Genomic DNA, 72,089 nt, shown 5'->3' with positions numbered 1-72,089 from the left:
GGAGTCTGAGGACATGCATGGACTCGCCGAGTCACCTGAGTGCACTCGGCGAGTCTGGTCAAAGTTAGACCATTGACTGGAGTTGATTTCAGTTGACCTTAGGGTTTGGTCAAACTGATTCAAGAGAGGCTATGGAGGGGTAGAATGGTCTTCTACCCATTCTTTAGAGATGAGGATATAAAGAGAGTATTGATTAGAGATATTATCATTTTGATAGGCGGAGGCTAGATCGGGGATATCGAGCACGAGAGTTTACTAGACATCATCGAGGTGAGTCTTCTTACTATACATTACCTAGAGTGGTAACTATGTGCAGACCGGAGGGTCTTATGTGTTATGTGTATGTTTGAGTTTATGTACATTGTGATATATGTATGCTATGTGTTATATAGACCGGACCGGAGGGTCCAACGATTTAGACCGGACCATAGGGTCCAACGATTTAGACCGGACAAGAGGGTCCAACGATTTAGACCGGACCGGAGGGTCCAACGAGCTAGACCGGACTGGAGGGTCCAACGAGCTATGGGACTGGAGGGTCCCGCTGAGACACATTGACCGGAGGGTCATACTGAGTTATAGCCTCGAGTGGCTTATGTGTTGTGTGTGGTATTTTGGGGAACTCACTAAGCATTTATCCTTACCGTGTTATGTGATATGTGTTTCAGGTACCAGCGAGGGTCGCGGGAAGGCGCCGACATGATTTGTACACACTGGCAGAAGATTATGTGTTGAGATTCTGGGATATGTTTTATTGTGAGGACATTGATACATGAGATTTTGAGAATATTATATGAGTTTTATTATGTTTGAAAAATGAAAATTTGTTTTAAAATTTATGTCGTTACAAGTTGGTATCAGAGCCTTGGTTTGAGGGATTCGGATGCACCTTCGGGCATATCTGAACTCAAACTGAGGATTTGAGGAAATTTTCTTAAAAGAAACAATTTTTTTTAAAAGAGTGAAAGATTTTTGAGTAAATCAGAACGGAGCAGTGTGTACGATCAGCCAGCGCCCGAACGGTGATTTCCCAAAATACCCTTACATTATGTGTTATGAGATATTGTGTGATATGCTATGCATGTTAGAGATAGGTTAGGTATTTCATATTTTAGGACTAGAGTGGCCTGATCTGTGATGCCTTAGTCTAGGAGTTGCTGGTATATGCGATGTGCCTTCGAGTATGTGCTGAGTATGAGTATCCAGCAGGAATCCTTTTAGAGAGGGATCTAAGTAGAGGAGTAATCGAGGAGAGATACCTAGATGAGCATTTGAGGAGTCTACTGAGAGAGTAGTCAGATGCCTGCGTGGGGTAATGTTGCTTGAGTTCGGTGATATCCTTTGAGTATGAGGAGAGCAAGTGGGTAATAACCTAGAGTGGTTTTACATGTTGGTAGAGATTATTCGATGCCCGGATGCTGCTTGCTTCGTGCTTTGTGGAACTCTTGATGATGAGAGTCGGCTACTAAGTGAATATGACGATATTCAGGAGGTAGATGGCTGGCATCATAAGGAGTTCTTCAGCAGCTGATGGCAGAGAAGTGTGAGAACCTAGGAAGAGCGTAGGAAAGGGTGACCCTAGTCAGATGAGTACGCTGACAGAGTAGAGCATCTCGCAGAGGAGCGAACTCGCGTGACGGAAATTGGTGATCGAGAAGGTTGAGCAGCTACTTAGGAACTCGGGGATGGTCCATGTAGAAAGTATGGGTAGATGTGGGAGGTAGTATGGGCCCGTACTACTGAAAGCAGAGGACCCATACTCAATACAGGGAACATTCCGGAGTTTTTAAGTAGCAGATTGAGAGGTGATTTCATGGTTCGAGTACCATGATTTGCAGCAGATCGAGAGGTGATTTCATGGTTTGAGTACCATGATCTGTAGCAGATCGAGAGGTGATTTCATGGTTCGAGTACCATGATTTGCAGCAGATCGAAAGGTGATTTCATGGTTCGAGTACCATTATTTGCAGCATATCGAGAGGTGATGTCATGGTTTGAGTATCATGATTCGTAGTGGATTGAGAAGAGAGAACATGGTTCGAGTACCATGATTCATAGCGGACTGAGAAGAGAGAACATGGTTCGAGTACCATGATTGTAGCAGATTGAGAAGAGATAACGTGGTTCGGGTACCATGATTCATAGCAGATCGAGAGGTGGCCACATGGTTCGAGTACCATGACTCGTGGCGGTTAGTGCTTCTGGTTTACCAGTTAATCTGTTGTGATTGGTTAGACTGAGATTATATGTGAAAGAATATGGGGCCAGAGGTCCATGTAGAATGAGTTTCAACGAAGCATCCCTTGTGAGGGAAGCCGAGATGATTTCAAGGTATTTTGGTGAGATGTCAGACGAAGTTGCAAGGCTCAAGGATGAGTAAAGATGGCGTTTATGGAGGATTGCGGCATGAGTTGAGCAATCAGCCGATAGTGGAGATGTCACCTTCTGTGACCTGGGTGGTATTATTTCCATCTCCTGTGGGAAACGTAAGAGGTGTTGAGATTTCGGTTTCTGAGCTTGGGGGTAGAACCCTGAGGGTTAGCATTGATGGCGACCCTCCATCCGAGTATTTGGGCAGTATGTCTGCCGTGAGGTAATGTTAGAGCATGAGCAGGTTGTCAGTGGGGACTGAGATGGTTAAGGACAAGGATACACCCTATATGAGCATAGTAGGGCATGTATGAGTTGCAGAGGCAGACGATCAAGAAGAGGATATTGGCGCGGTGGCTCTTATTGTCTATGATGAGTATCGAGTGTGGTAATGAGGTCTCCGCTCTTATTACAACCCACGTGATGGAATGTTGGTTGAGGAGTTGAGAATGAGGAGTATGATAGTTCATTATTTTCAGATTAAGAGTCAGAGTTACTACTGGACAGTTGAGATGTCCGGTAATGGGATGGTATGAGATTCTATATGATTAGAGGCAATCATGATGAGAAGTTTCTAAGGATTTCATCTGAGATTCGGGGTATTTGGAGTTGTGGGGTCTCTATCGGGGGGACCATCGAGCATTGCGTAGTACCTTCCAAGAGTAAGTGTGATGTTCCTGGTGGAAACACTCTATGGAATAGATTATTGGTGCGCCAATTGGTGATGGTACGAACCCCGAGTGGGGGAGACCGGGTATTTTATTGAGAGGAACAGAGATTTGTTCAAGAGCGGTTAGGAAGCTGGATAGAGATATACACTATGGATTCATGAGACCAGAGTTACTGGTGGTCAAGGCGAGGGCAGATCGAGATAATGCATGTTGTACGTGTTAAGGAAAGGATGAGTGTCTCCACGGCAGGTGGCTGTCGGTCGAAGACCGTGTATGGCATGAAGATTAGTGGTGAATCCTGAAGGAATGCATTGTTGTATCTGTATATGATGCGGTAAGTAGGAGATTAGTGGTTGAGACAGGACATCATGAGGTTCTGTGATGGTGTACCGAGGTATCCGAGTATGATGTTCTAAATTTCGGATTATTTTGAGACTTGAGTTATGGGATGATGAGTGGTGTATCAGGTGTCTACGGTTCCAGTGGGAGCCCTTTCAGCTAATTGACATCAAGCGGGATTATTCGAGAATGTGGTTGCAGCAGGGAAAGGTGTTTTGTTATGGCGGATATCGTCAGAAATCGCAATGCATAATTTGGGTAAGTGTGTACACCTATGGTTGGTCCGCAGGGCATGAGTTAATGATCGCAGAGTGGCGTCGACCTGAGGATGAGATTGTGAAGTGGTAAGAGCAAGGGCGGTGATGCTACGGGGGGCCGTAGTACTCACTATTCAGTGAGAGGTTGTGGTGATGCTACGGGGAGCCGTAGTACTCACTATTCAGTGAGAGGTTGTGGTGATGCTACGGGGAGCCGTAGTACTCACTATTCAGTGAGAGGTTGTGGTGATGCTACGGGGAGCCGTAGTACTCACTAATCAATTAGAGGTTGTTATGATGATGAGGGGAGCCGTAGTACTCACTATTCAGTGAGAGGTCGTTGTGATACTGCAGGGAGTCGTAGTACCCACTAGTCAGCAAGAGAATGTTGTGATGAAGTACTCTCTGATCAGAGCGTGACGCAGAAGAGTTTTAGGCTTGGGTAGCCCTAATATTTGAGTTTGTGGGAGCCTGGTGGTCGAACCAGGGGCGAGACTGGGGTCTCCATATTTTTCGGTAGTCGTTATATTCTGAATTAAGTAATGGTTGTCGCAATCAAAGGGAAGTGGATAAGTGAGGAACGCATGAGTTGCGGGTCATGAGTCATGAGTTGAGTGGTTCGTTGGGACGAGTGGTTCCAATTATGTGTCGGATCAGACTCTTGAGTTGAGTTCGATTCTAGTGGAGTATTGAGTAGACAGAATGAGATTCCAGATTCAGAGATGCATTTCATTTGGAAGGGGGTATTGTTCCATCTGTTGTCTTAGACCGGAGTGGGTCAATTTGTTGGTATGAGAAAACCGCGAAACGCATGGAACTAATGAGTAGTAGACGGCAGAGATCGAGAGTGAGTCGAATTCCGTATTCGCTTGAGGTAAAGCGAACTTCGCGACTTGTGTGTCGCACTGGGCCAAGATGGTTGTATTGATAAGGAAGTTAGTGAGACATTTTGGTACATGCAACGGGTAACCTTTGGAGGTTTAATTGCTGGGTCGGGAGATGACCTAGTGCTCAGTCTTGAAAGGGATATTGAGAAGGGAGCCGAGGTTATGTTTGTCAGATGTCGGAGGACGCTTCTGAACAAGCATGATCATTTTTCGTGCCTGAGGTCAAGATGTTGAGGGTTCGTGTTCAGAAGGGTTGTGATTGCAGTACAGTGGATGAGTCCCTGGTGTGATGTGATCCTTTCATTCCTTGGTATATGATCTGGGTTGTTTATCATGTTTGGGACGAGTGATCGGTAGCCAGTTTTGGGCATGGACTTGTTTTTATCGGTCCCCACCAGAGAATCAGAGGTGCAGTGAGCTATCGGGGTGTATTATTCGAGGAGCGAATAACATGGTGAAATCTGGAGAGAGCGGTCTGGCTGTGTGTCAGGCTACTAGAGTTTCCAGATTCTTGAGAGTCAGGAGGGGTAGCGTAGTGGCAGTGGGTCTGTCCTTTTTCAGGGAGGAGTTCCTGTTTGGATTCAGGTGCCCAGAGAGGAAGATAGCTGTGTGGTATGAGATCCTTTCGATGGTGTTGTTCGGTTATTGGATTAGATCTATATGTTGTTGAGAAGCGATTTCGAGGGCGAAATCTAATTCAAGTGGGGGAGAATTGTAACATCCGGTTTACCAGGTATATTGTTTTGAGTATTTAATTCAAGGAATTTGGAGGGACTCCACGAGTCGGTGCCTCAACTCATCGAGTAGGGTCGCGACTTGGTGACGTGGTTAATGAATGGACTCGACGAGTCGGAGAGATAACTCGCTGAGTCAGCACTGTTGATAGAAACCCTAATTCTCTCGGGCCTGGGCCTATTTAAAGGCTCTTAAGGCCTCCTATTGTGGCTACCTTTCAGAAGAGAGAACCCTAAACGCGTCCTTAGTGTTTTGGGTAAGAGAGAGAGCCATTTTGAGCTTCTTGGTGGATGGTTTGCAAGGAAGAAGGAGGTTTCAAGCTAAAAGGGGCAAAGGAGGTTGTAGATCCGCGATTTACAACCTAGGAGCATCAGTTGGAGGTATCAATTCGGACCCCTTTTCTTCCCTAATTGTGTAGATCTTCCTTTTGAGGATTAGGGCTTGTATTATCTTCTTGGTGGGGTTTTGATTGCATCAAACCCCTCTTGTGAGCTGGTAGCATAGATCTGGACCTTGTAAGGTCCAGAAAGTCAGAAAGTAGAAAGCCATTGTTGTGCAACCATGGGGTTTGGAGGTTAGGAAGCTTTAATGGAGTCTAAATGGCATATTGAGCGAAATATGCCATGCATGGACATCAAGGTCGGACTTTTACGTGACTTTTGGGTGCTAGAAGGCCAGATCTATAAGTTAGAGAAACAGATCTGGCCTCAGAAGGTCAAATGAGTGTTGCCATGGAGGAAACTCACCGGAGGGTCCAACGATTTAGACCGGACCAGAGGGTCCAACGATTTAGACCGGACAAGAGGGTCCAACGATTTAGACCGGACCGGAGGGTCCAACGAGCTAGACCGGACTGGAGGGTCCAACGAGCTATGGGACTGGAGGGTCCCACTGAGACACATTGACCGGAGGGTCATTCCGAGTTATAGCCTCGAGTGGCTTATGTGCTGTGTGTGGTATTTTGGGGAACTCACTAAGCATTTATGCTTACTGTGTTATGTGATATGTGTTTCTGGTACCAGCGAGGGTCGCGGGAAGGCGCCGACATGATTTGTACACACTGGCAGAAGATTATGTATTGAGATTCTGGATATGTTTTATTGTGATGACATTGATACATGAGATTTTGAGAATATTATATGAGTTTTATTATGTTTGATAAATGAAAAATTGTTTTAAAATTTACGTCGTTACAAAATAAGGAAGATTGTTTGCTGGTATATGGAGATTTGAATAGTTCTGATGAATGCAGTAAAGACTCTACCGGCTATTTGAAGACTTGATATTCATCACAAAGGGGGATATTGTAGAGACAAAGTTGTTATGATGTATTGAAGTCTTAGGTAGATGTTGAAGTTTGTTTAGTTGTCTATATCGAGGGAAACGCATCTTCGATATATCTATATATTATAACATGCACAGTTATTTGTAACTCTTTGAGTGTTGAAGTCTTGTTATACATTTTGAGTATGTGAGTATTATATATATATATATATATATATATATATATATATATTGTTATAGTCTAGGTTATTGGCAATGAAACTTTTCACTCTGATATTCATTCTTATTGTAACCTCGATATCCAGACTAATGAGAGCTTAACGAGATTTATTTACATCTTGTGTTTTTATATCTTGATTAAAAACTTAGATTGATTGATTTCTTGACTCATTAAAACGACGTCGTTTTGCAAATATATAAAAATCGTAAATTGTCATCTATGAATATCATGGCTAGTTTTGATATTTTTTATTTTTGTGGCTATTTTATAGTAAAAACTTTGTAAAAATGACTATTATCTAGGTATGAAATCGGACCGAACCAGACCGTAACCAAAAAACTAAAAACCGAATAAGCCATACACTAATAACCGGAAACTAGACTGAATACCACTAACCGGTTCCAGTTCGGTTTGGTTATTACTAAGAAGTATGATATTTATGAAGATGCTTGGAACCAGAATCAACCTGAATCAGACCAAAACCGAAAAACTATAAACTGAATAAGTTGTAAACTAAGAACCGAGAATCGGACCGAATACTACTAACTAGTTCCAACCAGTTCCGGTTCATCATCAACTTAACAAATAAATCAAAATCGCGGTCCCTAGGAAAATAAAAAATAATGGCTTAGAGTTAACAACTGATAAATTGATAGCACTAAGAATATAAATAAAGGGGAAAGTGAAAATAGGCTACCATTTTTAGACAAATATAAAATTGTCTTCTAGGGTTAGTGATGGTCCTTAAGATCCTTATAATTAGGGTTGTAAATGAACTGAACATTCAGTAAACTATTTGTGAACTGTTCGGTGGGAAGTTCATTTATGATCATTTATTTGATAAATGAACAAAGATGAACACAAATTCTCGTTCGTTGAACAAACATGAACAATGGTATCGTTCGTTCAGTTATGTTCGTGAACGTTTGTTTATGTTGTTCGTTTATGTTCGTTCATATGAGTTCCTTTTATGTTCATATATGCTTAATTGTGTTTTGTAACATCTCGATTTCCAAGTATTTTGCATTTTTCCCTTGATATGAGAATTGTTTGCAAATTTGGTCCCAAATGGCTTTTTTGTGAAAAATGGAGGTTGCATGCGTGTGTTGGGCGTACGTTGCATACAATAGGCATACGTGGTAAGGGGTCAAACCCTAACTTTTAGGGTTTGGACCCTATTTAAGCATCCTTAACTTTTTGAAACCTCTTCATTCTTCAGCCTCCACTCCATATTCGACCCTAGCTAACCCTAATCCATTTTTGAGCATTCTGGAGCCATTAGTGTGTGTTTTGGTGTTCATATAGGAAGGAGAAGTAAAGGATAATATATTAGAAGCTTGGAGTAACCTTGGATCTGGAAGTTTTTCACCCTCCTACATCTTTAGAATGTATAAAGTTTATACCTTGATGCTTATTTGGTTAGATCTAGCCTATATGATGTTATTATGTGCTTTTGTCCCCAACCAATGATATTCTTGAGCATGACATGCTCTTGACCTAAATGGATTGTCCTTCTAGACGTTTTGGAGTGTCTAAGGTCATAAATATGCAATCTTGGTCACTAGTTTTCTTCCATGCATGGATTACAATGTCTTCATGAGTTAAGAAGTTAGGGTTTTTAGTATGGATTTTAGAAGAAATGGATTAAGGGGTTAAGCCTTTAATAGAAGGAGAAGTTGGCTGGTAAACGCTGTGTGTACGGGGTCAGCAGCCCTTTTTTTGTCAAACCTCTAGTACGCCGCGCGTATAAGCTGAGTTGACTTGGAATGAGTTTTTGAGTTTTGACATTAACCAAGAATTTGACCTAAGGGTATTTTGGGTATTTTGAGTTGTATTTGAGGTTGGTCACTATTTGATGTATATGTGACTAGTAGAGATGATATTCGGAGCAGTGTCCTGTTAAGCTATCTTTCCGGATTGAGAGGTGAGTTTTCCTCACTGTACTCGTGGCACGAAGGCACCAATGTTGGCCCACTGGGTTATGTATCCTAGTTTTGAGGATGTTGCTATGGTGTATTCATCTGTTAGAACTGAGTCGTAGTATATAGGATATTGTTATGTGATAGTAATCTGTAGATCTGTCTGTTTGTGCGGAAGCAAATAAACCGGGGATCAAGCCAGACATAAGTTGTGGGTCTGAGAGGCAAGCCATACTTATGATGTGGACTCAAGGATAATCCAGTATGTTAGCTGTGGACCCAGTATGAATGTTGTTATATGTCTGTGTGGTGGTACTTTGGGGGAACTCACTAAGCTTTGGCTTACGGTTTTCAGTTTCATGTTTCAGGTACTTCAGATGATCATGACATGGCAAAGGCATGATCGTACACATCCTTTTATGGCATGTTCTTGGAGATTTATGATACACTGATCTTGGGATATTTGTACTTTATACTTGATTTTATTATGGGTTTTGTTTGAAAACAATAGTTTCTTTTGATTTGAAAATGAAAAATTTTATCGTGATTTTTGGCATGTTACAAGTTGGTATCAGATCCCTAGTTTGAGAAAATTGGATGAGCATTCGTGCGAATCCAGACTCAACCTAAGGATCTCTAAAAGTTTTCAAAATTGTTTTCAAAAAGTAACCAAGGAAGGACGAGATGTGTACGATCAGCCGGAGCAAGAAAGTATACCCCAAGTTACCCATACTGTTATTTGTTATTTATGACTATGATAGAACTGCATGCTAGTGATAGGTTAGGGATCTTTATGGATTGCATGATAGAATTGCCTGATGTATGATGTTTGATAGCCTAGGAGGACTTCTTGTATGTTAGATGAAATTGACATCATTATTGTAGTTGCTTAGTGTGTGCATCATAGTTGTACATAACTAAGATTCTATAGCCTGAGAATGTTTGATTTAGCCTTATTTCCTGTTCTTGTATGATTAAGGTCTTAGGATAGAATTAAGTATTCGATTGTATATAGGATCCAACGTTATGTATGATTAGCATGCACGAGTGGCTATAGGGTTGGTGGAAGTTTCATAAGTGAGTATTCGAGTATAACATGCCAGTTGAGGATGGAGTTGCCACTCTCGAGAGAGTGAGGGCAAGATTTATGAGTATTCTAGTTGTGGATTTGTTTTCGGGAAGGTTGTGATGATCCATTAAGAAAAATACGGGTAAGTGTGGAAGGTAGTATGGGCCTGTACTACTGAAAGCACAGGTTCCATCCGTGTAGCAAGGAAGTCACAAACCTCGAGGGTTAGCCTTGTCATGATGGTTATAGTATTATGAATTATGGCCTTTCTGACGTATATTTTGGTTTATTTTTCAGTATGGTGATTACGAGAGATTCTATTTTAGGAGTTGGTGGCTAGGATAGGCTGAGACTGACTGATGATGACATTCGTGAGTTAATCGCTACCGAGGTAGTTGCTGCTGTCTGGAGCTCTATTCCAGAGTTGTTTGGGTCTATCAAGACCCCTATGATTGAGCTTTTAATGATCGCTATGTTGCACTCATTGATGATGTTGTTGCTTCAGCTACCGCGACTGTTGCTGCTGTGGGATTTGAGGGGAGAGATCATTTCAGTATCAGGCCTTCGACAACACGAATCTCAGGTAGTTTAATTGGGGAAAGGACTCGATTGTGGCTATGAGGTGGATGTCTGATATGGAGGGTTGTTTCTTCACATGTTCTTGCCTGGATGACCAGAAGATCAAGTGCGCCCTGAACCTTTTCCAGTTAGGGGCGAAGGATTAGTGGAGATTGGTGACCGATTCGTACACTCCTGAGCAGAGGGCTGCTGTTACTTGAGAACAGTTCTCGGAGATGTTCCGTTTAAGATATACTCCCTTGGTGGAGAGGGAGAGATTGTCTTGGGAGTACCTGGATCTGATACAGACGACTGAGATGGTGACAAAGATCACCAAGATGTTTACGGAGAGGGCTTTGTTCTGTCCGGAGTTTGTTGCTTTAGAGCAGGCTCAGATGACGCGATACTTAAGTATGCTCAAGACTGACATCCGACAGTCTGTGTCCAGTCTTTAGGATGCCGTGAGGAGGCAAGAGAACGATATGGAGATTCAGACGAGGGAGTAGCGATAGGCTCCCGTTAAGTCACAACTGGCAGCGAAGCAATTTAAGCCTGTTGATTCGTGTTCTGGAGGGACATAGGGTTCGTACTTGTGGGAAGTGCAGCAAGGTTCATGAGGGTATTTGTCGGTCTTCTTCTTTTGGGTGCCAAAATTGTGGCAAGATGGGGCATTATGCGAAGGATTGTCATCAGCAGACCCTAGTACCGAGTACCAGGATTTTTTATCATTGTAATCATGTACCTTGTTGCTGGACTCCTTGCCTGCTCTTGTGATTTGTTACTCGGGTGTGAGTCGGACTTTTGTATCTCAGTCTTTCAGTAGGAGTATTGATATGGATCTAGAGAGTTGGAGTGTCCGTTGTGTTGGATTAATGTCTAAGTCCATAACTATAATTAGTATGTACTTGACCTGACTTGGCATGGTCCATTTGGGTTGCATGGCATCAGAACGATTTGGATAGACTTTTGTGAGAAAATGATATATATGATTTATTAATATATTATAAGTTCTAATATATTAATATGAAATCATATTTTTTAATTAGTATTGATCAAGAATTAATTTGGCATTAATTATGTGATCAAAAGACACTAATTAAATATATGGGGATTGGTTGTGTAAATCATTCATTCTTATATATGTGGGCTTATGATCCATAGTTCTTCATGTTGGGCTAAGCCCATGGATACTCCATGGAGGTTTTAACCCATGGAGCATGAAGAATATGGAAAGACATGAGTTACATGGTGTAACCCTAATAGCCACAATATATAAATACCCCATAGCTCAAGAAAATTATGCCTAAGGGATATGTGAGGGCTAGCCGATTTTGAGCATAAGGACTTTTCTATCAAGTTATTCCAAGTTGTTGTTGGTGTTGTGTGAACCATTTGAGGTGTCACACTTGGGGCACTAGACTCTTAAGCTCCATGGAATCAAGCTACAACAAAGAGGTATGTTATTCTAACTAGTATCTTATTTGTTTATGTCAAATTGCATGCTAGTTATAGGTTTAATGCCTTGGAATCCATTTTGCATGTATAATTAGTGAAAACATAGATCCAATGCATTTAGGGTTGTATGTGCACCATAGGATGTTGTAGTATACTAAAACCCATCACGTTGCGGGTTTCTATCACTAACGAACATGGGGTTTCTGCATCAAGAATTTATCGGGGTTGTGTCTTGGAGATTTTCGGGGTGTCCTATCTGATTGACATGATCCCTATTCCCATGGGGGTGTATGTGTGATTGTGGGGATGGACTAGATGAGTAGGTTTGGTGCGATGATTGACTGTGATGGGCAGCGAGTGGTAGCTCGAACCCCAAGTGGGGGAGAATTGGTTATTTATGGAGAGGGTACCAGGATTAGATCAGCCTTTAGTTCTGCTGCTAGGGCTCATCGGTATCTACATCACGGGTGTATGTTATCTCGTGTGTGTGGTTAACACTTAGGTCGGGAAGGAGGTTTCAGTTTCGGATGTGCCTATATTTAGGGAGTTCCCTTATGTGTTTCCGGAGGAATCACCCGGTGTGCCTCCTGAGAGGCAGGTTGAGTTCAGGATCGATTTGGTCCCAATGTGGCCCCAATTGCTAAGGCGTTGTATCGTTTGTCACCATCGGAGACGCATGAATTGTCCTCTCATCTTTAGGAGCTATTGGGCAAGCAATTTATTAGACTAAGAAGTTCACCCTGGGGAACACCGATCTTGTTCGTGAAAAAGAAGGATGGGTCTCATCGCATGTGTATTGATTATTGGGAGTTGAACAAGTTGACGGTGAAGAACCGTTATCCACTTTTGGGGATTGATGATCTCCTTGACCCGTTGTAGGGCGTATATTGGTTCTCCAATATCAATTTGAGGCCGGGGTATTATCAGATGAGGGTCAGAGAAGAGGACGTGGAAAATACAGCATTTTGGACTCGTTATGGTCGTTACGAGTTCGTGGTGATCTCGTTTGGGCTCACTAATGTGTCTACAACATTCATGGATTTGATTAATTAAGTGTGTAGGACGATGCTCGATCGTTCGGTCATTGTTTTCATTAATGATATCCTGGTCTATTCCAAGACCAGGGATCAGCATGAGGAACACCTTCGAGAGCTTTTGGGAATTTTGAGGAGGGAACAACTATATGCCAAGTTCTCGAAGTGTGAGTTTTGGTTACGGGAGGTCCAGTTCTTGGGACACCTCGTTAACCAGAATGGGATTTTGGTCGACCCGGCCAAGATTGAGGCGGTTATGCAATAGGAGGCCTCGAAGTCTCCATCGAAGATTTGGAGTTTTTTTGGTTTAGTCGGGTATTATCAGAGATTCATTCAGGATTTCTCCAAGGTTGTCGTACTCCTCACTCTTCTGACGAGGAAGGGTGTGGATTTCCATTGGGGCCCTGAGCAGCAGGCTGCATTCGCGACTCTGAGGTGGAAGTTATGTGAGGACCTAGTGTTGACCCTCCTTGAGGGTGTTGAGGATTTTATCGTATTTTGTGACGCATCCATCACCGGTATGGGGGCAGCTCTTATGCAGCGGGGGAGGTTTATTGCATATGGTTCTAGGCAACTGAATTCGCATGAGGTTTGGTATCTGACACATGATTTGGAGTTGAGAGCGGTGGTGTTTGCTCTCAAGATTTGGCGGGTATTATCTGTATGGGGTTTAGTGTACTATCTACATGGATCACAAGAGTTTGAGATATTTCATGGATCAGCCGAATTTGAAGATGAGACAACGTAGGTGGCTTTACGTGGTCAAGGATTTTGACTGCGAGATTATGTACCACATGGGCAAGGCAAATGTGGTCGCTGACGCTTTGATTCGCAAGTCGGTTAGTTCCTTGGTTAGGAGTTTATGTATGTGGATTTCGGTTGATTTTCCACTTCTAGATTTGATTAGGGAGGCGTAGGCCAAGGGGGTCAAGAAGGAGCATTGGAAAGAGGAGAGGACCAGGGGCGAGATTGACAGGTTTTCCACCAACAATCGTGGATTGTTGGCCTAGTGTGGTCAGGTTTGGGTACCGGATTTTGGTGGGATCGGGAAGAGAATGTTGGTGGAGGCATATAAGTCCAGATTTTCGATACACCTTAGAGCCACCAAGATGTATTAGGATTTGCAACTTTGCTATTGGTGGTCGTGTATGAAGAGGGAGATAGTTTGGCATATTGAGAGGTGCTTGACCTATCAGATGGTTAAGGCTGAGCACCAGAGGCCACATGGAAAGATTCATCATTTGGAGGTTCCCATGTGGAAATGGGAACAGATCACCATGGATTTCATCACCAAGCTACCTCAGACGGCTAAGGGGTTCGATGCGATTTGGTTAATAGTGGACCGTTTGACCAAGAGTGCCAACTTCTTAGCTATTCGAGAGAGTTCCTCGGCCGATAAATTGGCCTATGTGTATGTACACGAGATCATCGCTCGTCATGGTGTTCTGGTTTATATTGTTTCAGATAAGGATGTTTGGTTCACCTCACGGTTTTGGTAGAGGTTCCACGAGGAACTGGGTACGAGGTTGCATTTTAGCACTGCTTATCATCCGCATACTGACAGTTAGAGTGAGCGGACTATCTAGACACTCAAGGACATGTTGCGAGCTTGTGTGATCGATTTTAGTGGAAGATGGGACTCCTACCTTCCCTTAGCTGAGTTTTCATACAACAACAACTATCACTCTAACATCAGTGCGCCGCCATTCAAGCTTCTCTATGGGAGGAAGTTGTTGGATAAGGTGTCTAAGTCCATAACTATTTCTGGTATGTACTTGACCCGACCCAGCATGGTCCATTTGGGTTGCATGGCACCATGCAATTGGATAAACTAAAATGAGAGAAATAACACTTATGGTTTATTAATATATTATAAGTTCTAATATATTAATAATATTATTTAATTAGTTTGATCAAGAATTAATTTAGAATTAATTAAGTGATCAAAAGATAACTAATTAAATATATGGGTAGATTATGTAAATCTTCCATATCTTATATAGTGGGCTAAGAGGCTCCATGGATTATCAAGTTGGGTTCCACCCATAGGATGCTCCATGGGAGTTACAAACCCATGGGTCATGGAAATGAAGAGTCATGACACATTAGGGTTTACATGGTGTAACCCTAGATGTGTCAACACTATATAAGAAACCCATTCTCCACCAAAATCGAGGACACATAAGAAACAATAGGGCTAGGCCGATTTTAGAAGTGTGTATTCTCTCTAAAGTCATTCCAAAAGCATTTGGTGTTGTGTGAAGCATTTGAGGCATCACACTTGGGGTGCTAGGCTCACAAGGTTTCAAGGATCATAAGCAACAACAAGGTAAGTTATTCTATCTTTCATGCAAGTTAAAATTTGTTCCCATGTATGCTAGATAGGAATATAACCTTGGAATTCAACTTTGCATGATAATTAGACAAACATAGATCCAAGGTTATTAGGGTTGCATGTACACTTAGGAAGTGTTAGAATGCTCAAAACCCATCAGTGGTATCAGAGCCTAGGTTTGTTTGTTGTTTTTTTTTTTTTTTGTGTGCAAACAGCTTGAAAAAAAATCGTTTTCCTGTTTTCTGCTCGTATGAAAGTTTGCACATTTGTTGCTGGAAATGGACTAGAAACATTACCCTAAACTGTTTTGATGTTTTAAAGCTTGTTTTAGATGGTGTAATGTTTATGCTAATCCATTTACAATGGCAATTATTAAAATTACAAGTTTTTTTTAAGTGTAATTTTTTATTCTTGAAAGTGTTCATATTCATGTTCTTGAACTTATGAAGATTAGATGATCATAGGAATTGTTTGTAACCTTCATGGTAGTTTAATTCATGATCATAATGTGTTTTAATGGAGTCCATAACTTGTCCTCAAGTTATGGAAAACCAAAAGTCTCACTTTTATTAAAGCCATTAAAAGAACACAAGAGTTATAAAAATGAAGAGTCTTCATTTTTATTACTCAATTAATTCATAAGTTATAAGAAATGAAAAGTTTTGGAAGTTTACAAAACTTGCCCTCAAGTTTTGGAACATGTAAAGTCTTGATTAAAACTTTAGTTCCAACCCTTAGAATTTTAAAAGTTAAAATTCAACCCGTATACTTTATAATATTATAAGTTACTAATATATATATATGTATAACGTCAAGTCGTCTTACCGCTAGTACGCCTCATTCACGAAGCCGGTCTATAAGGGGGGTATAAGGTTGTTGCCTATAAAATGGCAACTTAATGGGTGTCCACTCTCACCCACCGCTTCCTTGATCGGTGGAGGGTCGTTAGCCGAACGGGTAAGACAAGGACTTATAAATTCTCATTAAAAGTATGATGAATATTATAAAGTAACTAAATGCTTTTATTAAATTCCCAATCTTAGTTACTTTAGGAAAATGTGAATAAGGTGCTAATCCATGAAATTACACTTTACACTTTGTTTAAGTCGTTGGTGGAGCGTGTGTGGTTAACCGGCACACTAACTTGGACTTAACAAGGTAGGTAAAGGGTGACTTAAGGTTTACCATAGCATCGGTGGAGCGTGTGTGGTTTACCGGCACATCGATTGAGTGATAAACCTTGAGGGTACCAAGTGATTTGCATGGTTACTTCACACCTCGTTTTGTGATCCTCGGTATCCCAGTCACAAAACTTGGAGGGCACACTCGAGATTGAAACATGCCTTTGAAAAGTTCATTGAATCTCAAAAGAATCTAGGAATTTCTAAGAACCATTTAAAAACCTAATATTTATATTTCGTTTTTCATGGTGGAAATTGGTGAATCGTCATTCACCTACCTTTCAAATATGTTATAGCTTGGATTACGGCATACCTCTTCTAAGTTATAATATATTGTGATTGGATCCTAGCCTTAATATTACATTTGGGTGTTTTATTAAGGACTCTCTTAATATCTAAACTAATCTTGTTCTCTTCTTTCAGATGTCTTCAAACAATGCTGCTTCTGGCTCTAATCCTAATGGCTCCTTTACCCTTATGAACTTGTATGGGAAAGTCACTTTTAATGGATCCAACTTCAATGAATGGATCAGAAACATCAGGATGATTACCCGCTACGAGGACAAAGAATATGTCCTTGACAAGGAGCTTAAGGAGATTGATGAGACCACTGCAACTCCCCAGGAGATCGCTGACTTCCGGGCACATGAAAGGGATGCTACAAAAGTGGCATGCATCATGTTGGCCACCATGACAGCGGAACTCCAAAAGTCCTATGAGGACTTCTACCCTTTTGAAATGCACCAAGATCTGATGGAAAGATACCATCAAAGTGCACGACAAGAGAGGTATGAAATCATATGCTCTATCATAACAACCATGATGAAGGACGGGGAATCCGTCACGAGCCACATGCAGAAAATGCAATGGTATGTGGATCGGTTGCTGAAGCTTAATGTGAACTTCCCTGAGGAGCTTGCAATAGATATCATTTTGCACTCCTTACCATCGTGCTATGATCAATTCCGCATGACATATCACATGAATAAGGAAGAGGTCACACTCAGCAAACTTCAGGGACTCCTCAAGACCGCAGAAACAGGTCTTAAGGGTAAGTCGGTTGTTAACACTCCTACTCCAAACTCCGCCCCGGTTTTGGCAATCGGGAAAGGTAGAGGGAAGAAGAGGAAGAGCTCTTCGAAGGGTACCAAGGCTAGGACCCTTGATGGCTCTTCTTCAAGTGGAACCAAGAAAGGTTTTGTCACTCCTTCTTCTGACCCTAAAGAGGCTGAATGCTTCTATTGCCATGAAAAGTCACATTGGAAGCGGAACTGCCCAAAGTACCAGCAAGATGTGAAGGATGGGAAAGTTAAACCCAACCATGTAGGTATTTACACTATCTTATCTAATAACTCGCCCCATTCTAACTCTTGGGTCCTTGATACCGGTTGTGGTATTCATATCTGTTCTGATTTGCAGGGACTAAGAAGAAGTGAGAATGTGGAGCATGGAAGAATAAACTTAATCATGGGGAATAGGAAAGCTTTACCTGTCACCAAGATTGGAGTTTATACTTTATTGCTAAGTAGTGGGTTTAGTTTAGATTTGAATAAGTGTTGTTATTCGCCAGAAATGGAAATAAACATTATTTCCTTTCATGCATTGTATAAACAAGGTTTCACCTTTTCATTTGATAATGAAGTTGGTTCGATTAATGCTTTCTTTAATAATGTTCTTTATTTTAAAGCATTACCTTGTGATGACGTGTATGAAACTGTATCTGTGGTTGATAACTTAGGAAATAATGTATTGTGTATTGATTCTGTTAATAATAATAACTTGGATAAAGCATCATTATGGCATTGTCGTCTTGGACATATAAGCAAGAAACGCATAGGCCAACTCCAAAAGGATGGAGTATTGGAGTCATTTGACCTAAAGTCAGATGATAGTTGCGAATCATGCTTACTTGGAAAAATGACAAAGTCACCCTTCACAGGTTCTTGTGAGAGGGGTGAAGGTTTGTTGGATCTTATACACACAGATGTGTATGGGCCCTTCAAACATGCCACAAGGGATGCTAATCGTTATTATTTGACTTTTACTGATGATTACAGTAGATATGGATATGTCTACTTAATCAAGCATAAGTCAGAGACTTTTGAGAGGTTTAAAGAGTTTAAACAGGAAGTCGAGAATCAATTGGGCAGGAACATTAAGATGCTTCGATCCGATCGAGGTGTTGAGTATCTTAGTTCAGAGTTCCTCGACTATCTTAGGGAATGTGGGATTGTCTCACAATTGACACCTCCCAGGACACCGCAGTTGAATGGTGTAGCTGAGAGGCGTAATCGAACCTTGTTGGATATGGTTCGTTCCATGATGAGTCGAGCTTCGCTACCAATCTCATTTTGGGGGTATGCCTTAGAGACTGCCGCCCATATCCTTAATCTAGTTCCCACAAAGAAAGTTGCCAAAACTCCTCATGAGATGTGGACTGGTAAAGTACCCAAACTAGACCACATTAAGATTTGGGGTTGCGAGGCTTTCGTGAGACGCGAGACTCATGATAAGCTCGAACCTCGAAGTGAGAGGTGTATTTTCATCGGCTACCCACAGAAATCCTTTGGTTACCTCTTCTACAGACCTAGTGAGAATGTGGTCTTTGTAGCTAGGAGGGCTTTCTTTCGAGAGAGAGAGTTCATAAGCCAAGGAGACAGTGGGAGGCAAGTTGACCTTGAAGAAATTCAAGAGTCAAGTGGTGAAGGAACTTCAAACCCTAGCACTCAACTTGAGGAGGAAACTTCTGTTGAGCCAATTGACAAGTCTGTACCTCTGAGGCGTTCCACAAGGGTTAGGAATGCACCTAAGCATTACTATGGATTCCATATTACTACGGAAGGTGATACACTTATCAGTGATGAGACACTGATAGGTCTGGATGAACCTAACAGTTACGCGGAAGCCATCGCAGGCCCTGAGTCAGCCAAGTGGAAAGAGGCAATGGACAGCGAGATACAGTCCATGTATGACAATCAAGTTTGGAACTTGGTTGAGAATGTACCAGGTCGTAAGACTGTAGGGTGCAAATGGATCTTTAAGAAGAAGACCGACATGGATGGTAATGTACACACTTATAAGGCACGACTGGTTGCAAAGGGTTTCTCATAAACTCCGGGAGTTGATTATGATGAGACCTTTTCTCCAGTGGCCAAGATTAAGTCTATTAGGGTTCTGTTAGCCATAGCCGCATTTCATGACTATGAAATATGGCAAATGGATGTCAAAACCGCTTTCCTTAATGGAAAGTTGGCTGAGGATGTTTACATGAGTCAGCCAGAGGGTTTTGTCAACACAGAGTACCCTAATAGAGTGTGTAAGCTTGAGAAATCCATTTATGGGTTAAAGCAAGCACCTCGCAGATGGAATCTTTGCTTTGATGAGAAAGTCAAGGAATTTGGCTTTTCTAGAAGTGAAGAAGAATCTTATGTATATGTCAAGGCTAGTGGGAGTATAGTTAGCTTTTTGGTATTGTATGTGGATGACATACTACTCATAGGAAATGACATCCCAACTCTGCAGGAAGTTAAGTCCTGGCTTGGGAAGTGTTTCTCTATGAAGGACCTAGGAGAAGCTGCCTATATTCTAGGGATAAGGATCTTGAGAGACCGGAGTAAAAGACTAAATGGACTTAGTCAGAGTACTTACTTGGATAAGGTGTTGAAGAGATTCGGCATGCAGGACTCCAAGAAAGGAGAGTTACCCATCCAGAGTAATGCCAGATTGAGTAAGACACAAAGCCCTAGTACTGAGGCTGAGATAGCAGAAATGAGTCGAATACCTTATGCTTCGGCTGTAGGATCGATCATGTATGCTATGACGTGTACTCGACCTGATGTAGCCGTTGCTTTGAGCATGGTTAGCAGGTATCAGGGGAACCCTGGCAAGGCACACTGGACTGCGGTAAAGAATATCCTCAAGTACCTACGGAGGACTAAGGACTGGGTCCTTACCCTCGGTGGGAGTGAAGACTTGAGAGTTGTAGGGTATAGTGATGCTAGCTTTCAGACTGATAGGGATAATTTCCGCTCTCAGTCGGGCTGGGTCTTTACCTTAAATGGAGGAGCAATTTCTTGGAAGAGTTCCAAGCAAGAGACAGTGGCTGATTCAACTTGCGAATCAGAGTATATAGCAGCTAGCGAGGCAGCAAAGGAGGCGATATGGCTGAAGAACTTCATTGGAGACCTTGGAGTTGTACCAGCTATTAAAGAGCCAATGGAAATTTTCTGTGATAGTGAAAGTGCAGTTGCCTTAGCCAAGGAACCAAGGGATCACAGGAGATCCAGACACATCGACAGAAAATACCATTTCATCAGACATCGAATAGAAGAAGGACTCCTCGTGGCAAAGAGGGTATCATCGGATGAGAATCCAGCAGATCCCCTCACGAAGGGACTGACTCGGGTTAAGCATCTCTAGCATGCTCGGAGCATAGGGCTGAAGGATGATATTAGATTTAGTAGTTAGATAACCTTGAAATTTGTAAAGTGTAATTGACATTAGATGATGAATAAAAGGTGTTTTATTTATGAGTAAAGTGTTGCTATCTCTTGTCGATCGTTTACTATATTTCTTTTGCATGTTTTGACTTCCAGAATAATTATGTTTGGTATATCATATTATTCGAACCTCCACAGTCGGTCATATGTCGGAAGTAGGTATGAATCAAGACTGTCATGATTGGTTGCAGAGGTCTAAGTTGTTGGACATGGCTACAACACTCATGAGTGCTCATAAGTTCTGAGCATTGGACTCAACCCACGCTCACTGGAATCACTTCATGGAATTTATCTCGAGTGATCGTGAGACGGTAATATCATATAAGTCTTCAAACCTAGAGATATGATTTGTTACTTATGAGTTGGTTATGCATTGATTGTACGAAAACGCATTGGTAACTCGATGTTATAAAACGTGCTCTTGTGTATAATTCAATGAGTAGTAGAACAAACATATGAGTCGAAGTTTATCTGTTCCTTCTTGGATTAGAAGCTGATATCTGGGCCCCTCGATGATTTTGTTTTGACCTATGTACCGGGCCCGGTCAGAACTAAGTTGATGTGTTCAATTGAGTTCTATGTCAAACAAATCGGAAATCGGGAAACAAACTGCTGGACAATAAGTAAGACATTGTTCCATGTATTTGTCCGGCTGCTATCTAGAATAGAGGATTATATGATCACTTATCTTAAATGGCGTATCATCATCTTCTCAGTTCCGAGAGACCTTGAAAGAGCTACGATTGCCGATCGGTTCCTGAAGTATTGCAGTTATAGTTATTAGACTTATCCAAGTGGGAGACTGTTGGATAAGGTGTCTAAGTCCATAACTATTTCTGTTATGTACTTGACCCGACCCGACATGGTCCATTTGGGTTGCATGGCACCATGCAATTGGATAAACTAAAATGAGAGAAATAACACTTATGGTTTATTAATATATTATAAGTTCTAATATATTAATAATATTATTTAATTAGTTTGATCAAGAATTAATTTAGAATTAATTAAGTGATCAAAAGATAACTAATTAAATATATGGGTAGATTATGTAAATCTTACATATCTTATATAGTGGGCTAAGAGGCTCCATGGATTATCAAGTTGGGTTCCACCCATAGGATGCTCCATGGGAGTTACAAACCCATGGGTCATGGAAATGAAGAGTCATGACACATTAGGGTTTACATGGTGTAACCCTAGATGTGTCAACACTATATAAGAAACCCATTCTCCACCAAAATCAGGGACACATAAGAAACAAGAGGGCTAGGCCGATTTTAGAAGTGTGTATTCTCTCTAAAGTCATTCCAAAAGCATTTGGTGTTGTGTGAAGCATTTGAGGCATCACACTTGGGGTGCTAGGCTCACAAGGTTTCAAGGATCATAAGCAACAACAAGGTAAGTTATTCTATCTTTCATGCAAGTTAAAATTTGTTCCCATGTATGCTAGATAGGAATATAACCTTGGAATTCAACTTTGCATGATAATTAGACAAACATAGATCCAAGGTTATTAGGGTTGCATGTACACTTAGGAAGTGTTAGAATGCTCAAAACCCATCAGAAGTGTCATACCCTAGTTTGTTGGGGGGGGGGGAGAAGTTGGTCATAGAGTTATGGGAAGGACTAAGGTAGTCCTTCAAACAATAGAGCTTATTCATCATATCAGACAGAGGTTGCAGACAACTCAGAGTTGGCAAAAAAGCTATGATGACAGACGCCGATCAGAATTGGAGTTCCAGGTCGGCGATATGGTTCTACTGAAGGTATCACCCTGGAAGGGTGTAACATGCTTTATGAAAAGGGGCAAATTGGGGCCCAATATATTGGGCTGTTTTGAGTGGTTGGCAGGGTAGCTTATCGGTTGGATTTTCCTGAGGAGCTCGGTCAGATTCACAACACCTTCCACGTTTCTCAGCTTCGCAAGTGTCTGGCTGATGATTCAGCAATTGTTCCTCTGGATGATTTCCAGGTTGATGATCGCCTGAATTATGTTGAAATTCGGTGGCGGTCTTGGATAGGAAGACGAAGGCCTTGCGCAACAAGGTGGTATCTTTGGTCAAGGTCCAGGGGCAACATCGGAAGAGTTTCGAATGGACTTGGGAACCCGAGGCAGAGATGCAGGAGCATTACCTTGAGTTGTTCACAGTAGCGAACTTTGAGGATGAATTTTGACTCAAGTGGCGGAGAATTGTAACATCTCGATTTCCAAGTATTTTGCATTTTGACCCTTAATATGACAATTGTTTGCAAATTTGGTCCCAAATGGCTTTTTAATGAAAAATGGAGGATGCATACGTACGTTGGACGTACGTTGCATACATTGGGCATACGTTGCGTACGCTGGGCGTACGTGGTCAAGGTTCAAACCCTAATTTAAAGGGTTTGGACCCTATTTAAGCATCCTTAACTCTTTGAAACCTCTTCATTCTTCAACCTCCACCTCCATATTCGACCCTAGCTAACCCTAATCCATTTTTTAGCATCCTTGAGCTATTAGTGTGTGTTTTGGTGTTCATAGAGGAAGGATAAGGAAAGGATAATATCTTGGAAGCTTGTGTCACACCCCCGAACCAGACGGCGGAAACGTCTGGGGGCTTAGTGTGACTTCATCCTTGTAGTATCATCACATGGTATATAATTGAAACATAACATCATCATCATCACACATGTAATATAACAACATACATTGTTTACATCGAGTATTGTGTTTGAATATTACATGCCAAAATAGTTAAAGTATGATGAAACAAAATATAATAAAATATCCATTAGTTTGTTATGTCCAACCTGCTTCAACGGTTTCCTAAGAATACAAGTTAATTTAAAAAGGTCAACATAAAAATGTTGGTGAATTCATAAGCATGTTTGAGAAAATGATTTGTATAACTTTGTAGTCACAAGAAAATCCTATATTTTCTTAAAACAGTTTAGTATGTTTGTGTCCGATCTTGTATTAATGCATGTGTGTTATTGTTTACTAGAATGCCAAAGAGAATGAAGAGAATGTAAAGAGAATGTAAAGAGAATGCCCCCAGACAACCCGAAGTTGTCTGTAAAAGAGAATACTGGTAAAACAACCCCCGAGGTTGCATACCGGCGCGAGTAAGTTACCGAGTAATCCAAAGAGAAATGAGAATGGTTTTCCCGTAAATTTATAATGTTAATTCCTCTAAGTGAGTCGTTATAACCATACTAGATAATGACAATTTCGCCTGTCTTGGCGTTTATGGATGCCGACGGAAATTAAATAAGGTTTTCGTCACCCTAGACTGATTTAGTCTAACTGTAGCGAACAGCTCATGTGTAGGGTGTCATCCCCGTATAGATCTATACATAAATCCCCGCTCTCCCTCCAAGAGACTCTGGTTATAACTACAGGCTACGATCGTACACTCAATAGGTGTCAACCGACACGTCTCACTAGATCCTTAATCGAAATTTACGCGAAGAGAAACATATAAAGCACACTCCATGCCCAATGAATTATGTAAGTGAACAATTAAGGCTCACTAAACATGTAAGTCATTTCAAGGCTTGAAAGGAATGAGATTATATAACATGGGCCCAAAATATATTTAAAAGGACAACTACGGCCCATTTCACATGTGTGTTATTTACAGGCCCAAATAGCACGCAAGGAGTATCCAAGGCCCGTCGAGCATGTTAGTGGGTCAATAAGGCCCAATAAACATATAAAGAGTATTCAGGACCTATCAAGCATATAAATGGGCCACTAAGGCCCAATAACATGAGACTGGCAAAATTAACCCGTTTGTTAGTTTATTGTTTGTTTGGTTCAATTATTTACCAAAATGACATAAAAGGCCCACGTTTTTGTAAAAATGACATTCTTGGCCCATTAAGCCAAAAATTTACAATTAAGGCCCATTTTTGGTAAAAATAACATTTTAGGCCCCTTTTTAGAACAAAACTTGCATTTAAGGCTAGTTTTTGTAAAAATATCATTTTCAACTCACTTTTGTCAAAAATATCAGTTTTGTCTTAATTTTTATAAAAATGTGCATTGTCGGCCCATTATAGATAATTTCATATTTTTGGCCCAAATTTTAATAATTTCACATCTTTAAACCCTTTTATCAAAAAATTTACATTTTTGGCACAACTTTGTTGAAAATGACATTTAAGCCCACAAAAGTCCAGAAGTTACAAATTTTGGCCCAAAGCCGTGAGAAGCCCAAATAAGGCCCATTTATGAAAATGTTTACATTTTTAGTCCTTATAAGTTCTCAAATGTCAAAATTAACCATGTTTAGCAAAAAAATCCTTTTTGAACCCCTACTAACCGTGAGTTACATAAAGTATACCCATTTTTGGTCATTTTGTCACTTTTGGCCCTCTTATGCGATTTTGCTTAGTTTCAAGTAACTTGTATGTATTTTAAAACCACTTCTTTGTAAGATAAGTTGTAATGAGTGTTATGTTTCAACTAATAGCATTATCTTTTAGTAGATCTTTTAAGTTCATGGAGTTTAAACACATAATCACATATATAACATGAAAAACACACAAAATCATGCATACATACATAGATCTACACAAAACAACTTGTGTTCTCCCCCCAAAACAAAGTAAAAATCGAAAATAGGGGGTATGAACTCACTTTGGGTTGTTGTTCTCGGTTTGATGAAGAGTTTTGAAGAAGATTCCAGCCCTAGATGTTTCCTTGAGGAGATTTTCGAGATCTATGAAGTTCTAAGAGCATGGATCAAGAAAACATGTGCTTATGAGGATGGATCTATCATAAAATGAAATAAACCACTTTGAGTTTACATGATCTTACCTAGTATGAAGTTTGAAGAAATTTTCCTTGAGACACACATAAGTACACACGAATTTTAGGAAGGATAGAAGAGGTTTCTTTGAGTGTTCTTAGAGAGGAATGCTTGAGTGAGTTTGAGAGTAAAATGAAGGTGGCGGTGGTTTTTGGCTCTATGGCCGTGAATAAGAAGAGAGAAAGAGAGTAGAGAGGTTGAGATGTGGTGGTTGCATTGAGAAATGAGATTAGTATGGCAGTTTGTTGGATAATAGCTTGGAAATCCATCTTGTAAACATGAGGTGGCACTCTTAATATCCTTTGCTAATTTGTTTTTTTTAAGTGGGCCGTGAATGGGAAAGGATGGGTTTACGGCCCAAATGAGTTCACGGCCCAGTTGGGTTCACGACCCAATTAAGATGACGAGATGGGTTCACAGCCCATCAAGGTTAAATAGAATGGTTCACGGTCCATTATGGCCCATGACAAATAAGTGAGTGATTTTAGGCCCAACTTGGCCCAATTGCTATGGTTTGACGAATGTGGGCCCAACTAGAGCCCAAATGGGTTTTATTGGTCCAAAATCATCAAATAGAAGGTTTACTGGTCCATTAGGCCCAATAAGAGGATCCTAGTCCATATTAAATTTGAATTGGGATATTTAGGGCTTCAGACCCGTAGTTAAGTATATGAGATGTATTGTATTAGGTTTTGAACTTCACTCGGGAGTTTTGATTCAAATGGATGATTTTGATTGAGCATAGAGTATGATATCCACTTAGAGTACAAGTCTTACAATAGTTGACGTTTACATGAAAACAGAATTTCCTAGCTAAAAATGCTAGTTGTGACAGCTTGGAGCAACCTTGTATCTGGAATTTTTGCACCCTCCTACATCTCTAGAAGGTATAAAGTTTATACATTGATGCTTATTTGGTTAGATCTAGCTTGTATAATGTTATTACGGAAATCTGCGAAAAAGTCCCAAACTTTTGCCCCAGTTTATGATTTAGTCCTAAATTAATTTTCATTTGTGAAAAAGGATATGTTACCAGCTATTACACTCAGTTTAGCCCTTCGAACCGGTAACCCTCTATTAGCTGGTTACCCTAGTTGACTCATCCTTATTACCCTCCATTAACATCCCTGTTACCCACTCCTCTGTAAAAACCCTTTCTTACCCTCCATCGAAGCAAAACACTACAAAAAATGGCATCTTCAAGCTCAGTGGGAAGCAGGAGCAATATCCGATCACGAAGGCAAACATTAAGGGCAACATGATTTTGTGAAGACCCCGTTGGTAAGTGAACATCATGGAGGCCAACAAACCCTGGCAGGAGGTTCATCGGCTGCCATAATTTCCAGGTATGTATCCCTTAATCCTATTTAATTACATCTTAAATGTAACATCCCGACTCCCAGGTACAAATTTAAATTGTTTTATATTCATTTTGGCAGGGCAATTCGACGAGTTGGAGGCCCAAACCCGTCGAGTAGAGATTGAGATAGTCGCGTGGTTTTTAGAGTCAACTCGACGAGTTGGAGGACCCAACTCGACGAGTAGGAGCTGAGCGTGAAAACCCTAATTTTTAGGGTTTACACCCTATTTAAAGGACCTTAAGTCCTTTACCCCGCCTCCCTCGTCACCTTAACACCTTGAGAGAAACCCTAATCGAGTTATTATTATCTGTGAGAGAGACAGAGAGAGGCTAAGAGTGTGTGTTTTAGGTGCATTCTTTGAAGGAGCTTGAGGAGAAAAAGGCTTGGAACGAGAAGGAGTCCTTGGATCCGGCATTCTTTTAGTGTTAGTGGCCATTTGGAGGTAAAAAGCCACTAACTTGATCACTTGTTTGTTAGATCTCTCCATTAGAGAGTTATGGCCATTCTTAGCATTTCCCTTGGGTCCTTATTCGCTTTGAGCTTACCTTGAAGCTAAGACTTCAGATCTGGGCATTATTAGGCCCTTTAGGCCTAAATACTCGAGCTTTATTCAGTTTTGTCCAACTTCCATACCTTAAACCCTTTGTTGAGCTTTGGTTTGGCAAACTTAGCCCTAGATGCCATGCATGGACGTACAACTTGCAACTATATGTGGTATATCTGCCTTAGGAGGCTAGATCTAGAGTTTGAGGCCTGAGTATTGCTTAAAGACGTCTGAATGAGAGAATGGCTTGAAGGAACTCGAAGAGTTGGTGAGCCAACTCGACGAGTTGGTTAGGGTTTTCACCGATAGTTTGGACGCGTTACAAACTAGGCGAGTTGATGAGACAACTCGGTGAGTTGAGTTGGATTTTCCCAACTTTTCTGAGGACAGAAGGAATGCGGCGAGTCGCATAGATGCACTCGACGAGTTGGATTAATATGGACTATTGACTTGAGGGTTGACTTTCATTGACTTTTAGGGTTTGGTCAAGTTATGGACTTAGGAGACCATGGAGAGGTAAAATGGTCTTTCACCCTTTCCGAGAGTTAGTAAAGGAATAGTCGAACATCCTTGGAGTTGTTATTATAAATTGTTAATTAGAAATGATTATGATATATGTAGGCGGAGTCTAGACCTACCGTTGAGTACGAGACATACTTGCTTACTTATGAGGTGAGTCTTCTCACTATACTTACCTGAGTGGTAATATTGTGTGACCGGAGGGTCTTGCCTGAATTATTGACCGGAGGGTCTTATGTGCTTATACTGAGTTATGTGATATATTATGCATTCTGTCTTTGTGATTTATGTTGTATATTATTCTGTGCCACATTGAGTTAGGAGCAGAGGGTCCAAACCGAGCTGTGAGACGAGAGGGTTCTCACTGGGATACAGGACTGGAGGGTCCAACCCGAGCTGTGAGACCGGAGGGTCCTCACTGAGACACATGACCGAAGGGTCCTTATTGAGATATAGTCATGAGAGGCTAATTATTTTCGTGTGGTATTTTGGGGAACTCACTAAGCTTCGTGCTTACAGTGTTGTGTGAAATGTGTTTCAGGTACATCTCAGGATCGCGGGAAGGCGTTGACATGATTGTACACACCAGCTAGAGATTATGTTTTGAGGATTCTGGGATATTGTCAAACATTTTTATTGACTTGTGTTTTGAACAACTTATAAACTTGGGTTTGAGAAATGTGAAACTGTGTTTTATGTGGTTTAAAAATGAAAATTTTATTTGAAAATTTAGAGTGTCACAAGTTGGTATCAGAGCCTTGGTTTGAGGGATTCGGGTGTACCCTCGGGTATGTTTAGACTCAAACTGAGGATTTGAGAAAATTTTCTAAAAAGAAATGATTTTCTAAAACAAGTAAAAGCTTTTAAGAGAAAACGAGATGAAGCGGTGTGTACAATCAGCCAGAGCCCGAACGCTAATTTCCCAAAATACCATTACTTGTTTATATTATGAGATGAGATACTTATGAGATATTAGAGTTGCATGCTAGATGATAGGCTAGGTATTTCAGGAATTTAGAGCTAGAGTTGTCCGATTCATGATGCCTTAGCCTAGGGGGATGCTCTTGATTGATATTATCTGCTATTTGCTCTGTGGGTGTGCTGAGTAGGGGTACATAGAAAGAATCTATTAGAGAGAGCTTTGAGTCGAGGAGTAATCTAGGAGAGATACCTAGATGTGCATTGAGGAATCTACTAAGAGAGTAGTTTGATATCCATGAGGGATAGAGTACTTGTGAATTAGGATCCTAGGAGGAGGACTTGGGGCGACTACAGGTTGGTGTGGAAGGTAGTAACTAAAAGCACCGGATCTGTATGTGACTCAAGTAAGAACCTTAGGATGCTAAGGAGCATGTAGGTGTGGGTAATTGAGTGTGCGCTTGAGCCAGTCCCTGATGATTTTTGTGTTTGTGTTTCAGAGAGACTATGGTGATTACCCGCAACAACCCCGGGGGTGGTGGTACTAGTGACGAGGAGATCTGTAGGATCATTGCCAAGGAGGTGGCCGCAGCTATCAGGGAGGCCATTCCAGAGATGTTTGGGTCTATTAAGACCACCCTGATTGAGACGTTTGATGAGCGATATGCTGCTATTACAGAGATTGTTGCTGTTGCAGCCACCGCAGCTCTGGCAGCTGCGAGGCCACAGGGGGTGACTCGTTGTTGTTTCGAGAGTTCATCAACATGAAGCCACCAGAGTTTGACGGGACCCAGGACCTGATTTCTGCTATGAGATGGATCTCCGACATCGAGCGATGTTTCTATACATGTTCATGCCCGGAGCACTTGAGAGTTCGGTTTGCACTGAACCAGCTTCACTTGGGAGCGAAGGACTGGTGGAAGTTCGTGACGACTGATTTTACTCCTGCAGATCATCCTGGAGTGACTTGGGAGAGGTTTACCCAGTTGTTCAGAGATGAGTATGTTCCCCAGGTGGAGAGGAAACATTTGGCCCAGGAGTTTCTATCTCTCAAGCAGAAGACAGAAACAGTGACAGAGATTATGAGGATGTTTCATGAGAGGGCGTTGTTCTACCCTGAGCACGTTTCTACTAAGCAGGCACATGTGAGCCGGTATTTGAGCATCTTGAGGAGAGATATTCGGGAGTTCGTGGTGAACTCGTAATATCGGACATTGGCTGAGTTACAGACCAATGCGAGGAGAAGAAAGAATGGGATGGAGATTCAGACCAAGGAGGAGGGAGAGCCTCAGGGGAGAGACAGGAGACCAGTGCAGTCACAGCCGGCCACAAAGTGGGCTAAGCCCGCTGATACGAGAGCAGGAGGCCAGAAGGGTCGTACTTGTGGCAAGTGCGGCAAGAGCCATGAGGGATCTTGCCGAGTAGGGATTTTCTACAAATGTGGCAAGGAGGGGCATATGATGAAGGACTGCCCCAAGGGATTTTCGGTTTGCTTTCATTGCAACTAGACTGGCCACCGGAAGGTCGAGTGTCCTCAGATCACTCAGGAACCAGCCCAGGCTTCTGATCCTGCTGCTTTGCGCGTTACTGATGGCCGGTCGGGGAAGGTCGAGGCTCTGAGAGCTCGTGGGAGGGCATTCCAGCTGACTACGGAGGAGGTCCGGGCAGCATCTGACGTTGTTGCTGGTACGTATCTCCTTATTTATGTTATTTTGAGATTTGTTTATGCTTATATTGTGTTGCATATAAGTACTTTTCTAGCGAGTTATGTGCCTGCCTTGGTGTTATTTGACTCGGGTGTGAGTCGATCTTTCGTGCCTTTATCCTTTACTCGTCACATTAGCGTTAGACGTGAGGCGTTGAGTCGACCACTCAGGGTTTCTATAGTCGATGAGCTTGCAGTTTTTTCCACTGATGTAATCCAGGGATGTGTATTAGAGATTTTCGGTGTTGAGTTTCTGATAGATCTGGTGCTGATAGCGATGGGTGATGTATGTGTCATAGTGGGCATGGATTGGTTGAGCCGGTTTGGAGCCGTGATTGACTGTGAGCGTCAGATGGTGACCATACGAGACCCTAGTGGGGGAGTACTTATTGTTTATGGCGAGGGAACTAGATCGGGATTAGCTTTCTACTCTGTCGCCAGGGAGAGGCAGAGTCTACAACAGAGGTGCATGGGCTTTTTAGCGTAGTGATGGATACACGAGTTGCCACTGAGAGGCCGAGTTCTATTTCAGATCTTCCAGTAGTATGTGAGTTCCCAAATGTTTTCCCTGAGGAATTGTCGGGTGTGCCTCCTGAGAGACAGGTGGAGTTCCGGATCAATCTGATTCTGGGGGCGGCGCCTATTGCCAAGGCACCTTATCGCCTTGCGCCGCCCGAGATGCTGGAGTTATCCTTGCATCTCCAGGAGCTGCTGGGGAAGGGATTCATTAGACCGAGTAGCTCGCCATGGGGAGCGCCAATCCTTTTTGTCAAGGAAAAGGATGGTTCACACCGGATGTGCATCGACTACCGGGAGTTGAACAAGCTGACGGTCAAGAACCGTTATCCACTACCGAGGATCAACGATTTGTTTGATCAGTTGCAGGGGGTGTCTTGGTTTTCCAAGATTGATTTGAGATATGGGTATCATCAGATGAGAGTCTGCGAGGAGGATATCCAAAATACGGGCTTTTGGACTCGTTATGGGCATTACGAGTTTGTGGTGATGCCTTTCGGGCTCACCAATGCACCGGCAGTGTTCATGGACCTCATGAACCGGGTGTGCAGGCCCATGTTGGATCAGTCAGTGATCATGTTCATCGACGACATTTTGGTGTACTCGAGGTCTAGGGAACAGCACGAGGAGCATCTTCGGGAGATTCTTGGAGTGTTAAGGATGGAGAGGCTTTATGCCAAATTCTCCAAGTATGATTTCTGGTTACGAGAGGTCCAGCTTTTGGGACGCCTCGTTAACCAGAATGGGATTTTGGTTGACCCGGCCAAGATTGAGGCAATTATGCGATGGGAGGTGCCGAGATCCCCAACCGAGATCAGGAGTTTTTTGGGTCTGGCAGGCTACTACCGGAGGTTTATTAGAGATTTCTCCAAGATTGTTGTTCCTCTCACCAGATTGACTAGGAAGGTTCTTACTTTTGCTTGGGGGCCTGAGTAGCAGGCATCATTCGAGACTCTTCTCCAGAGATTGTGTGAAGCTCCAGTGTTAGCCATTCCGGAGGGAGTGGAGGACTTCGTAGTCTACTGTGATGCATCTATATCGGGAATGGGTGTCGTGTTCATGCAGAGGGGGGCATGTGATAGCATATGCGTCGAGGCAGCTGAAGCCTCACGAGACGAGGTATCCCACCCATGATTTGGAGTTGGGGGCGGTGGTATTCACCCTCAAGATTTGGCGCCTCTATCTTTATGGTGTCCGATGTACCATATACACGGACCATAAGAGCCTGAAGTACCTTATGGATCAACCCAACATGAATATGAGACAGAGGAGGTGGCTGGATGTAATGAAAGACTATGACTGTGAGATTTTGTATCACCCTGACAAGGCTAATGTGGTAGCCGATGCCCTGAGTCGAGAGTGTCACACCCCAAAACCAGGAACGGCGGAAACGTTCTGGGGCGGAGGACGTCATGTATAGTATCATAACAATGCAAAGTAGTAAATAAGCAACAACATCATCCATTGCATTAATAGTATAATTTCATACATGTGTGTTCTTTCATTGTAATAAGACACCAAAAATGAATCAAAATAAAAGACGAGTCTTGAACATGCTCCGTCTTCTCAAAACCTGGTCGACTGTACCTGTCTACTGATGACCTGAGAATACAAGTTATTTTGAAAGAGTGGATCAACATTTAAGCTGGTGAGTTCATAAGTATTTTAGTGTCAATGTTTGTATAAGTTTGATGAAAAATGTTTGTAAATGTTCAATGTAAATGTTTGTATATGTTTGAAAAACTCCTAGAAAATCCTATATTTTCTACTAGTATAAAAAGTAGTCTTCTACCAAGACCCGACTGTTTTGTATGTTTGTTTCTTTGTAAAAGTGGAAGCTTTTCCCAAATATGACTATCATTACCATAATATAGTTTTATATTACCCTTTATGTGAGAAGATCACAATTTGAATATAATGGGAAAATGTATGTGTACTGCAGTATTATTTGTATTAACTACTGAAGTAATAACTACCTTAAACCAAAAAGGCTTATATAAGGTAAAATGTGATGAGGTTGTTACCATACTAAACCGACTAAAACACGACGATGAAAGACGTCGGAAGAAATGACATTTGGCACCCGTAGACTTGCAAGTCCCACTGTAGCGAACAGCAAGGTGTAGGATAGTCAATCCAGTATAGATCTATACGCAAACTCACGCTCTCCCTCCAGGAGATTCTGGTTACAAAACGTGACATAACGAAATGGTCGATGTGTCATGAAGTAGTATCTCACATTATGTTATCTCTGAATCTTGTTATAGTATACTTGTTATAGTAATAGTATTCTATGTATAGTATTCTCGGTATAGTATCATTTGTATAGTATTGTCTGTTATAGTAATCTTTGTCTAGTATTCTTTGTTATAGTATTCTCTGTTATAGTATTCTCTGTTATAGTATTTGTAGATGGTAGTATTCTCCTAAAATATACCTATTATAGTTTACTAGTAATTTCTGTAGTTTGAATGAATGAAGGTATGCCTTTGCTACCCAAAGGTACTGAACTGATTGATAGTATTTTTATATCTACATATGTATACATAATATATAACTGATATTTAAACGACATTCGGAAAAATAACCGATACTCTCAGGCCACATCCAAACAAGGAAAAGGAAATAAAGCGAGTTATCAGTACTAAGTCCTTTAAACATTACTTATATAACTATACATATATAGACATGCATTTAACAATATATAAGTTTAAAAAAGAAGTTTTGTAAAACATTTGAAGAGTTTAATAATAAATATTGATGACTTGATGTCAATTTATAAAACGATTTAAAAGCAGTTTGATTGATAAAACAGTTTGAAAGTATAAGAAATCCTTTGTTTGAAACACAGTTTGAAGTGTATGAAATCCTTTGTATGAAACATAGTTATAAATCACATGTGATTGATTATATAACTAACATGTTTTCTACTTGTATTCCCCCCCCCCCCATAAAAGCATTTAAAATCATTTAAAAGATAGATTAAGGGGTATGAACTCACCTGAAGTGAGTGATGTGAATGTAAGATCGGTAAAGGATGCTAAGTGTCAAGTGAAGACTTGAGCACACACGGATCCTATTTAACATATAATGACACATATATGCTTAAGATTAGTGATTAAACAACTAATTAAGCAAGTATAGACACCCTAGAACATGGAAAACACTTTTATTCAAGTGTTATAAGTACAAAAGGGTTGCATCTAAGGGGTGTATGGCCTCACTTTGGAGTTTACGGCCAAGATGACCTTAACACATGAGTTTACGGCCATGAGCTTATGGCCCAATGAGTTTACGGCCGTAAACTCATGGTAAGTGGTACCATTTTGATGTTTAAGGTCCTATACTCAAGTTGGAAGTGTTCTAGACCTAGTTTCAAGGCTTAGGAAGGTGTTGTGGCAACTTTGCACCCAACATTAGGGTTTACGGCCCAAGGAGATTGCCTTGGCCGTAAAATCCTTTTGATCTTGTTTTCTTGATGTTTTCTAGATGTAAACTAAGTGATGCAAGCATATAACAAGCTAACGTAAGAGTACTTACAATATAGAAGCTTGTAAGGGTGTTTAAGGCTCAAGAACACTAGTCTGTGTTCTTGGTGTTCTTGGTGAAATGAAGAACACTTGAAGATCTAACCAAAAGAAGAGATTTCATGGATGAAATCATGTGTATTCACTAGATATGGAAGGATATAAAGTTGGAAATGGAAAGATTACTTACTAGATTGAAGATTGGAATGAAAGTTCTTGATGATACTTGAGAGTAAACCCGAGTTCTAGGCTTGAAAGTGTGATAATGAATGAAAATGACCAAGATTTCATATATATGCATGGAGTTTACGGACACCATGAGTTTACGGCCGTAAACCCATGGTCTCATGGCCGTAAACTGCTCATTTGAGGGTTTAAAGCATGATTGGTGGTTTGGAACTTTTGTTGACCCATTATAGTTTGTATATCTTTTATGGGTTTATATACTCGATTCACTATAAACAATGCTCTGATACCAATCTGTCACACCCCAAAACCAGGAACGGCGGAAACGTTATGGGGCGGAGGACGTCATGTACAGTATCATAACAATGCAAAGTAGTAAATAAGCAACAACATCATCCATTGCATTAATAGTATAATTTCATACATGTGTGTTCTTTCATTGTAATAAGACACCAAAAATGAATCAAAATAAAAGACGAGTCTTGAACATGCTCCGTCTTCTCAAAACCTGGTCGACTGTACCTGTCTACTGATGACCTGAGAATACAAGTTATTTTGAAAGAGTCGATCAGCATTTAAGATGGTGAGTTCATAAGTATTTTAGTGTCAATGTTTGTATAAGTTTGATGAAAAATGTTTGTAAATGTTCAATGTAAATGTTTGTATATGTTTGAAAAACTCCTAGAAAATCCTATATTTTCTACTAGTATAAAAAGTAGTCTTCTACCAAGACCCGACTGTTTTGTATGTTTGTTTCTTTGTAAAAGTGGAAGCTTTTCCCAAATATGACTATCATTACCATAATATAGTTTTATATTACCCTTTATGTGAGAAGATCACAATTTAAATATAATGGGAAAATGTATGTGTACTGTAGTATTATTTGTATTAACTACTGAAGTAATAACTACCTTAAACCAAAAAGGCTTATATAAGGTAAAATGTGATGAGGTTGTTACCATACTAAACCGACTAAAACACGACGATGAAAGACGTCGGAAGAAATGACATTTGGCACCCGTAGACTTGCAAGTCCCACTGTAGCGAACAGCAAGGTGTAGGATAGTCAATCCAGTATAGATCTATACGCAAACTCACGCTCTCCCTCCAGGAGATTCTGGTTACAAAACGTGACATAACGAAATGGTCGATGTGTCATGAAGTAGTATCTCACATTATGTTATCTCTGAATCTTGTTATAGTATACTTGTTATAGTAATAGTATTCTATGTATAGTATTCTCGGTATAGTATCCTTTGTATAGTATTCTCTGTTATAGTAATCTCTGTCTAGTATTCTTTGTTATAGTATTCTCTGTTATAGTATTTGTAGATGGTAGTATTCTCCTAAAATATACCTATTATACTTTACTAGTAATTTCTGTAGTTTGAATGAATGAAGGTATGTCTTTGCTACCCAAAGGTACTGAACTGATTGATAGTATTTTTATATCTACATATGTATACATAATATATAACTGATATTTAAACGACATTCAGAAAAATAACCGATACTCTCAGGTCACATCCAAACAAGGAAAAGGAAATAAAGCGAGATATCAGTACTAAGTCCTTTAAATATTACTTATATAACTATACATCTATAGACATGCATTTAACAATATATAAGTTTAAAAAAGAAGTTTTGTAAAACATTTGAAGAGTTTAATAGTAAATATTGATGACTTGATGTCAATTTATAAAACGATTTAAAAGCAGTTTGATTGATAAAACAGTTTGAAAGTATAAGAAATCCTTTGTTTGAAACACAGTTTGAAGTGTATGAAATCCTTTGTTTGAAACCTAGTTATAAATCACATGTGATTGATTATATAACTAACATGTTTTCTACTTGTATTCCCCCCCATAAAAGCATTTAAAATCATTTAAAAGATAGATTAAGGGGTATGAACTCACTTGAAGTGAGTGATGCGAATGTAAGATCGGTAAAGGATGCTAAGTGTCAAGTGAAGACTTGAGCACACACGGATCCTATTTAACATATAATGACACATATATGCTTACGATTAGTGATTAAACAACTAATTAAGGAAGTATAGACACCCTAGAACATGGAAAACACTTTTATTCAAGTGTTATAAGTACAAAAGGGTTGCATCTAAGGGGTGTATGGCCTCACTTTGGAGTTTACGACCAAGATGACCTTAACACATGAGTTTACGGCCATGAGCTTATGGCCCAATGAGTTTACGGCCGTAAACTCATGGTAATTGGTACCATTTTGATGTTTAAGGTCCTATACTCAAGTTGGAAGTGTTCTAGACCTAGTTTCAAGGATTAGGAAGGTGTTGTGGCAACTTTGCACCCAACATTAGGGTTTACGGCCCAAGGAGATTGCCTTGGCTGTAAACTCTTTTTGATCTTGTTTTCTTGATGTTTTCTAGATGTAAACTAAGTGATTCAAGCATATAACAAGCTAAGGCAAGAGTACTTACAATATAGAAGCTTGTAAGGGTGTTTAAGGCTCAAAAAACACTAGTGTGTGTTCTTGGTGAAATGAAGAACACTTGAAGATCTAACCAAAAGAAGAGATTTCACGGATGAAATCATGTGTATTCACTAGATATGGAAGGATATCAAGTTGAAAATGGAAAGATTACTTACTAGATTGAAGATTGGAATGAAAGTTCTTGATGATACTTGAGAGTAAACCCGAGTTCTAGGCTTGAAAGTGTGATAATGAATGAAAATGACCAAGATTTCATATATATGCATGGAGTTTACGGCCACCATGAGTTTACGGCCGTAAACCCATGGTCTCATTGCCGTAAACTGCTCATTTGAGGGTTTAAAGCATGATTGGTGGTTTGGAACTTTTGTTGACCCATTCTAGTATTTGATCATTTGATGTACTAAGCTCAGAATGCTCAAACAGACTCAACACTGTGCTAAAATTTAGCAGAAGCAAGTTGGACTTTGATTGAAATGTAGGGTTTGTACAAGATAGAAATTTCGAGTTGTCACAAGGAGCAGCAAGTGCTCCGATCCGAGACGTATGCATGAGGATGACGATGATGACTCCAGTCTTAGATACCATCTGAGAGGCCCAAGCGCTGGCAATGTGTAACACCCGTATTTCAGATAATAATTTTCTACGTTTGTTTTACAGCATTAGTTATCAAATATTACATTTTGGTAGATCATGATATCATATCTATTGTATTTTAGGAATATCTCATATTCAAATTTTATATAAATTCGATATTTTATGGTAATTATATTTTATGTATTTAACAAAATGGATTTGTCATCTCAATGGAAATAATTCATATATGTGTATGTATAGTTAAGTTTTAAAATCGTACACATTTATATTGTTGAGGGGTAATATATGTAAAAGACTTAAGAAATGTAAATTGTCCAATTAATATATACACACGTAGTTGCATACGTGTTGATTGGATGCAAAATATCCAAAAATTTCTATTTGTTGTCAAACTTATAAATGATTGCTTAACACCTAAGATAAAATAAATAGTCGCCATAATACGTGTCATTAAATTGAGAAGTGAGTATATTTATAATTAATATGGATACAATACGTGTTAAGTTGAGAGATGGCTAGCCTCTTGTATGATTCATTAAATCTTATTCAAAGTTTTTAGTATAAATAGACATATTGCTCCCACATTCTATATCAAAAACAAATACTAGCTATTAGACAATATATAACATCAAAAGATCTTTTTCGTGAAATCGTAGAAGTTTTAAAGGTAATTTTTCCATATTAATCTTGTTATTTATATTTATATATAGAGATTAAAAAAAAGAATTATTATTATAGTTATAAATTCAAGGTCAAATTGACGTTATATTTTTGGTCGTATTGTTTTCATTCGTTTACAATTATTAGGCCAATGACCATCATATAGCTATAACTAAATTATTTTTCGTACAAAAGCCGTTTTTATATTAGACCAACAAGGTTATATAAAATAATTAACGAAACGTTATTATATAACTAAAATAACATTATTGGTTATATTATAGCTTATGATTATTAGGTTGGTAACCTTAAATACAATTTTTACCCATTTAGATCGAGGAATCAGATTGGAAACTATTGGAAAGTGAGACATACAGCCGTTGTTGGAGGTGAGTTATCTCAATATACTATGTATTACAATATATATTCATGTATGTTAGGATAGAGAGCTAGTAGAGTAAAAATATATTCTTTATGTGCTTTATGTTATTATACATGAGTTATTGGGTAGAGCCGAAAGTATAATCTCTATGTGCTTATTGTTACTGTACTTGAACTAGTATAATAGTGCTGAAAGTGTAATCTCTATGTGTTTAAATGTTATTATATTTAAGTTATTAATGTTAAGTTAGGGGTTGACGGTGGAACGACGACAGGTCGGGAGCCTATAGACTCGTGTGTTGACGACGAAATGGCAGGTAGGCCGTAAGTCTAGATACACATATTATTGGTGGATCGTCGAAAGGTCGTGAGCCAATTGGTGGATCGGCGAAAGGTTGTGAGCCATTGTTTGTATGCATGTATATGTATTGTGATATATGGTATCTTGGGAAACTCACTAAGCCTCGGCTTACAGTTGTTGAATAACTATTTTTCAGGTTGTTCTTCTGATCATGGAAAGGCTCCAGCGTGACTGTACTCGCATCTAAGAAATTAATAATGTTTTTAGACTTCCGCTAAAACTCTCTTTTATATTTAATAAATGTATGACAATTATCTTTTAATAAATATGGGCTTTTGGATTTGTGTTTTATATATATTTTAAAAATGAAAAATTTTGTGTTGAAAATCGGGACGTAACAAGTTGGTATCAGAGCCTTGGTTTGAGAGAATTGGATGAACATTCGTGTGATTCTAGACTCAAACTGAGGATCTGAATATCTTAACAAATCTTTTTAAGAAAAAGAACTTTATTCAAACAAAAAAGTGTGGTGCGTACAGTCAGTCGGAGCTCAGAAAGGAAAGTGATTCCCAAAATATTCGTATTTGTTATGGCTGTTGATATATGAGATGGTAGAAATGCATGCTAGTATGTAGGCTAGGGATCTTTTCAGGAATTGCTAGTTAGAATTGCCTGACACTTAAGATGTCTTATAGCCTAAGGATTTGCTTGTTAATTGCTACATAGAACGTATATTTATATTAAATAGTTATGTAACAAATACGATAAGTTGCATGCTCCCAGAATTAAATAGTTTTAGATTGCCTGATTTGGCGCTATTATGTAGCTCTTGTTTGAGTCCAACCGTTGTAGTGCCAGATTATTTAGTCGACGAACTGTTTGATTTTAGAGGCATGCAATCGTATTCATCAAATAATTAGTTAGTATTAGTAAAAGTTCTTCCTCGGCAAGTAGTAGGGTAAAAATGGAAGTAATCCTAGAACGATTGTCTAGGAAATTTAATATATGCTTAATAGGGCGTATATTCATGCGGTAGGGAATCGGTAAAAATGCAAAATCCTAATGGATTCTAACAAGATCTTTTGTATGTGCTCATTAATACACATGCATATATCTTTAGTGGTCATCATGTGTAGTGTTGGAAAGTGACTTGGAAACTTCGGGACAATTTTTGGGACAAGTATGAGTAGGTGCGAAAGGTAGTAGAGGCCTATACTACCAGAAGCACAAGACTCGCACTTGGATCAGAAAGAGTCGCAAAGTTACTAAGGCACTAGTAGATAGTGTATCTAACACTATAAAATTCCTTTGCGTTGTCATTACCTGTTGTACGGTGATGTTTAGAAGAGTGAATCTAAGTTCAGGCCCAAGTAGGGCGTAAAAGATTGAGTCCGAATAAAATAAATTTGCTTAAGAGAGTGGATTTTGAGAACCTTGTCCGACATAGAGCCAAATTTAATCACGAGAATTAAGAAGGAGATGATGATGGTGATCGACATAAGAATTGCAGCCTTCGTTATGTCATAGTAACTGGCGACTAGAGTTGCTACCTGTTATGGTGTGGTTGTATGTCGACCTCTCATAACCTAAGGAAGAAGGATCAAGCTTCTGACATAAGAAGAATAAGAGAGAAGGAAGGTGTCTTCCATACCAGGGTCTGTCTCGTAGAGACAAGAATTAAACTCATTACGTAACAAAAGGTTATTAAGTTATGATCGCTAATTCTGTTACTGTAGCTAAGATAGATACCATTTCATAAGACGAGTTAGGAAGGAACATGTGTGCTCATTGGAAGTTGAGTATATGACTCAAAAGTTGAGACTAAAGTTCCACCAAAGGATAAAGGAACATGTGCAGGTTCAGGCACATCAATCGAGAAATAGGTTCAGATCAATAGATTCTCGCTCGATAGATTAGGGAAGTGGCGTTCATTGTAGAGAGTATAAAAAGACACATGTGAGTGTTTTATGTACGTTTGCATCCAGGTGTTCCGAAAAACGGTTGATATGACCATTACGAGAGGGTCAGTAGGAAGACGACAAGTAGATTGGTCCAGACAACAGTAGGAGGGTATTAGATTCAGCAACCATCGTTGTTATTAGTATTTTGACTAAGTTATCCATATCCTCCTATACCATTAGTTATGCGTGTGAATCAGTGAGTTTCTTGACGATCTTGTGCTTGGAAAAGCTTTGAACTGTTTTGGTCCACGATACGAGGAGATCACTTACGGTGAATACAAGTAGTAATACTATGATGGAAATATCAAAGGTCATTGGATATGACAAACATGAGTTTCTTCAAAGACAAAAGGACATACATGTAGCATTTGAAGAGCTAGTTTGAATCGGTAATGAGCAGCAGTGGACGATGGGTCAAACCCAAGTGGGGGAGAATCGACCTCGGAAGCGAGAGTGCGAAAGGAAGTTCGAAATTTGGTTTCAATGATCAAAGTTTAGGAGAGTTATGACACAAATACATGGAAGTTATTTATTTCAGTTTAATTAGTACGGGTAAAAGAAGAAAGGAGTCTTCTACGAGAATACCCATAGGATTATGTGTTTCTCAAAGTGGTTATCGAGGAATGGTTGGATTTTCCTTTTAAGCGTTAGGTAGAGTCTAAGAGTTACCAAATCCCTAGGTTCAACTCAGATGTCCAAGAAAACCAAATAGGTTCCTGCGTTTAAGGATATAGGATTTATCCCTGCAGCATATGAGCCATTTGACTAGAAATTCATTAGGTTACATAGTTCACTATAAGGAGCGTCAAATACTTTCGTGTAGAAAAAGGATGGACCAATCAATACATATATCAGATTTAGAGAATTTGAGTTAAGCCACAGTAAGCATCTAGTAAACTTACATCTAGGATTGATGGTAGTAGAAGTGATGACAAAAGTAAGTTCGTTTTCTTTATGAATGACCATTTGAGGTGCGTATAAGTAAGACAAGAGAAGCCTAGGAACAGATCGTTTGAAAAGGGACGTTCCCATTAAAAGAGGTAGCAATACCTTCCAAAGTTTACTAATGTATCAATGGGTGAATCGAGTCATTGATCCATATGTGATCGGTTAATATTGAGATTATAGGTAGCAGTGAGGATAACTAAGGACCCCTATAATGGATTAGTAAGGTTCAGATACGACTGCTCGTTAACGTCTGTGTAAGCAGTTTTGGTTGCTGGAGATTCGGCCATGGAGACGCCTCACCAGTGCAAGCGTGATTGTAGTAGTAAAAAAAATCAACCTGTAAGCAACAAGAGGATCCAAGGGATCCTCTGGGACTTAGAATGGTAGTGAGGCGGCAGGATATCATCAGAAACTTGTTTAAGCTCTCCAATTTTTCATAGATGCAAAAGTTTGATTGACAATAAAGGACACCTAAGATCGAAAAAAGTTAGCGTAAGTTCCTAGGTACGTATGTTTAATTGAAAATCATGGTTGAGTGAGATTATGTATGCGTCTAGTGATGCAACAATGTTATTTTAGACTTCAGGGTATACAACATGTTTGGTTTAGTTATTCCTTTTATTGATAAATGAGTAAGATATTATAAGACTATAATCGCATCTATAAAATGTTTAGGTTAATATAAGGCTACAATTAGACTTTAGCATCCATGCTGCATAAGTTAAGGGTCTCAGATCGGTTGTAGCCTCAAGAGGCTAAGTAGCAAAGGCATGTTGTGATTCATATACCCAATGGGGGATGATGAAAACAATGATCTAGTATCGTAATACTAGTAGTTGGATTACGTCATAACTTATCCCGAATGCGTGTGTATGAGATTGATCGAACGTCAGTTATTTTCCAATGTAGGTAGAGTAGGTAGAGCCTTGCAAGAAGGATATTGGTGGTCTAGTGTTCGTTATGATTCAATAGATTGAAAGATGAGCAAGCCTTATAATGAGTCTGTCACCAATATTAGAGTATTGGTTCCAGAGTTTTCAAACCAGTTATAGCAGATTTGATTAAAATCCAGCATGTTGGAACAAATGGACTGGGTAAAGAGACCACTTGCAATCTAGGTTCGTGTGTGTTTTAAAAGGATACCATAGAAAGATGTTGTAAGACACACGCCATGTTGGTATATCATAAGCCTTTTATAGGGACATATTTCGAAAATAAGATTCAGTTAGGATGTCATATGTAAATTCACCTAATTACTCTTTTCTTAACAAGTCGATGTGTGTTCCTAGTCACGAAACGAATCAACATTTTACGTCTAAAGGCGATTTTCAGTCGTAGAGTATAAATACTAGAGGTCCAGATCAACGAGTTCCCGGTTCTGGAAGACTTCACAAAGAGTTTGAGAATACATTTAAGGTAGAAAAATGTGGTTCTACAACTTACTAAGCATAAAGGAACATAATCGATGGGGAGAACTGGCTAGAGCCCAAGTGATCATGTGAACCCCTATTAGGATAGCGTGTATGCATTATTTTATGGTACACTAAGATTAGGATTTCGGGGACGAAATCTTTGTAAGTGGAGGAGAGTTGTAACACCCGTAATGCAGATAATAATTTACTACGTTTGTTTTACAGCATTAGTTATCAAATATTACATTTTGGTAGATCATGATATCATATCTATTGTATTTTAGGAATATCTCATATTCAGATTTTATATAAATTCGGAATTTTATGGCAATTATATTTTATGTATTTAACAAAATGGATTTGTTATCTCAATGAAAATAATTCATATATATGTATGTATAGTTAGGTTTTAAAATCGTACACATTTATATTGTTGAGGGGTAATATATGTAAAAGACTTAAGAAATGTAAATTGTCCAATTAATATATACACACGTAGTTGCATACGTGTTGATTGGATGCAAAATATCCAAAAAAAATTATTTGTTGTCAAAATTATAAAGGATTGCTTAACACCCAAGATAAAATAAATAGTCACCATAATATGTGTCATTAAATTGAGAAGTGAGTATATTTATAATTAATATGGATACAATACGTGTTAAGTTGAGAGATGACTAACCTTTTGTATGATTCATTAAATCTTATTCAAAGTTTTTAGTATAAATAGGCATATTGCTCCCACCTTCTATATCAAAAACAAATACTAGCTATTAGACAATATATAACATCAAAAGATCTTTTTCGTGAAATCGTAGAAGTAGAAGTTTTAAAGGTAATTTTTCCATATTAATCCTTGTTATTTATATTTATAATTATCGATTATAAAAAAGAATGATTATTATAGTTATAAATTAAAGGTCAAATTGATGTTATATTTTTGGTCGTATTGTTTTCATTCGTTTACAATTATTAGGCCAAAGACCATCATATAGCTATAACTAAATTATTATTCGTACAAAAGCCGTTTTTATATTAGACCAACAAGGTTATATAAAATAATTAACGAGATGTTATTATATAACTAAAATATCATTATTAGTTATATTATAGCTTATGATTATTAGGTTGGTAACCTTAAATACAATTTTTACCCATTTAGATCGAGGAATCAGATTGGAAATTATTGGAAAGTGAGACATACAGCCGTTGTTGGAGGTGAGTTATCTCAATATACTATGTATTACAATATATATTCATGTATGTTAGGATAGAGAGCTAGTAGAGTAAAAATATATTCTTTATGTGCTTTATGTTATTATACATGAGTTATTGGGTAGAGCCGAAAGTATAATCTCTATGTGCTTATTGTTACTGTACTTGAACTAGTAGAATAGTGCTGAAAGTGCAATCTCTATGTGTTTAAATGTTATTATATTTAAGTTATTAAGGTTAAGTTAGGGGTTGACGGCGGAACGGCGACAGGTCGGGAGCCTATAGACCCGTGTGTTGACGACGAAATGGCAGGGAGGCCGTAAGTCTAGATACACATATTATTGGTGGATCGTCGAAAGGTCGTGAGCCAATTGGTGGATCGGCGAAATGTCGTGAGCCATTGTTTGTATGCATGTATATGTATTGTGATATATGATATCTTGGAAAACTCACTAAGCATTGGCTTACAGTTGTTGAATAACTATTTTTCAGGTTGTTCTTCTGATCATGGAAAGGCTCCAGCGTGACTGTACTCGCATCTAAGAAATTAATAATGTTTTTAGACTTCCGCTAAAACTCTCTTTTATATTTAATAAATGTATGACAATGATCTTTTAATAAATATGGGCTTTTGGATTTGTGTTTTATATATATTTTAAAAATGAAAAATTTTGTGTTGAAAAGCGGACGTAACACAATGAGACCAGGAACTGTAAGAGAGAGCGGGTTATTGGGCAGATTTCTGAGTTTTAGACTGATAGGGGTTTAGAATAGAATTACTTATTCGACTGTCTCTTCACCAATGAGTCGGGGGCTTATGACCTTCCGTGGGCGGATATGGGTGCCATATACGGGTGGAGCTCGACTTATTTTGATGGAGGACGCCCATAGGTCGAGATTCTCGATCCATCCTGGGGCCACCAAGATGTATTTGGACTTGAAAAAGGATTATTGGTGGCCCTGTATGAAGAGGGACGTGGCATGGGTAGTCGAGAGATGCTTGACTTGTCGTCAGGTCAAGGCAGAGCACCAGCGTCCCCATGGCCAGTTGCAGCCTTTGGAGATTCCCCTGTGGAAGTAGGAACAGATCTCCATGGATTTTATTACCAAGTTACCGAGGACTGCGCTAGGTTTCAATGCGATATGGATGATTGTAGATCGGTTGACAAAGAGTGCTCACTTTCTCGCTATAAGTGAGAGCTCTTCTGCGGAGAAATTGGTCGAGGTCTACGTTCGAGAGGTGGTGGCACGACATGGGGTGCCGCCATCGATAGTGTCAGATCGGGATGTGCGTTTTACTTCCAGGTTCTGGAAGAAATTTCATGAGGAGTTGGGTACCCAGTTGCATTTCAGCACAGCATACCACCCATAGACTAGGGATTAGATTTAGAACCGGAAAACCGGGCCATAGCCAGAATCGGACCGGAACCGTTAAAACCGGAACATGTAAAACTGGTCCGGGTCCTGGGTTTAAAGAATGGCTCTATCCGGGTTCCGGGTAATCCAGGTTTCGGGTCCTTCGGGTCCGGGTAAACTGGGTTTAAGAATCGGGATTGTGTTAGGAACCGGAACCGGTTTCTGTGAAAAGTTTAAAGAATGCATATCCCATTTGTTTGAAGTCAAATTGGCATGAGGTTTTTTCCAGAGTGTAGTTTATAATTTGTACATGATTTTAGACTATAATTTTGTCATTTTTTGGGTTTATATTCATTGACTTACAGTCTCTCAAAGTTGGGATATCAAAGCTGGAAATTTTATGTTTTTAAGCTTTTTTTGTATTCTATGATAGTTTTAAAACATGCATATCTAATTCGTTTGAAGTCGCAATACCATGCGTTTTTTTTCCAAAGTGTAGTATAGAGTTTGTACACGATTTTAGACTTTAATTTTGTCATTTTTGGTTTCATATTCATTGATTTATAGTCTCCCAAAGTCAGGATATCAAAGCTGTGAATTTTCTATTTTTCAGCTTTATTTTTTGTATTTTGTGAAATTTTAAAACATGCATATCTAATTCGTTTGAAGTCTAATTATCGTGAGGTTTTTTTTCAACGTGTAGTTTAGAGTTTGTACATGATTTTAGACTATAAGTTTGTCATTTTTGGTTTAATATTCAATGACTTACAGTCCCCCAAAGTTAGGATATCAAAGTTGAAAATTTTCAAAGTTCAACAACTAAGTAATTACCAAAAAAAATTGGTTTTCCCGGGTTTTCCGATTCTAGACCCACTTTATCCGGTTCTATCCAACCCACTTTATGTTTCCGGGTTTACCGATTCTAGACCCACTTTACCCGGTACCTTACCCGGAACCGAACCGGAACCGTTTCTTATATATCGGTCCGGTTTTCGATCCTACAAAATCTCGTTAACCGGTTCCCGGGTTTTCCGGGTCCGGATCTACTGGTCCAGGTTTGGACCCACTCGTATCCCTACCACAGACAGACGGGCAGAGCGAGCAGACGATTCAGACGCTCGAGGACATGCTACGCGCATGTGTTATGGATTTCGGTGTGAGTTGGGACACTTACTTGCCCTTGGCTGAGTTTTCATACAACAACAGCCATCACTCCAGTATCGGTATGCCTCCCTTTGAGGTTTTGTACGGGAGGAGGTGCCGGACTCCCATCTGTTGGGGAGAGGTCGGGTAGAGAGTGATGGGGAGCACTGAGATAGTGCTCAAGACGCAGAGCAAATCTAGTAGGTCAGATAGAGGTTACTGACGGCCCAGAGTCGTCAGAAGAGTTACGCAGACCGGCGACGCTCCAAGCTAGACTTCCAGGTCGGCGATTTTGTCCTCCTGAAGGTATCCCCATGGAAAGGGGTGATCTGATTCGGGAAGCAGGGCAAGTTGGGCCCTAGATACATTGGCCCATTCAGAGTGATTGCTCGAGTAGGTAAGGTAGCTTATCGGTTAGAGCTGACTGCAGAGTTGAGCCAGCTGAGGAAGTGTGTAGCCGACGAGACGGCAGTGGTCCCTTTAGAGGACATTCAGGTCGATGATCCTAAAATACATTGAGAAGCCATTGACGATTTTAGATAAGAATGTGAAGGTGTTGAGGAATAAAGAGGTGGCCTTGGTTCAGGTCCAGTGGCAGCATTGGAGGGTATCCGAGTGGACTTGGGAGCCGGATTCCGAGATGCGTGAGCAGTACCCATAATTGTTTCCGGAGGATGACTTCGAGGGCGAAATCTAATTCTAGTGGCGGAGAATTGTAACATCCCGACTCCCAGGTACAAATTTAAATTGTTTTATATTCATTTTGGCAGGACAACTCGACGAGTTGGAGGCCCCAACTCGTCGAGTAAAGATTGAGATAGCCGCGTGGTTTTTAGAGTCAACTCGACGAGTTGGAGGACCCAACTCGACGAGTAGGAGCTGAGCATAAAAACCCTAATTTTCAGGGTTTGCACCCTATTTAAAGGACCTTAAGTCCTTTACCCCGCCTCCCTCATCACCTTAACACCCTGAGAGAAACCCTAATCGAGCTATTATCATCTGTGAGAGAGAGAAGGGCTAAGAGTGTGTTTTGGGTGCATTCTTTGAAGGAGCTTGAGGAGCAAAAGGCTTGGAACGAGAAGGAGTCCTTGGATCCAACATTCTTTCAGTGTTAGCGGCCATTTGGAGGTAAAAAGCCACTAACTTGGTCACTTGTTTGTTAGATCTCTCTATTAGAGAGTTATGGCCATTTTTAGCATTTCTCGTGGGTCCTTATTGGCTTTGAGCTTACCTTGAAGCTAAGACTTCAGATTTGGGCATTATTAGGCCTTTTAGGCCTAAAGACTTGAGCTTTATCTAGTTTTGGCCAACTTCCATACCTTAAACCCTTTGTTGAGCTTTGGTTTGGCAAACTTAGCCCTAGATGCTATGCATGGACGTAAAGCTTGCAGCTTTACGTGGTATATCAGCCTTAGGAGGCTAGATCTAGAGTTTGGGGCCTGAGTCTTGCTTAAAGACGTCTGAATGAGAGAACGGCTTGAAGGAACTCGGCGAGTTGGTGAGCCAACTCGACGATTTGGTCAGGGTTTTCCCTGATAGTTTGGACGCGTTACAAACTTGGCGAGTTGGTGAGACGGCTCGGTGAGTTGGTGAGAAAACTCGGCGAGTTTAGTTGGATTTTCCCGAATTTTCTAAGGACAGAAGGAACTCGGCGAGTCGCATAGATGCACTCGACGAGTTTGGTCAACATGGACTGTTGACTTGAGGGTTGACTTTCGTTGACTTTTAGGGTTTGGTCAAGTTATGGACTTAGGAGACCATGGAGGGGTAAAATGGTCTTTCACCCTTTCTGAGAGTTAGTAAAGGGTTGTTATTATAAATTGTTAATTAGAAATGATTATGATATATGTAGGTGGAGTCTAGACCTACCGTTGAGTATGAGACACACTTGCTTACTTGCGAGGTGAGTCTTCTCACCATACTTACCTGAGTGGTAATACTGTGTGACCGGAGGGTCTTGCCTGAGTTATTGATTAGAGGGTCTTATGTGCTTATACCGAGTTATGTGATATATTATGCATTGTGTCTTTGTGATTTATTTTGTATATTCTTTTGTGCCACATTAAGTAAGGACCAGAGGGTCCAAACCGAGCTGTGAGACCGGAGGGTCCTCACTGAGATACAGGACTGGAGGTTCCAACCCGATCCGTGAGACCGGAGGGTCCTCACTGAGACACATGACCGGAGGGTCCTTATTGAGATATAGCCATGAGAGGCTAATTATTTGTGTGTGGTATTTTAGGGAACTCACTAAGCTTCGTGCTTATAGTGTTGTGTGAAATGTGTTTTAGGTACATCTCAGGATCGCGGGAGGGCGTCGGCATGATTGTACACACCAGTTAGAGATTATGTTTTGTGGATTCTGGGATATTGTCAAACATTTTTATTGACTTGTGTTTTGAACAACTTATAAACTTGGGTTTGAGAAATGTGAAACTGTTTTTGTGTGGTTTAAAAATGAAAATTTTATTTGAAAATTTAGAGTGTCACATTAAATCTCTTCCAATTAGGTTTTATTTCCTATATAACGAGATGAGGAAAAAGATTGCAAGTAGTTTGCTTGGGTCGATCCCCCATTACCAAACAACTAGTACAAAAACATGTTGATGGATTTTCACAACAATGGAATTCAAGTACACAATGATTTTGTGGAAGAATTTGTGGATTTTCACAACAATGACATTCAAGAGGTTCTTGTACAAGGTGAAGGTGAAAAATGGAAGGTTGGGTTTTTTTGTATTTGTTGGTGATTGTGTGGATTATGTTGAAGTAGTTTTAAGCTCTTGTAAAACTTTTGGCAATGTATGTAATTTGGATTACTTAAATGACAGTTGGATGTAAGTTGTATGTTGTGGAATGAAAAATGGTTTACTGGATACCTATTGTTTGAGCAATGTACAATTGTAAGTGGATGATGTGAGCAAATGAAGGATGTTTTTCAACATAACATAATGACCAAAATGGATGTAACTTATACATCAACAAAACATACCAAAATTAGCCAAAGTGTTAACAATGCAGCCATATTGTATATTGTTTACAAAAGAAAGGGCATATTAACAAACATACCACTTCTACCACCCCTTTTTCATCCTCTCCCACCTCTTGTGCATTTGGTTAATTATGGATTCAACCTTGGCCTTCCAATTTTCTTCTTAGGCTTTGGTGTAGGGTTGACTGAGGGATTCTTGCAAGATAATTTATTATGCCCCCTTTGCATACAATTTTGACATTGGACAGTTCCGCCCTTAGAGGAGACTTGGGAGAACCTGTCTTCATGCTCATAAACATGCCTTTTCCTTTTCATACAAGGCCTTCACGACATCCTTCTTTCAACATGTGGTAGTGGTTTGGAGTAATGTTGGTTTCCACATATTACTGCCATTAACAGGAAGGATGTTAGACTCATAAGTAGCTAAAAACAGGGGATCCTAGACAACTCCCAAAGTTTTCATGTACAATACATCCCCTCTAAGTTCACTCCATATGAGTGGAAGCCATTTCTCACTTCATAAGCATTCAAACCACTTGGATGAACATACCAACTTCTACAAACATAATAACATATTTAATTAGTATACATATTGATATCAATACCAAACTCATACATTTTCTTAATTTTATGATACTTACTTGATATCAAAACCAAACTTATCCATTTTCTTAGTAGGTCATGGACACACATCATTCACCCATTTACATGCATCTTGCTTCAAGTTAAAGAACCTTTCCATCATATATAGTATAATCTCCTCAAGCATGGCCAACAAAGGCTTCTTTCTGGCATCAAGTATGATGGCATTAAAACACTCTGCCATTCCATTTTCAACAGCCTCACAGTCCATTCCACCTTTAAAAAATGTCATGCACAAAGATTTAGGCTCCCTTGCTGTCACACCCCCAAACCAGAACGGCGGAAACGTTCGGGGGGCGGAGGACGTCATGTAAGTATCACAACACATGCAATATAGTAATCAAAGTACAAACAACCATTACATTAATAAGTATAAGTTTTACATAAGTGTTTAAACATTACATATTCAAACATCAAAGTAGATACAGTAGAAGACAAGAGTCCCAGTACGGTACTAGGTAGTCTTCTCAAAAGCTTCGGGAGTGTACCTGTCTACTGGATTCCTGAGAATACAAGTTATTTTGAAAGAGTAGATCAACATTTAAGCTGGTGAGTTCATAAGAATTTTAGTTCTATAAAGTATACTCTAAAGTTCTTGGAAAAGTTCGTTGATTCCTCTAGAAAATCCTATATTTCCTGATGTGATAAAATGATAACCTCAATAGTTCCCTCTGCAATTACTTAGTTTATACTAGTTATATATAACCTAATATAGAATGGACAGTTAAATAGGTGAATCTGCCCTAAGCCCACAACCAAACAAGGAACAGGAAGTAAGGCAGTAGTCACACATTTCACTGTTAATCGGATATTACTTATATATAACTCTGATGTATAAACTAAGGAATTATAGAATTAGCCACTAAAGGTCCTTTATGTTATACTAGTCTAAAGAGAGTGAATGAATAAGTTCCATCTGCTAAGTAGTTTTAAATCCCCATAAAACTGTTCTGATAAGTAGTTTTAGATCCCCATAAAACCGTTTCTGAATAGTAGTTTTAAATCCCCATAAAACCGTTTCGTTTTATTTATGGAAGGAGATTAATACAGTAGTATTTCTTAAAAATAAACTACCGATGAATAACTACCCTAATATTAACCTGGTTAATTAGGGTTTAAAATGTGATAAAGTTGTAACCATGCTGGACTAGAATGTACACAACGACCTTCTGGTGTCGAAACTGAATATGTGACATTTGTCACCTCATGGTTGGTCTGCCGGACTATAGCTAGCAGTCGGGATGTGGGATTGTCGGTCCCGTATAGATCTATACACACAATTCCCGCTCTCCCTCCAGGAGATTCTGGTTACAAGGATATAACATAGCAAGTATTGCTATGTCCTGAAGACGTACCATCACATTTTAGTTTGAGTAAAGATCGAATTATATCCTTTTCTTGATAAAGTAGTTTAGACCTCGTATACTTATTTAGAAAAATAGATTTCTCGTTTGTTTCTAATTTAGTTTGTATTATTACCCCGTGATTGCGAACCCTGGTACGTTGTATTTGTACCCCTGTTAATGCAAACCCGGTATGATGTATTATTACCCCGTGATTGCTAACCCTGGTACGTTGTATTTGTACCCCTGTTAATGCAAACCCGATATGATGTATTATTACCCCGTGATTGCTAACCCTGGTACGTTGTATTTGTACCCATGTTAATGCAAACCCGGTATGATTTATTATTACTTCTTTAATATATTATCCATATACTAAAAGTATTATACGTATCCAGGTATAGATAAATGAATTGTTAGTACTTTCCTTTCCTAACATACTTGGAATAAAAAGTATACAATCGTGAATCATACTTGTATATTTAGTTTTGAATCATAAATTATACCTATTATAATTTATACGTTCTATCTGATTAGCATGATCTCTCCTGAATGTACCCCTTTGCTTAGCATGATACAAAGGTAATGATACCGACTGAAGTAATATTCCCATATGTATAATGTATATAATTAAGAAGGAAACGACCTTCGGACAATTAACCTCACCTCAAATCCACATCCAAATAAGGAAAAGGAGATGAGGCAACTCATTAGTCCTAAGCCCTTTAAGTTTTATTTATATACTTATACATATATGAACATGATATTGATAATTATAATTTGAAATAGTTTATAAAACCTTTTTCAAAGAATTTAATAGTATTAAAAGAGTTTACATGACTTTAAAGATTTAACATGACTTTAAGTCATTTTGGAAGTATTTGGTAATCCTTAAAAGCATAAGGAAATCCTTTGTGTGATTGTTATCACATACAATTATTAACACAATTTAGATTCTGTTCAACTTGTATTCCCCCCCCCCCCCCTAAAAATCATTTAAAACCATTAAAAAGGTAGATTATAGGGGTATGAGCTCACTTGATAAGTGGTGATTTGGGCAGCGTTTCATTTTCTGGAAAGGAGTTTATTTGAAGAAAAATCGGCTTTATTCGGGCAGAGTTTCGACTGGAGAAAGTTGTTTTTCTCGAGAATCTCTGGGCTTTGAGGCTTGCTTAGGGTTTTAGATTTGATACCGGGGCTTTGGGGGTTGTAGGTGAGGTTGTGGGAGTGAAAGAGATGAAAGTGTGTGAAAATTTGTGTAAAAATAAGGTTAAAATCGGAGAGTCTCGCAGGCAATTTATTGGCCGAAGCCTCGGATCCGAAGCAAGGGGAAGGAGACGCGTATCTCGGACAGGTGGCGAGGGGGAGGCTTCGCCTCGGACAGCTGGCGAGGCGCGTCGGAACATGAGTGGGCCGCGACTTCGGTCGAATCAGAAGAGGACACGGGTCCGAGCTCGGAGGCGCCACCGTGCGAAGGGTGTGTCGGATGCGCACTGGACCGCGGCTTCGGTCCAATCAGAAGCTAACATTAGGCGACACGCGGCGACACGCGGCAGCCTCGCATGCGAGGGGACATGGCCGAACATGCACCATGCGATTTTTCCCGGTTTTCAATATTTTTCGATTTTTGTGCCCAAAACTTGCGAAATTCATAACTTTCGCATATGAGCTCCGTTTTCGACGTTCTTTATATGCACACGTAGGTAAAATTATACTCTACGACTTTCGTTAGGACTTCTTGGGCTAATTTTGATTTTATTTTTAATATTATTATTTTTAACAGACCGGGACAGGAAAATCCGTTAAAAATTCATAACTTCTTCATCCAACGTCCGTTTTTGTCTGTCTTTTTACCGTTGTACTACTATTGACGAGACCTTCAATTCCCGTTTAGGTTGTGTTGGCTAAAAATACTCGATCTTTATTTCGAGATTTTAGCTGTATACTGCTATACTGAAACTTAGAAAAATCATAACTTCCTCCTACGAAGTCAGATTTTGACGTTCTTTTTATGAAAGTTCTCGGTTTAACATAATATACAACTTTCATTTAGATTTTTAAGGCTAAAAAGCCTTTTATTGAAAATTCACTCTTTACACTGAACAGTGTTTTGGCGGTTTTATCGCGGATCTTCGATTGATCATAACTTCTTCGTTATAACTCGGATGTCAGTGTTCTTTATATTTTTGGAAACCTTGTTACAATCTCTACCACTTTGTTCATCCCAATTAAGATTATTGAACAATTTATTTTTGATCTAAATTTGACTGGTGTTTCACTTTATTTATACCGTTCTAGTAAAAATCGTTTTTAACTAAAACGGTATACAAAATAGAAATATTACGACTGAAAAATCATTATTGAACAATTTATGATTATTTATAAAAAGTGTTATAAATAATTTAACTAAAACGGTATACAAAACAGAAATATTACGACTGAAAAATTTGCGTGTCATAATTTGTCCATCATAAAGCTTTTAAAAGAACAAGTTATAAGCTGCATGTCATAAAGCTGTATAACGCGTGTCATAAAACTTCAGTCACGAATTTACACTAGTAACGTTATTTTCATTATTCAATAATGGGAGTCAAAGTTCGTGTAAATCTGTTAAGGCTCTTGTGAGACTTTCCTTCGTCGTACCTACCTAGCGTACACTGTAAGTCCTGTAGTTATAACCAGAGTCTCCTGGAGGGAGAGCGAGGTAATTGTGTATAGATCTATACGGGGCTGACACCCCCACACCTGAGTTGTTCGCTACAGCTAAACAGGGCCAATCTAGGATGACAAATATCCTACAGAAACTAACGCCTGAAGAACGACATGACGGGCATATCAGTTATATTAACATGGTTGTAACGACTCACATAGGGATTAATAATGTTATTTTGGATTTACGAAATTATACACTTCACAGGTTTTAGAAAATATAAAACTACGCTTCACTTTTGTACATTACTATCACCACCCCAATCTTAGGGATTTAAGACTATAATTTTTCATAAAACAGAAAATATGAGATTTTCTGGGAACACATACTCTTTTCAATTACAAACAAAAGAAAACAAAGGATGCACATGCAATTATTCATAGTTTTAGAAAGAGACTTACAAACCATTTTTCACAGAAAATATCGTATTTTCTGGAGTCTTACAAATTATTACAACCAAAGAAGTTACAAACCTTTTCATACAAATATGCTTATGAACTCACCAACTTTTAGTTGACACTTTTCAAAATGACTTGTATTCTCAGGAACACAGTGAGCAGGTATTTGGGCTATGGATTTTGGATATTTGCTACATTTTGGAACATCATATTCTATGTCAATTTTGTGTAAATTTGTGAACAAATACAATTTGTAACAATGTATGTTGGTATCTTTTAATGTATGATGTTTGGTTGCTATGTTTCATTCATATTCAATTGTTATGATATTACAAATGAAGTCATCTGTCCTCGGACGTTTCCGCCTTCCTGGTTCGGTAGTGTGACAGATTGGTATCAGAGCATTGTTTATAGTGAAATAGTATATCTAACCATACAAGATATACAACTATAAATACAATGGGACTAAAACATTCTGACTAAAAGTATACTTTAAAAATATAAATAATTTACCAAAGTGTACATACATACATGCATATTAGAAAACAATAAGAAGAGTTGGACATCGTGACTAAACTTAGATAGTTATGTAATCATATCTAGGGTAAATATAGTCTGATCAACTATATTTATTCGAGATACGACCAACATGTGTCTAGGAGTGGTCAATGTGGATAACTAAACTAAAACTTATCAACTGTAAATCAAAACAGGGTCTAAGAACAAAACTAAAAGACATAAAATACTATAGGGATATTTTAACACTCTATCTATTTCTCGTACTTATGTATTCTTGTGCAGACACTATGGTGGGATTCTATCACCCAGGGGACCCATACTTCCCCAATCAGGGAAATGGGGGATGGATTGAGGAGGATCATGTGGAGGATCCGAAAGAGATCGAGGAGGAAGAGATCAAAGAGGAGGATATAGACGATGAGATTGGCGATGAGGAAGAAGAGGACGATGATTCGGACGCCGAGTCTGAAGTCATCGACCCTCCCTACATGGCGAGGGTACCAGCGCATCGTTTTTGGGGCCCAATGGCCCTACGCCCCCTTGGGCCTACGACCTGGAGAGATTGAGCAGGCACCAGGGATAACGCCCATCGTTCGGGATGGAGCGAAGGTTTTACGACCTTCGTGATGGAGGACCAACGAACCAAGCACTTCCTGCTATGGTCCGAAGGATCACCGACATCAGAGACCAGGCGCAGACGACAGCCCATCGGGTCGTGGAAATGAGGGTTGCACTGGAGGCCACTACCGCCCGCACTTGGGATCTTCAGAGAGACCACTATCCGAGGGAGCAGCTCATTGAGGATCTTACCACTGCACGAGCAGAGGTATGGGAGTACCAGGAGTGACATGCTGCTCTGGAGGAGAGGGTGCGCATCTCTGATCGCCGACTAGCCGAGCTGCAGGGCGCTTCTACCTCACCACAGGCACCACCATGGATCACTCGTCGTGACTAGGACTTATCCTACCCGCCACTTGCTGTGGATATGGTTATGGGTATGTGTTGGAGCTACCCCTTTTTTTTCTCCATGTATGTACGATTGACCCTACGTTTAAATGATTACACTACTCGCAGGGTCGTTATGCTGTCAGATTTTATCCTCGATGTACTGTAGATCTTTTTAAAAGGTCAATTTTCATGCATTATGTACTAAACGTTATCATTAATGAAACGATTATGTGTTTTATTTGTGATGTTGTTATTTGCTATGTTCTCTCTTTCCATTTTTATTTGATGTAATACAGTTTCAATTATAAGTACAATCGAACCACCGTAACCGCTAAAAACAAAGGGTTTCCATAAACTCATCGTCATTCCTACTTCAAAGCAGGAAATGCCCAGAAGGTACATTCGCAAAAACAACACAGCATCACCACCACCACCGCCGCCTCCACCAGAAATGGATTCTGCTGCTTTCCAGGCGGCAGTCTCAGCTGCAGTTACTGCAGCACTGGCACACATCAACAATGGCACAAACGGAGGAGGAAACAGAAATGGGACGGGGAGTTCCAATCATGGAGATAATCCAGGACATCAGATAGGGAGAACCCGTTCTTTATCTTGTTTCATCAGCAGATGAGGCAAACGGTGGTCTTATCCTCTTTTACTTATACAAACAAGATATACCCTAAAGTAAAGGCGAGTCAATAAAGTAAATAAGCAAAAATCTTTATGAAAGCAAGTCCCATCGAGTGGAGTCAAGGCATGCCTTAAGGTAGTAAACACCAAGTCACTGCACTAGATTTTCTGGCTACATTGCATCAATATTTAAGCGCGATCGTTTCCATGCAGAACCTGTAAAAAGTCAAGCCCCGAGGATTCTAGTTTTACACCCACATACAAGCCTGTAGGTATCACCTTGATGGTTGACCCCAGCAGAGGTAGAGTCACCTGTCGAAAAAAGAGTCTTTCTACGACCGATGGCTAACCATAAAAACGAAAGAATGGCAAAGAGGATCAAAACCACAAAATGGAAGGTTTTCAAAGTCCCCAGGGAAGATGGCTTTAGTTGGGTCTTGCAGACGGGAAGACTTCCTTATTCATTATAAATATCCCACGTATTGCTTTATGCGATTGCTTGCTATTCGGTAGACGAATTGTTACCTACGCTTTTCCTTGTCTTACGACTTGACTGTGTTTAGCAACTAATCTCATTGATAAGCATTTTGTGAAACACATATAAGGATTTCACCAACGTAAAGCCAAGACCATTTAACGGGAGCGAAAGGGTGATAGCTCTCACCCGATGGTTTGAAAACATTGAATCTGTCTTTGAAATATGCGGCTGTCCTGAAGAGAGTAAAGTGAAGTTCGCAGCTTGTACATTTTCCGACAGGGCCCTCTCATGGTGGAACGACCATATCAAGGCTTTAACTCTACCAGTAGCAAACTCCATGGTATGGGGAGAACTCAAAAACCTGATGCTTGATGAGTATTGCCCCAGGGGTGAAGTACAGAAGCTTGAACAAGAGCTATGGAATCTCACTGTAAAGGATTCTGACATTGAGGCTTACATTTCCAGGTTCAGCGATGTGGCGCTCTTGTGCCCGGGAATGATCACCTCTGAGAGCAAGAAAGTCGATTCATCTGGGGACTAACTCCCCTGATTCAGGGAAATGTGATTGTTGCTAACCCCTCAACCTTCGACAGTGCCAAGCGCCTGGCGCAAAAGCTTTACGACCATGGAGAACCAAAGAACACGAAGACTGTTGTCACTGAACCAAAGAAGAGGGATGATAACAAGAAAAACTAGGGAAAGAAGAGAAAGGGACAACAAACTCAAGAGTCGGGGAAGAAGCAACAAATCGTAGAATTTCACGCTGCTACCGCTCCTGCTACACCAGCACCAGCCGCACCAGCACCTGCAAAGCCGTATGCAGGCTCTCTCCCAAAATGCGATAAGTGTAATTTCCACCATAACGACACATGACGAGATTTGCAGTAGACCAACTGTAACCGGAGAGGGAACACCGCCCTGTATTGTAGAACACCACCACAACAAAACAACCAACCCAACAATGCTGGAGCAAGTCAAGCATGTTATGGGTGCGGGGAGACTGGCCATTACAAACAAAACTGTCCCAAGGCCAACAATCAGAGTGCAGGGGGAACAAGCAGAATCCTAGCAATGGGACAAGGGGAGGTTGTGCAGGATCCAGCGGTAGTCACCGGTACATTCCTCCTCAATCACATCTATGCATGCATCTTATTTGATAGTGGATCGGAACGAAGTTTTGTGAGTCATAAATTTAAACACTTACTAAATCAAAGTCCCCAAAAGTTAAACGAAACCTTCACGGTGGACATGGCTAATGAGAAAACATAAACAACCAACGACATATTCATAGGATGCCCGTTAACATTAAATAAACACTCATTACAAATCAACTTAATGCCAGTTATGTTGGATTTGGTGTCTAAGCCCATAACTATAACTGGTATTTACGTGACCCGATTGTAGCATGGTCCCTTTTTGGGTTGCATTCACCAGTGCAATTTGATAGGAAGGATTTTTGAGAATAAGGTTATTTGTGATTTATTAATATATTACAAGTATAATATATTAATATTATTTAATTAGTATTGATCAAGAATTAATTTGGAATTAATTTTTTGATCAAAAGAGACTAATTAAATATATGGGGATTGATTATGTAAATCAATGATTCTTGTAATGTGGACTAATGATCCATGACTATATGTTTGGGCTAAACCAATAAGATAATACATGGATAGTCCATGGAGGTTAACCCGTGGAGCATAAGAATGTGAAAAGTCATGGAGCATTAGGGTTTACAAAGTGTAACCCTAGTGTTTGCGAGATTATAAATAGTGCCCCATAAGCCAAAATCGGCTACACCCTCTTTAGAGTCAAGTATCTTATTCTCCTAAAACCTCCTCTTGCATTTTGGTGTTTATGAACCAATAGAGGCATCACACTTGAGGTGCTCAAACTTTCAAAGGTCAAGAACTCTACCCTACTAAAGAGGTAAGCATCCAAACTAAGTTTTATATTATATAGCTTTAATTGTATGCTAGCTAGGGAGAATGCTTTGGAAAATTGAAAATGCATGTATAATTAGAGAAAACATAGATCCAAAGCATTTAGGGTTGCATGTGCACCATAGGAGTGTTATAGTGCTCAAAACCCAACAGTGGTATCTGAGCCTAGGATTGTATTCTATTATATTTGATGCTTACTAGTTTTTCAAAGCTGAAAAAGTCGAAATTTTGGCCTCTGACTGGTGAACTCGCCTAGTACATGAACAGACTCGACGAGTCCACTCAGTAACAGAGCAACTCGCCGAGTCCAGTTCATGTACTCGACGAGTTGGAGGCTCTGTGTGCATAATTTCGAGTTTCTTGGCCTGGTTTGGATTTGGAACACTACCACAAACTGTTTTGGATCATTGGAAATGTTTTTTATGATATGGTAGTGCTTGTACTCATCCTACCACAAGATAATTGTCAAAGTTTTAAAATAATTGTTGTTTTTATATGATAAACAAAATTGCTTTCAAATTGTTGACTAGAAATTCTCTTGATTATGAGTTTGGTTAGATCATAGATTATGTGATAATTTTAGTTGTTAGAATAATGATCTAAATGCATTTTAATGACCTCCATAATTTGTCCTCAAGTTATGGAAAATGAAAGGTCTCTTACATTAAAATTCAATTAAACTCATAAGTTACGAATGTGAAGAGTTTTGACAAGTTTCAAAACTTGCCCTCAAGTTTTGGAATTTGTAAAGTCACACTAATGAAAATTTAATTCCAAACCCTAAAGTTTTAAAAGTTAAAATTCAACCCATATACTTTATAATATTATAGGTTTAATAATTTATATATAGGTATAAGACAAAGTCGGTCTTACCGTTAGTAGGCCTCATTCACGAAGTCGGTCTATAAGGGGGGTATAAGGTTACTGCCTATAAAATGGTAGTTTAATGGGTGTCCACTCTCACCCACCGCTTCCTTGATTGGTGGAGGGTCATTAGCTGAACGGGTAGGATATGACATTAATTCTCATTCATTAAAAACTATAATGATAAATATAAAGTAACCAAACTTATATTAAATTCTCAATATTAGTCACTTTTAGAAAAATGTGAAATGGTGCTAATCCATGAAATTACATTTTGCACCTTGTTAAGTCGTTAGTGGAGCGTGTGTGGTTAACCGACACACTAATCTGGGACTGACAATGTGTGGCAAAGGGTAATTTGGTGTTAATCATAGATCAATGGAGCGTGTGTGGTTAACCGGCACATTGATTAGGTGATTTGTAATATTGGGTGTACCAAACTAATTTGCATGGTTATTCACACCTTGTTTGTGATCCTCGACATCCCAGTCACAAACTTGAAGGGCACAATCGAGATTTAAACATGCCGTTGAAAATTTCAATGAACCTCAAAGATCTAGGAATTTCAAATCCAATTAAAACTTAATAATTTATTTCGTTTTTCATGGTGGAAATTGGTAAATCGTCATTTACCTACCTTCAAATATTTTACAATTGGATTACGACATCCCTCTTCGCAATTGTAGAATATTGTGTTGGGTCCTAGCCTTAGTATTTCATATTGGGTGTAATATTAAGGATTATCATCTAATCTAAACTTTTTTCTTCTTCTTTTATAGATGTCTATCCCAAACAATGCTTCCAACCCAATCCCTTCAGGCTCTTTCTCCCTCATGAACCTATATGGGAGGGTCATTTTCGATGGCTCGAACTTCAATGACTAGATTCGAAACATCAGGATGGCTATTCGTTATGAGGACAAAGAATATGTCCTAGATAAAGAGCTCAAAGAGATTGATGTCACCGCTGCTACTCCTGAAAAAATCGCTGAACACACTACTCATGAGAGGGATGCGACAAAGGTGTCGTGTCTTATAATTACAACCATGACTGCTGAGCTGCAGAAGTCCTATGAGGACTACTACCCCTATAAAATGTATCATGATTTGATGGAAAGATACCATCAAAGTGATCGGCAGGAGAGGTATGAGATCATTGCCTCCATCATCACAACCAAAATGAAGGATGGTGAACCCAACACGACCCACTTGCAGAAGATACAGAGATTTGTGGACCGCTTACTTAAATTGAATGTCAATTTTGATGAAGAGTTGGCCATAAATATAATTATACACTCTTTACCTTCTTGTTATGATCAGTTTCATATGACTTATCATATGAACAAGGAGGAGGTCACTCTTAGCAAACTTCAAGGCCTTCTTAGGACTGCAAAAAGCAACCTGAAAGGCAAGTTGGTTGTGTCTACTCCTACTATTACTTCTGCCCCTGTTCTGGCAATCAGACATGGGAAGGGAAAGAAGAGGAAAGCTCCTTACAAGAGCCGCAAGGGAAATTCTCTTGATGGATCCTCTTCAAGTGGGACCAAAGCTGGTTCTATAAATCCATCTTCCAATCCAAAGGAAGCAGAGTGCTTCCAGTGTCATGACAAAGGGCACTGGAAATGAAGCTGCCCCAAGTACTTGCAGGACATTAAGGATGGGAAGATCAAACCCTCCTTTGCAGGTATTTACACTATTCAATCTAATAACTCGTCACATGCTAATTCTTGGGTCCTTGATACAGGTTGTGGTATTCACATTTGTTCTGATTTGCAGGGACTAAAAAGAAGTAGGAATGTGGAGCACAGGAAGATAAACTTAATCATGGGAAATAGGAAAGTGTCGCCTGTGACCAAGATTAGAGTTTATTCTTTATTTCTTAGTAATGGTTTTAATTTAGATTTAAATAATTGTTGTTACTCGGCCGATATGGCGAGAAATGTTATTTCCTTTCACAGTTTGTATAAACAAGGTTTTACCTTTTCCTTTAATAATGAAAATGGTGGTATTTATGCTTATTGTAATGGTGTATTTTATTTTGCAGCATTACCTTGCAATGGTATATATGAAACTGTGATGGTTGTAGATAACTTAGGAAATAATGTTGAATATTGATTCTTCCAATGATTTGGATAAAGCATGCTTGTGGCATTGTCGTCTTGGACATGTCAACAAGAAGCGCATAGCCCAACTCCAAAAGGATGGAGTTTTGGAGTCATTCGACTTAAAGTCGGATGACACTTGCGAATCTTGTTTACTTGGAAAGATGACCAAGTCATCCTTCACTGGTACTTGTGAAAGGGGTGAAGGTCTGTTGGATCTCACACACACTGATGTGTGTGGACCATTCAGAACCGCCACAAGGGATGCTAACCGCTTCTATGTGACTTTTACTGATGATTATAGTAGATATGGGTATATTTACTTAATCAAGCATAAGTCAAAAACCTTTGAAAAGTTCGAAGAGTTTAAGCAAGAAGTGGAGAATCAATTGGGCAGGAAGATAAAGATGTTGCGATCCGATCGTGGAGGAGAGTATCTTAGTATCGAGTTCCTTGACTATCTTAAGGAATGTGGAATTGTTTCACAGTTGACGCCACCTAGGACACCACAGCTTAATGGTGTGGCTGAGAGGCGCAATAGAACCTTGCTAGACATGGTTCGTTCCATGATGAGTCGAGCTTCATTACCTATCTCATTCTGGGGGTATGCCTTAGAGATTTCCGCCCTTATCCTTGTAACGACCATAAAACTTGAACCAATTTAAAACATTTTATTTCATTTCAAAACCATTAAGTTCATACGTCTTGTTTTCAAAATAGTTTAAACATCAGAGTATCCCCAGAACCATATCACATAAATCATAAAACATGAGGAACGGTACGATCACGCCTTCGCCTTGCCACGATCTCCTGAAGTACCTGAAACAATAAACTGCAACTGTAAGCCCGAAAGCTTAGTGAGTTCCCCCAAAGTACCCATACACACATAAACATACATATAGCAAAGAACAACATGCTATGGGTCCAATCAACCTTCCGGTTGGAATACCCCTGGCCCTCAACCTTCCGGTTGGAATGCCAACATACTACGAGCCCAATCATCCTACCGGGATGGAATACTCTCGGCCCACAACCATCGGGTTGAAACGCCCATACACCTATACATACTACTACAACTACTATGGGTCCCATCATCTCGCAAGATGGAATACCCCAGGCCCCTCAACCATCGGGTTGGAATGCCAATCTACTATGAGTCCAATCATCCTACCTGGATGGAATACTCCTGGCCCACAACCATCGGGTTGGAATGCCTCACCTCCTATCATACAATAACAACTACCATGGGTCAAATCATCCCTCATGATGGAATACCCCAGGCCCCTCAACCATCGGGTTGGAATGCCAACCTACTATGAGTCCAATCATCCTACCTGGATGGAATACTCCTGGCCCACAACCATAGGGTTGGAATGCCCCTATACTAGCAACATGTATACATAACACGCAACCACATAACATTCTACGGAAATCAACATACTAGGGCCCTATCATCCTACCGGGATGGAATACCCTCTGCTACGGCTCAACATGCATATACCACGGGTAACCTCTTACCAACGTACATAAGGCAAGACCAACTACAGGTCTATACTCATAACCACTACCCAACTACCAGGGTGCTGATCCAACAGAACTAGCCATCACTTAGCTATCCTATCCTCTAGGATACTAAGCTAACAAAGCATATCCTCCTATCATTATCCTATCTACCAGGATACTAGCAAGCATATCATCACAAAACATAACAAGCTCAAAACAACAATTCAAAGGGCCGACCTTGGTGCCTTAGACCCTTGATTACAGTGAGGATAACTCACCTGAAACGAAGAACTGAACCACGAAGGTACATACCCGAAGCACTGCTCCAACTCCAACACCTATTGCCATCAATGGACCATTGACATAAATAACCAGTTTACCATAATACTCTCGGGGTCAAAGTCAAAGTCCTGGCCAAAGTCATCCTTCCTGACTGACTCTACTCGCCGAGTTAACCCGTTGACTCGTCGAGTCCTTATACTCTGAAAACTCTTAGAACACGACTCAAATCGTCGAGTCACCCCAAGACTCGTCGAGTCTAACGATCTCCGAGTCCCATCCTACTCAACTCACAGAGTCACCTCCCGACTCACTGCTTCGAGGTTTAACCAGAAGAGATTGGGGTTCTGCGACCAGACTCGCCGAGTCCAAGAACAGACTCACCGAGTCCAAGGCAATCTTCAACAGTCTCGCCACGTTGTTCTTCCAACTCGCCGAGTCCATGCTCATGTTCATACAACTCGTCGAGTACACCCATGTGACTCGCCGAGTCTCTCCAGTTCTCAATCCATACAGTGGCTTTTCGAGCCATGCAGGGACTCTAATCCATAGATCCACTCTTCTACAGTCTAACCCCCACGTAAAGTAGCAAACTTTACGTGAAACCAAGGAGCTATAGGTCCAAAACACTCTAGGGCTAGGGTTTATGACAAAGGGGCATCACCAATAACTCATTGACATAAGCTTTATGACATTCTGGACCATTACAAGCCTAGATCTGAGGTAGCAACCTCAGATCTAAACTCCAACCTTGAAATAACTCTCAATCATACCAAAAATGCCCCAGATCTCATACATAAGATAGATCTAATTGCAATAGAGCCAAGACAGCAGCTTATTACCTTAAGGACGACCTCCCACTGAAGAATAATCCAAATCTCTGCAAATCCCCTTGATCCAAGCTTCTTGATCTTCAAGATCTCTTCACCAAAACCACTTATCTAGGCTCCAATTTGCTTCCAAGGGCTCTCACTCACGATTTAGGGTTTCTAGATCTCAAAAGGGTAGTAAAGAGGCTGAGGGAGGGATATAATGTTCTTTATATAGGGCATAACCCCCGGGATTAGGGTTTTCTCTCTACAGCACCAACTCGTCGAGTCCTAGACGCCGACTCGGCGAGTTGGCCACTTAAACCGCGACAGAATCCCGCTCCGACTCGGCGAGTAAGCAGGCCTACTCGTCGAGTCCCTTTCCTTAATTTACACTTTAAGCCCTTCAATAATACTTTTGGAATTTGGGATGTTACAACTCTCCCCCACTTAAATCAGGCTTCGTCCTCGAAGCCTACTGCAGTATACGCTTCAGAACAAACCCCTTGCACTGCAGACTCCGATTTCTCAATTAACTCAGGTTCTTGCAAACCCTACTACTGCATCTCTCTTACAACGACTTCTTCTTGCGTGGCATCCTTGCCACTACTCCAAGCCGACCATCGGCCTTTCAACTCCATAGCACCACATATCAACCATGTATCACCCGATGATATTATCCCTTCATATCAGGGACGCACTTCCGCGCCCTGCGAACGCTAGATACCACAATCATCCACTGAGCTCTGCTGAGACACTAATCCATCTTCCTTCGTCCAAAATTGGCGATAACCCGGATAACTTGCAACCTGGAACGAATCCTGTTCCCCCTATGAATCTATCCCTTACACGCTGACAGGATACTACATCCTTCAGCTTCCATAATCAACTAACTATAACGCGTAACTACTCGTACCTGGCCCAATCAGCCTCGGGCTGGAATACCAGGCACGCCTATAACGGGTCCAGACATCCCTGGGATGGTATACCCTCGCATCCTCATGTATGTTTGGCCCAATCAACCCTCGGGTTGGAATACCAAACACACCAGGTCCAATCAATCATAGGGTCCGGTCATCCTCATGATGGAATACCCTAGATTGGAATACCTCCACATACATAACTCAAACCTACAACCATCTCGGAACTAAGGACCTTGTCCTTGCGTCACCCTCGAACCCCTCGATTCGACACATCTGAGTGTAACCCACTCACATCTGGACCTTCAACTGGAATATCCTCACACAGTCCTCTGCACCGGTCCAGACTTCTCCCGAGTCTGTTAACCTGCTATCTCACCTTCCTCTGACCAAATCTCCAATCTGGAACTACTATCCTCCTCCTCTTCCAAGGAGACTGAAAACATGCCTACGCATCATCCAACATTGCCACAGCGGCAGAACTCCACTATACATCACCCCTTAGCGGCGCACACCGCTAACTCATAACATGCATACGTACTCAGAGACTGACCGCATGACCAACAATCCAAACATAGCCTGCTGCATTTCCTCAACATTTCCACCATTCGGGAGTAACCCCACTAAACGCTATCACGTAGCAGCATCCTCACTACTTGCTCAAAGATCCACAATACATGCAAAGTCCTTACTATAACCGAACCGCCTCGATGCACCACTCCAATAACCAAAATCCAAACCGCGTCAGGCAACCTTCTACCACCAGCGGTTCACCCGAGAATTTCCAATTCTCCCCCACCTAGAGCACTAGTTACTATTCACAGGCGGCGAAGTTGGCATGCTGCTCAAACGAACCTAACTAATACACTGATCTTCAAGGAACCTGAGTTCCTGCTGAAAGTTCCAAATTTCCCAAATCATGACCTTCCTTTCTCACGAATTCATCATCGGATACTATCCCTCTAAAAAAACCCTCAATACCAACTCTTCACTAGCACATACAACACTTAATATCTCATGCAAGAAACAACATCTCATAATCATAACATAACAAGATAAGGCAGGAAAAACATACCGGCTGACACCTCTGGCACTGGCCTGATCTCCTCGGTCACAAGCTGATAAGCACGCCCTGGAGCCTTCGGAGGCTCTGCTCGACCCTGACTCCCGTCAGTAAGTCTCAAAGTGGTTGGCGCTGGCGCCTGCACTGACCTGGCAGCCAGCAGAGGACACTGGGCCTTCATATGGCCCACCTGATCACAATGATAACAAAGTCGGACTCCTGCAACTGGAGCCGACTGACTGCAATCCCTGGCTATGTGGCCCTCCTTGCCACACCTGTGGCACCCCGAAGAAGAACGACAACTTCCCTCGTGCACTCTGCCGCACTTCCCGCAAGTGCGACTCCTCGGACCCCCCTGACGATAATCAGCGGCCCTCATCCGTTTCGGCGCAAGCTGCGACTGCACCAGGGCCTGCCTCTGCTCCCTCAGCTGGAGCTCAATCTCTAGCTCGCGCCGCCTGGCGGCCTCCTGCAACTCCAACAAAGTATCACATCTCTGCGTGGACACAAACTGTATGATTTCCCTCTTGAGCATGCTCAGATACCGGGTCATCTGAGCCTGCTTCGAAGCAAACTCAGGATAGAACATTGCCCTCTCCGTAAACATCCTGGTGATCTCCGTCACCGACTCTGAATCCTGTCTAAGCTCCAAAAACTCCTGAGCCAATCTCTCCCGCTCAACCCGCGGAACATAACGGGTACTGAACATGTCTCAGAACTGATCCCAAGTAACCGCAGCCTGCTGTGCGTCAGAATATGATCCCGTAGTCAACCTCCACCAATCCTTCGCCTCGAGCCTTAACAGGTTCAGAGCACACCTCACCCTCTGATCAGCAGGGCATGAACATGTGAAGAAACACCCCTCCACGTCTGACAACCACCTCATAGCAACAATCGGATCCTGAACTCCATCAAAAGTAGGGGACTTCGTATTGTCGAAATCCCGATACTGAAAGCCCCGACTGGCTCCTCCCCCTGCCGCTGCCACAGCCGCTGCGGCTGCCGCGGCCGCTGTCTCTGCAAGAGTTGCATAGCGCTCATCAAAATACTCAACCATAGCGGTCTTGATCGACCCAAACAGTTCTAGTAACTCGGTCCGGAACATAGCAGCAACCTCCTCATGCAGGATCTCCCGAATCCTAGCATCCAACTCGTCCGTCCTCATCTGACCAATAACCTCGGGTGGTGCTGATCCATCCTGACCACCCTCTCCTGATCCCGAACCCGAACCGGATCCTGACTCGAATCGTCTCGCATCCGCCATACTGCAATACACCAACAAGATCCTCAGATACCTCGCATAACCTCCGAGAACTAACCTCTAACCAACAACCTAGGGGTTGTGACTTCCTTGACACACGTATGGGTCCTGTGCTTTCAGTAGTACGAGCCCATACTACCTTCCACACCTACCTATATTTGTCTCAAGTATCACCACAACGCCCTAAGCACAAACATTCATAACAAGCACTCAATCCTCACTCCTAGAGGAATACTGAAAATCTCATATCAAGAAAATCCTAGGCTAGCAGGCATCACAATCATGCAACTCTATCATGCAATTCCTGAGGATCCCTAGCCTAGCACTAGCATGCTGTTCTATCATATCACATAAGCAAATAACTTGTATGGTATTTTGGGGTTACTTACTAGCTCTGGCTGATCGTACCCTCTACGTCCTCCTTTACTTATTTTGAAAACCATTTGGAAACCACTTTTGAAAATCTCTCCTTGATTTGAGACTGGATTCACACGAATGTTCCTCCAATTCACTCAAACCAAGGCTCTGATACCAACTTGTAACAACCATAAAACTTGAACTAATTTAAAACATTTTATTTCATTTCAAAACCATTAAGTTCATACGTATTGTTTTCAAAATAGTTTAAACATCAGAGTATCCCCAGAACCATATCACATAAATCATAAAACATGAGGAGCGGTACGATCACGCCTTCGCCTTGCCACGATCTCCTGAAGTACCTGAAACAATAAACTGTAACTGTAAGCCCGAAAGCTTAGTGAGTTCCCCCAAAGTACCCATACACACAAACATATATACAGCAAAGAACAACATGCTATGGGTCCAATCAACCTTCCGGTTGGAATACCCCTGGCCCTTAACCTTCGGGTTGGAATGCCAACATACTACGAGCCCAATAATCCTACAGGGATGGAATACTCTCGGCCCACAACCATCGGGTTGGAATGCCCATACACCTATACATACTACTACAACTACTATGGGTCCAATCATCTCGCAAGATGATATACCCCAGGCCCCTCAACCATCGGGTTGGAATGCCAATCTACTATGAGTCCAATCATCCTACCTGGATGGAATACTCCTGGCCCACAACCATCGGGTTGGAATGCCCCACCTTCTATCATACAATAAAAACTACCATGGGTCCAATCATCCCTCAGGATGGAATACCCCAGGCCCCTCAACCATCGGGTTGGAATGCCAACATACTATGAGTCCAATCATCCTACCTGGATGGAATACTCCTGGCCCACAACCATCGGGTTGGAATGCCCCTATACTGGCAACATGTATACATAACACGCAACCACATAACATTCTACGGAAATCAACATACTAGGGCCCTATCATCCTACCGGGATGGAATACCCTCTGCTACGGCTCAACATGCATATACCATGGGTAACCTCTTACCAGCGTACATAAGGCAAGACCAACTACAGGTCTATACTCATAACCACTACCCAACTACCAGGGTGCTGATCCAACAGAACTAGCCATCACTTAGCTATCCTATCCTCTAGGATACTAAGCTAACAAAGCATATCCTCCTATCATTATCCTATCTACCAGGATACTAGCAAGCATATCATCACAAAACATAACAAGCTCAAAACAACAATTCAAAGGGCCGGCCTTGGTGCCTTAGACCCTTGAGTACAGTGAGGATAACTCACCTGAAACGAAGAACCGAACCACGAAGGTACACACCCGAAGCACTGCTCCAACTCCAACACCTATTGCCCTCAATGGACCATTGACATAAATAACCAATTTACCATAATACCCTCGAAGTCAAAGTCAAAGTCCTGGCCAAAGTCATCCTTCCTGACTGACTCTACTCGTCGAGTCAACCCGTTGACTCGTCGAGTCCTTATACTCTGAAAACTCTTAGAACACGACTCAACTCGTCGAGTCACCCCAAGACTCGTCGAGTCCAACGATCTCCGAGTCCCATCCTACTCAACTCACAGAGTCACCTCCCGACTCACTGCTTCGAGGTTTAACCAGAAGAGATTGGGGTTCTGCGACCAGACTCGCCGAGTCCAAGAACAGACTCGCCGATTCCAAGGTAATCTTCAACAGACTCGCCGCGTTGTTCTTCCAACTCGCCGAGTCCATGCTCATGTTCATACAACTAGCCAAGTACACCCATGTGACTCGCCGAGTCTCTCCAGTTCTCAATCCATACAGTGGCTTTTCGAGCCATGCAGGGACTCCAATCCATAGATCCACTCTTCTACAGTCTAACCCCCACGTAAAGTAGCAAACTTTACGTGAAACCAAGGAGCTATAGGCCCAAAACACTCTAGGGCTAGGGTTTATGACAAAGGGGCATCACCAACAACTCATTAACATAAGCTTTATGACATTCTAGACCATTACAAGCCTAGACCTGAGGTAGCAACCTCAGATCTAAACTCCAACCTTGAAATAACTCTCAATCATACCAAAAATGCCCCAAATCTCATACATAAGATAGATCTAATTGCAATAGAGCCAAGACAACAGCTTATTACCTCAAGGACGACCTCCCATTGAAGAATAATCCAAATCTCTGCAAATCTCCTTGATCCAAGCTTCTTGATCTTCAAGATCTCTTCACCAAAACCACTTATCTAGGCTCCAATTTGCTTCCAAGGGCTCTCACTCACGATTTAGGGTTTCTGGATCTCAAAAGGGTAGTAAAAAGGCTGAGGGAGGGATATAATGTTCTTTATATAGGGCACAACCCCCGGGATTATGGTTTTTCTCTCTACAGCACCAAATCGTCGAGTCCTAGACGCCGACTCGGCGAGTTGGCCACTTAAACCGCGACAGAATCCCGCTCCGACTCGGCAAGTAAGCAGGCTTACTCGTCGAGTCCCTTTCCTTAATTTACACTTTAAGCCCTTCAATAATACTTTTGGAATTTGGGATGTTACAATCCTTAATCTAGTCCCTACCAAAAAGGTTTCCAAAACACCTTACGAGATGTGGACAGGGAAAGTTCCCACATTAGACCACATCAAAGTTTGGGGTTGCGAGGCTTTTGTGAGAAAAGAAACTCACGACAAGCTCGAACCTCGGAGTGAGCGATGTATTTTCATCGGCTACCCACATAAATCCTTTGGATATCTCTTCTACAGACCGAGTGACAATGTTGTCTTCGTTGCGAGGAGAGGAGTCTTTCACGAGAGAGAACTCATAGGCCAAGGAAACAGTGGGAGGAAAATTGACCTTAAAGAGCTTCAAGAGTCAAGCGGTGAAGGAACCTCAAACACTAGCAATCAACCTGAGGAGGAAACTCCGATTGATCCAATTGACGAGTCCTTACCTCTGAGACGTTCCAGTAGAGTTAGAAATA

At 40.6% G+C, this 72,089-nt stretch overlaps 2 long non-coding RNA genes across 3 annotated transcripts; both read left to right on the top strand.

Moving 5' to 3' along the window:
• Positions 1 to 38,557: 38,557 nt before the first annotated feature.
• Positions 38,558 to 39,613, top strand: LOC145134501 (uncharacterized). 2 transcript variants are annotated; one of them, XR_013719181.1, is made up of 3 exons: positions 38,558 to 38,621; positions 38,948 to 39,003; positions 39,271 to 39,613. It is a non-coding gene; the product is annotated as an uncharacterized LOC145134501 (long non-coding RNA). The 2 variants fall into 2 exon arrangements; XR_013719180.1 differs by having other exon boundaries at positions 39,243 to 39,613.
• A 4,755-nt stretch (positions 39,614 to 44,368) lies between these two features.
• Positions 44,369 to 45,470, top strand: LOC145134808 (uncharacterized). Its single transcript, XR_013719356.1, has 3 exons — positions 44,369 to 44,452; positions 44,780 to 44,835; positions 45,103 to 45,470. It is a non-coding gene; the product is annotated as an uncharacterized LOC145134808 (long non-coding RNA).
• Positions 45,471 to 72,089: the final 26,619 nt, after the last annotated feature.

This window comes from Lactuca virosa, chromosome 8, assembly GCF_052849685.1.
Source record: "Lactuca virosa cultivar CGN04683 chromosome 8, Lactuca_virosa_CGN04683_v6, whole genome shotgun sequence".
NCBI lineage: Eukaryota > Viridiplantae > Streptophyta > Magnoliopsida > Asterales > Asteraceae > Lactuca > Lactuca virosa.
Note: the sequence above shows the minus strand (reverse complement) of the source record. Positions and strands in the feature narration are given on the sequence as shown.